The sequence below is a fragment of the Eumetopias jubatus genome, unplaced genomic scaffold (assembly GCF_037043125.1).
Source record: "Eumetopias jubatus isolate StellerSeaLion01/CBP00866 unplaced genomic scaffold, mEumJub1_p1.0 scaffold_2, whole genome shotgun sequence".
In the NCBI taxonomy this organism is placed as follows: Eukaryota; Metazoa; Chordata; class Mammalia; order Carnivora; family Otariidae; genus Eumetopias; species Eumetopias jubatus.
In genome coordinates this window covers 16,237,477-16,308,801 of record NW_028274808.1, presented here as the reverse complement: position 1 = coordinate 16,308,801, position 71,325 = coordinate 16,237,477, and the positions used below count along the sequence as shown (strand labels likewise).

General features: G+C 46.3%; 1 protein-coding gene and 1 pseudogene across 2 annotated transcripts; one reads left to right on the top strand and one right to left on the bottom strand.

Moving 5' to 3' along the window:
* Positions 1-33,987: 33,987 nt before the first annotated feature.
* On the bottom strand, positions 33,988-35,855 carry HELT (helt bHLH transcription factor). 2 transcript variants are annotated; one of them, XM_028099699.2, is made up of 4 exons: positions 35,829-35,855; positions 35,267-35,371; positions 34,898-34,994; positions 33,988-34,487 (listed from the first exon to the last, which is right to left on the bottom strand). In XM_028099699.2, exons 1-4 carry the CDS (start codon positions 35,853-35,855, stop codon positions 33,988-33,990), a joined length of 729 nt encoding a protein of 242 aa, XP_027955500.1. The 2 variants fall into 2 exon arrangements, with proteins under 2 accessions (XP_027955500.1, XP_027955501.1); XM_028099700.2 differs by having other exon boundaries at positions 33,988-34,484.
* Positions 35,856-36,195: 340 nt separating this feature from the next.
* LOC114206221 (elongation factor 1-alpha 1-like) lies at positions 36,196-43,655 on the top strand (annotated as a pseudogene).
* The last annotated feature ends 27,670 nt before the right edge of the window (positions 43,656-71,325 follow it).

Here is a 71,325-nt window from a genome sequence, read left to right as displayed (position 1 = left end):
ATACAGTTTTCCTTTTCAGTGTAAGGAACGATGCCACAATCTAGGGATGTTTCTTCCAGAACATGTTACATCGCCTGAACATTGACACTCATTAATGAATTTAAACCAGTCAGTGAGTAGTTCATCTTTGTCTGTTTGGGAGTTCTGACATGGAAAAGCCTGGTAAAAATCTGTCTGAGGCAACTGGAAAGTTTTGATGTATTACTATACACAGGAAAAAAATTACTGGAATGATTGATCACAATAAAATTAAGAAAATGTTATTGAGGCAGTCATCAAAGTGCTTAAAAAAATAAAGTGCCTAAATAAATAAATGCATGTCATGAATGCATCCTGTCACTCGTTTGTGACAGAAGAGCAGGGGAAAATAAGTGCTGGAGATTGAGTGACTAGGTGCTCGGATTCCACATCAGAGTCCCGGGTAATTATGATGGAGTGTTCTGGTCTAATTCCTTGTTACCTACCCACTACTGAATATTTTCCATATAGCTGATGATAAACTACTGTTTTATCTTCTAAGTGAGAATTCATGGCCGCACCTTTTCCAAATGTTATGTGGTGCCTGCTAAAGTCCTTCTGGTCTAATATTTATGTGAACAGTCAAGGTACTGATTCTTGCCAGGGTTTATGTATGTGTGTGTGTGTGTATTTAAAATTCCCAGAGAATTGGGGCCCCTGGGTGGCTCAGTCAGTTAAGTGGCTGCCTCCAGCTCAGGTCATGATCCTGAGGTCCTGGGATTGAGCCCCATGTCTGGCTCCCTGCTCAGCGGAGAGCCTGCTTCTCCCTCTCCCTCTGCCTACTTGTGCTCTCTATCTCTCTATCAAATAAATAAATAAAATCTTTAAAAAGTAAATAAAAAAATAAAATTCCCGGAGAATTGGATTAATTATGATTATCAGGTTTGTGTCTTTCAATGTGTGATTATATTTTTATTTTTTAACTCCGGTAACTTGAGGTGTCATTTACACACAATAAAATTCACCCCTTTTAGGTACACAGTTCAGTGGATTCTGTTAAATGGATGCCACCATCACAATTAAGACCCACCACATTGCCTGCAAGCTTTATGGTCGCTCCCCTCCCTGAGCCCAAGGCTACCACTGATCTGTTCTCTGTTCCCATAATTTACCGACTCCAGAATTGGTCTGTATGATTTTAGCAATAAGAATATCTTAGTGTACAGATTAATATGGAATGATTAATTAAAGGGGGAGCGGTCGCAGGCTGTTTGGTGGGAGTCGCTTCTAACTATGCAACTTTTGTTAACGTCTGCCCAGTTAGTTCTTACTGATGAACTGAAGGGACTTCAGAGAGATTTGAAATTCCCATAACTTAAAATATGTCCTTTTTTTTTTTAAGGTTTTATTTGTTTATTATAGCACGAGCAGGGGAAGTGGTAGTGGGATAAGCAGACTCCTTGACATGGGTCTTGATCCCAGAACCCCGAGATCATGACCTGAGCCGAAGTGCTCAGGTGCCCCACAATATGTCTTGTGAGAGGACTTTAGGTTCTCCAAACATCAAAGTAAAGAGAGCTCTCCTTCGACCTGTCAGCCCAACGGCTTCTCAGCCACATTTTCTAATTTCCAGACCCCTGAAGGTTGCTTCAGCTTGGGCAGGTTTGGTGTGCTGACCAGACTGATCACATCTTGAATTTTAAACTATAGGGGAGATATCTAAACAACCCCCAAACAGAAGGATTTTGTGAGTGCTTTCTTTCCCACATGCAAATGCAGCCCATTGGATAAGCTTGGAATGTGTTTCTCTCAGCCAGAGCAGGTATCTAAGGGTATGTATGTCAAGTATACCTATTAAAAGTATTAGGAAAGGGGCACCTGGGTGGCTCAGTCGGTTAAGCATCTGCCTTCAGCTCAGGTCATGATCCCAGGGTCCTGGGATCTAGCCCCACGCCAGGCTCCCTACTCAGTGGGGAGCCTGCTTCTCCCTCTCTCTCTCTGCCCCCACCCCCCGCTCATTCTCTCTCTCTCAAATAAATAAAATTTTTATTATTTTTTTAAAGATTTCATTTATTTATTTGACAGAGAAAGACACAGCGAGAGAGGGAACACAAGCAGGGGGAGTGGGAGAGGGAGAAGCAGGCTTCCCGCGGAGCAGGGAGCCCGATGCGGGGCTCGATCCCAGGACCCTGGGATCATGACCTGAGCCGAAGGCAGACGCTTAACGACTGAGCCACCCAGGCGGCCCAATAAATAAAATTTTTAAAAAATATTTAAAAAATAAAACTATTGGGAAAGGACAAGGAGTTACATGCCAAGTCCCTTTTGATTTCGACAGTACCATGTATTTTTAGTTTTAACATACTACTGTGTAAACTTTAATAGTCTAAAATAACTAGTAACTTGAAATGTTAAAGGAAAGTTCGTTTGTCACAGTATCCAAATCATTTACACTTAACAACATTGGGATGTGGGTTGGTTTATTCCCAGAAAATTTTCTTGTCGGCAAATCGGAAAACAATGCAATTTTCTCAGTTATTTACTTCTTTATGTTTTTGTTTTGTGCTACTTCCAGGAGAAAATTCATGTTCGTAGGAAGCTAGCCCTTAAAAGAAGCTTAGAGGTCATACTGTCCATCTTATTTCTGGTACAGGGAAGGAATCCGAGACTCAAAAAGATGACTTCCTGAGGCCTCTGGAGGAAAGATTAATTTCAGAAATTAATTTTTATGTGTGTCTAAATACTTTTCTTAGTCATTTAATATTTCTAAGCCTAAATTAGTAACACATACATCTGCACCAGAGCCGGAACTACCAACCTACATTTATTCCACCAGTCATTAAAACCTCTATTTCTTAACAGTTCTTCACTGAGGACGTTGGCATGCACATTATCTCACCGCTGTTGTGGGTATAAAAAAATCATGAAATTTGGTCTCATCTGAACTACTCATTAAACATTTATCTGCACAAAGCACAAAGATAGCCACCATATTATGTTCATTAAGGAACACTTGAGAGTGCCAAGCACAGTGGGACTCCACACCTGGCCACACTAAGTCTGAATGTATGTGATTTATGTGCCTAATAAATGCACATAAAAGACCGCTAGATAATATATTCACCTTCTATCCGGTCAACAAGTACTGTATTCTTAAGAATTTTAAGAGGGGCACCTGGGTGGCTCGGTCGGTTAAGCATCTGCCTTCAGCTCAGGTCATGATCCCAGGGTCCTGGGATCGAGTCCCACGTCAGGTTCCCTGCTCAGCGGGGAGTCTGCTTCTCTCTCTCTCTTTCCCCCTCTTCCCTTCCACCCCTGCTCATTCTCTCTCTCTCAAATAAATAAAATCTTAAAAAAAAAAAGAATTTTAAGAAACTGCAAATAGTTGGAGACTTCTGTGTTTTGAGGGAATGTTCTGATTAGATCAGCATTTTAGGGATTCCTGGTGGTGGACTTTGCTTTCACCTTATGATAATTCTCCAATCTTTGGAAAAGATAAATCAGATTTAGGAAATGAACATGTGATATGTGTGTGTGTTTACCATTTGCTGCCTCACTGGGCAGCCATCATTAAGTATCGTTCTATAAATCCTATTATTGAGATGACTTCCAATATAGCAGCTGTGGTCGTTGTAACCATGGCTACTGAGTATCACTGTATCCCCTCTGCTGAGGCCTCACAAACACACTGCTGGCAGCATTCGGACTTCTTGCTCTCATCTCTCTCATTCCTTACAGAAATAATCCCAGTGGATTCTTTTTCTGCTAGACGGTATGTCAGTTAGGAGGAGGTTCTGTGTGAGTATAAGAAATGTGGCTCCTGTCTGTTAAACAAAATAGAGGTATTTTCCCGTCCCCTAAAAGAAAAATGGCGGCAGGCAGCCCAGAACGGATATTATCCGTTAGCTCCAGGGTATTATCAGGCACCCAGGCTGCCCTACCATCCTAAAGCTTCTTGTTCATCCTTTAAAGGTCACCTCCTCATCCTAATGACTGTTGAAGATCTGGCACCAATGGCTCAGTGGCCGACCTGAAGAAGGGGACAAGGCAGAAGGGCAAAAAGGGGGTTTCTTTCAGCTGAGCTTGTTCACTTTAAGCACCATTTCCAGAAATCTCACACAATACTTCTGCTTATAACATGTGGCCCAGAATTTAGGCATATGGAAAAATCCAGCTGCAAGGGTGGCTGGGAAATGTAGTCTTTTATTTTGAGTAGCAATGTGCCCAGCTAGGAAGGGTTGGGGGGAGGGAGGGCAGCTGGGTGTTATGGCGGATAACTAAGTTCCTGCCACAGATAATTTTGGTGGAATATTCTGTCTATATCCATGAAGCCTTAACTGCTCATAAGTAATGGCCACTGTTTTACAGAAATAATAACTGTGGATACATGGTTGGCACAATTAGCTTAGTATAAAGCAGTTTTAGACATCCTCAGAGAAGCTCGGGGATTGTTTTTAGGCCAGAGGAGTTCATTCACAGTAACTATTTGCTCTTTACTAGAATGCTTTCAGTTACAGGAATTCAACTAAAATAAAGTTTAAAATAAAATCACAAAAACTTATTCACCCCATATAGAATTTAACAGAATCTTGGGGAATATGATAGACTGAAGAAAAACTGCGAGACATCCAAAACACAGTAAAAGGCTGTAAAAATAATTAATGGTTTCTTATGAAAGAATCACTTACAGTATGGTTGCCTACTATAACCCCCTAAATAAGCTTTTGTGAATTTTTAGGGAGGTTGAGGAAACTTATGTTCTATTTCCTGCCCCTTTCTTTGCATAGATTCCTTAATCATAAATCCTTCAAGATAACTTCCCTTGATATTTTGTACTACCATTTACCATTTGTGTGATTTTTAAAAACCGGTATATTAGGGTATAATTTACATCCCATAAGATTCACCCACTGTAAGTATACAACTCAATGATCCATGTAAATTTAAAGTGTTGTGGAACCATCACCATTAGCCAGTTTTAGAACATTTCCATCTGCTTTCTGTCTCTATACATTTGTTTTTTTTCTAGACATCTTTTAGAAATGGAATCATGCAATATGTATTTTGTGTCTAGCTTCTTTCGCTTAGCATAATGTCCTCAAGGTTGATCCATGTTGTAGCATGTGTCGGGAATTCATTCCTTCCGGTTGCCAGAGAGTATTCCATTGTATGGATATACCACCTTTTGTTTACCCATTCATTGTTGATGGACATTTAGGATGTTTCTAGTTTTAGACTTTATGAATATTGGTGCCATGAACATCTGTGTACATACATATCTTTGTGTGGACACATGTTTTCTCTGATAGATTCCTAGGAGTGGGTTGGCTGGATTGTCTTATAAGTTTATGCGTAACTTTTTAAGAAACTGACAAACTGGATTCCAAAGTGGTTGTACTATTTTATATTCCCACTAACATGAGGGTTTCAGTTTCTCCATTCCCTCAAAAGCACTTGTTATTGCCTGCCTTTTTGATTATAACCATCCTGGTGGGTGTCTAGTGGTATCTCCTTGTGGTTTTAATTTGCATTTCCCTAGTGACTAATGATTTTGACCATTCTTTTCATGTGCTTCTTAGACATAAGTATATCTTCTTTGGAAAAATGTATATTCAAATCTTTTGCCCATTTAAAAAATTTGATCAGTTTTCAAGCACTCTCTATATATTAGTCGTTGTAAATGCTCTCTATATATTCTTTTTTTTTTTTTGCCCTCTGCCCCCAATGCTTTCTATATATTCTGATGCAAGCCTTCTATCAGATATATGATTTGTACATAATTTGTCCCAGTCTGTGACTTGTGTTTTAATTTTTTTAATGGTATCTTTTAAAGTGCAGAAGTTCTAAATTTTTATGCAGTCCAACTTACTGGTTTTTCTTCTATGGTTTATGCTTTTGGTGTTGAGTCATGGGACTTTGAGCAAGCCTCCGTTCTTTTGTCTATAAAATTGGAGTAATAATTCTTACGTCAAAGGCAACTCTAATTTAAATCTGATTTCTCTGTATCTGTTTGGGAAAGAGGGACGTATAAGCAGAGACTGCAAGTCCCAAGAAATTCTGTTCTTGACACTTGTTTTGTTTTTGTGCTGGCTTTCTGGGAGGGGTGGACTTGGTATGTGCAAAAGCTATTGAATATATCTGTTAAGCAGTTTTTTAAAAAGATTTTATTTATTTGGAGAGAGGGAGAGAGAGGGCACGAACAGGGGGAGGGGCAGACACGGGGAGAAACAGACTCCCTGCTGAGCAGGGAACCCGCGGTGGGGCACGATCTGACCCGAGGTGAAGGCAGGTGCTCAACCCGACTGAGCCACTCGGGTGCTCCTCTGCTAAGTGATTTTGCTTTCATCTTCTGATCCAAGAGATCAGCTTCGCAGATGGAAGGGAATAGCAGGATAGGGGAACCAAAATACATAGGGTTAAAGAAAAATGGATGGGGCGCCTGGGCGGCTCAGTCGGTTGGGCGGCTGCCGTCGGCTCGGGTCAGGATCCCGGAGTCCCGGGATCGAGTCCCGGCTCGGGCTCCCTGCCCGGCGGGGGGTCTGCTTCTCCCTCGGACCCTCTTCCCTCTCGTGCTCTCTCTCTCTCATTCTCTCTTTCTCTCAAATAAATAAATAAAATCTAAAAAAAAAAAAAATGGATGACGTTTCCTGGGAAGGGGGAGGAGTGGAAGGGAGGGATTATAAAGAGGCCTGACGAAACTTTTTGAAATAACAGATGTGGCAATAATCTTGAGCGTGGTGATGGTTTCACAAGTGTATACATATGTCAAAACTTAGACTATGTGCTTTAAAGATGTACTATTTATTGTATACCAATTGCATCAATGACGCTTGGTTAAAAAAAGCCACTAGCATGGCTATTATCAAAAAACCAGAAAATAAGGAGTGTTGACAAGGATGAGGGCAAGCGGGAACTCTTGTGCATTGCTGATGGGAATGTAAACAGGCAGAGCCACTTTAAAAAAGTTCGGAGGCTCCTCAAAAAGTTAAACATAGAATTACCATGTGATCCAACAGTTCTACTCCTAGGTATATATCCAAGGAATTGAAAGCAGGCACTCAAACAGATATATATATACGCCAGTGTTCGCAGCAGCATTATTCACAAAAGCGGGAAGGTGGAAACAGCCCAGGTGTCCAGCAGCAGATGAATGGGTACACAGAATGTGGTCTGTCCCTACAGTGGAATCTCATGCAGCCTGGCAAAGGAGTGAAGTTCTGGCCCATGCTGCAGCACGGACGAATCCAAAAGACATTATGCTCTGTGAAATGAACGACACACAAAAGGACAAATCGCGTGTGAGTCTACTTACATGAGTTACCTAGAAGAGGTGAATCATAGAGATAGAAAATAGAATCGAGGTTACTAAGGACAGGGGGAGAAAGGGATGGGGAGTTAATGTTTAATGCGTACAGACTTGGGTGATGTAAAAGTTCTGGAAACGGATTGTGGTGATGGTTGCACAACAGCCACGTGGAGGTACTTAATGACACTGAACCATATCCTTAAAAGTGGTTAAAATGTTAAATTTCATATTATGAATGTTTTACCAATGTAAAAAATGCAGAAAAAGGGAATGGGTGAAGTGATATATAAGTTTAAGTGGTAATAATAATAAATGTATGACAAGAAGTTGACACATCAGCCCCAGGGGTAAGGTCAGAAGTAGACGGATTCTGCTTCCTTCCTGGTTCTCTGATCTTAGCACTCACACCTATCAATTATTATGAATTTATTCTCCTATTTCTTCACTCCCTTGTTTTCAGGTGCTTAGATGGGGCATGGAGAGATATAAAATGGAAAATAAATTGAATGCCTTTAGCCTGGGGAAGAGAAGATTTGGGGGAGGCCACGCCAGCTGTGTTTATTACAGGGCTGTCGGGGGAGGAAGGAGGAGGCTTATTCTGTGTGCTCCAGAAGACAGAAATAGGATTTCATGGGAAGCAGATCTTTCCTGCCCCTGGAAAAGGAATAACATTTTAATAAATAGGGCAGTCTAAAAATGAAGGAGACTCCTTCAAATGCTGGAAATGGGCAAAGAGAAGCTAGGGATTTTGTGGAGGGGAATGTTGCAGTAGATGGGACCTTGGGCCAGGGGTCTCTGTATTAGCATCGCAGCCGGAAGAAGGAGGAGCTTTCAGCTGGCATTTCGAAGAGTATTTCATGAAGGAACCATTTTCAGAGGTGTGTGCAAGATTGAGGGAGCTCGCAAAGGATGTTGAGGCACCCAAGAACCAGCACAGTGGGAAGGCCTTCCCATCGGGCCGGAAGTAGCCAAGGGAAGTGCTGTCAGAGGGCGCCCCGGGGAGCTGGGGAAGAGGAGTCATCAACCGCTCCAAGGGGGACCACCTGGTAGGAGCTGACAGCCAGCTGACAGCCATAGAGCCACTGGCAGGTCCCTGGCACCAAGGCAGAGAAGCAGCAGGGAGAGAACTTCCTCCCGCCTTCCATCCCCTGAACTGTCTCTCTCTGGACAAACCCAGTCAGCACAAGGAGTGAAGTAAAGCAGATTGTAGGGAGAGGGCAACTTCCTAGGGCGCGGAGCAAGACAGAGAAGTGTGTCTCTGTGGTCTCTTCCTTCCATCTCAGAGACCTGCAAGCTTTGAGGCTATGATGCCCTTGATTTTCACAGCAGATAGCCCAATTCTGCTCCCTCCCCCCCACAAAAAAAAAAATTGAAAAGAGCAAAAGACCCAAAGATTGCACCTGATACTCTATGAATGACCAGTATGTCATATAAATTAAAGAGGTGCTTGTGTTATCTGGCGATATCTATAGGGTCAGGGAAATGCCTTTGAAAGCTGAAAGGTGGCTTTTCAGTCGCCAACATATTTATTGAGCACCTACTGAATGCTAGACTCTGTTCTAAGTGCTCTAGATCCAGTGATGGGTAAAACAGAAATTCTTCTCCTCTTTCGTAGTAGAAGTAGGAGGCAGACAATAAAGATGTAAGTAAATAATTCAAGGTGCTATCACACAATATAGTTGAATTGGCTAGATCATGAACCGTACCATTTCTTAGTGTGATCTTTGTTAAGTTACTTGACCTGTGACTCTGTTCCGTATCTATAAATGGGGATTAATGATTATACTTGCCTAGTAGTGTTGTTATGAGGATATAACTGTTGGTATATGTAAAATGTTTAGATCAGTACCTCACACATAGAGGTGCTGCCTATAAATGTGTGTTGTTGTTATCAGGCACTATTAAGTACTAGATGACTAGAGAGGAGATAAGAGAGCAAAAAATGCATAGAGAAGAGAATGGTGGTTCTCATGAGGGCAGCCATGAGACAGGGAGCAGGAGGGCTGGTGACCAGCATCACTGACATCAGAAAAAAGCCAGAGCTCCCGGGGAAAGGGCAGCAAACAGCCGCCTGTGCCCTCCCAGAGTGCTGTCTGTTTTCAGGGACAAATTAAATGACACTGAAGAAAGCACACTGTTATGGCCTGTTTAATGATAAATACAAGGCTGAGTTTTTAATGAAAATCAGTGATAACTTTTAGTCATGTAAAGACCAAAAAAAAAAAAAAAAAAAAAAAAACCAAAAAAGCAAAAGATGCTCAAAAGAGGCAGAAACATTGTATCTAAAAGCTCAGGCTCTGAAATCAGACTGGCGCGAGTTCCAGTCCAGCGCTGCCATTTACTATTGTCTGACCTGGGACAAATTACTTAACCTTGTTGATGAATGGAAATAATGGAAAATAGGGGGAAAATGGAAATAATAATACCTACCTTATGGGTTATTTTGAGTCTGAAATGAAATCATATATGGTAATTGCTTAGCACAATGCCTAAAACATTCTACGGCATTTAACCAGCACATGTTGCTGTTGCTAATTGCTGTCGTTATAAAAAGAGAGAATAAATACCTATGTATGACTTGAAAAGAGTGAGCACGGTAAAATATTAAATATTGATTTTTTTCTTTTTTTGCTTTAATTGCTCTGTATGACTTCAGGGTTTAAAAAGGACAATTTTTGAATTTCTTGGCCGATTCCGAATCATCCTAGGGAGCAGCATCCTGTGATACCCTCACCAACCCAGAGCATCTGCTCGTGTTCTGCATGAGTAGTTGCCAACAAAAAGATCTCTAAGTACTTCAATGAGAAAGCAAAATACTGTAATGATAAAATTCAGTACTCAATGAGAAAGCAAAATACTGTAATGATAAAATTCAGTACTCAATCTGTGTTTATTTCTGAATGATTATTTTGACATTTCAAGCCGAACTGGATATTGCTGAAGAGAATTAATTGGAAAAATTGGTACTTAAAAATTTTATGATTTTTTTTTTCAGCTCTTTTCTGAGCACAGTCTACTCCCTGAGCAATCTTACGGTGCTGATTTTTAAAATGAGTCTATTTTGGTGATACCTGATAATTTCTATCCCTGATAGTTTCTAATAAATCAAACTTAACAGATAAAAAGAAAGTTAAAAAAAAAAGATGGAGATTCTCCTCTTCCCCCCTCCACAAAACATTTCATTATTGAAAGATTTCAACTCTTCAAACAAACTTACTACTCAATTGTAAATCACTTACAGAGCATAAATTAATACATGAGTGTCAGAGTTGTTTTTTTAAATTTTTAAAATGGTTTTTCTTTTGAGAGAGAGTGCAAGCAGGGGAGGGGAGGGGCAGAGAGAGAGAGAGAGAGAATGAGAGAGAGAATCTTAAGCAGGCTCCATGCCCAGCGTGGAGCCTGAAGTAGGGCTCAATCTAACAACCCTGAGATCATGACCTGAGCTGAAATCAAGAGCTGGTTGCTTAACCTACTGAGCCACCCAGGTGCCCCTGTTTTTTTTTTTTTTTAAATGACATGTTCTGTCTTCTTCTAGGCATGAGAAACTGCTTTTTTTTTTGTAGTTAGTTGTTTTTATAAAGTACCTTGGGGTGGATCTTCACTTTTACTCTTTTTATTGTTATTAAAATAAAAATCCAAAAAATAAAATAAAATAAAAATCCTCCTTAATTTGGGGAATGGGAAAGAAGGCTCATCTATTTATTATGGGGAAAAATTGTAATGTGCTGCTTCATTACTTCGGATACCTCACTATCCATGTGACGAATGAAAACCTACCTAGAAATAAAGCTTTTAAAATTCCTCTTCAGAACAGGCGTATATTAAATTGTGATGTGTCACAAACCAATTAGAATTTTAACATATGAAAATGAATTATGGGGGCACCTGGGTGGCTCAGTCAGTTAAGCATCTGCCTTCGGCTCAGTTCATGATCCTGGGCTCCTGGGATCGAGCCCTACATCGGGCTCCCTGCTCAGCGCAGAGCCTGCTTCTCCCTCTCCCTCTGCCTGCCACTCTGCCTACTTGTGCGCTCTCTCTTTCTGTCAAATAAATACAATCTTAAAAAAAAAAAAGAAAGAAAATGAATTATGATACTTGGAAGTTGAAAATATATCTAAGGGATTCATAATTTTATGAGGCTTTGAATTATAACCGTTATTGGTTTTAGGCTGACTATCCCTTTATTGTCCAGTAAGTCCAAGAAGTTTATGAGGGGAGAAATTATTTTGAAGTTTTTATTCTTGAGGCAGTTTGGCATTTAGCATTAAAATACCTATGACTTGCAAAATAGTGGAGAATAAATTAACTTGCAATGTGGAAAAGTCCTCTGTAATGTTCCTTTTCTCCTTTAGAACTTAACAGTTGGTTGGGTACTAACCTGTTATATTTTAGGGACCAAGAACAACTGAATATGTAAAACAAAATCTGTATTTAAAGGTATTTCCAGGGCGCCTGAGTGGCTCAGTCGGTGAAGTGTCTGCCTTCGGCTCAGGTCATGATCCCAGGACCCCTGGGATGGAGCCCGCACAGGGCTCCCTGCTCAGTGGGGAGTCTGCTTCTCCCTCTGCCTCTCCCCCCGCCCCACCCTTGTGCTCCTATGCTTGCTCTCGCTCTCTCGAATAAATCTTTAAAAAAAGAGATTTCCTTTGGTTTTTCTTTTCTTTTTTTTTCTGCTTTTCTTCCAATCCTCCCCCGCCACCTCCTCTGGGGAAAGCTTACCTCTATAGCTCAAGAGAGGTTTCTAATTCACCTTGAGAGGCAGCTATATATTCTGAAAGGCAGTGTTTCCGAGTCAGATCATTTGGTTAGCATCCCTTGCTGACCTAGCTCCCTCAGGGATCTTTGGCTGTCATATATCTCTTTCGCAAAGTAAGTGGGCTTTTCTCCCTAAGGAGGACTCACTGGCATGAGGTCGCTGGCTTCAGTAGGTCCGGCTTCTTGTCTGAGTCCCCCACGCTGAGCTTCTGTATGCTCTGCCTCCAAAGGTCATGTCCCACACAGTGTCCCCACTGTGCTGGGTCAGCAGGAACACAGGGTGACCATTTTGGTTCATCATTATTCGCCTAAACTTAGAGAAAATAATGTCCCTTATTGATTACACCCTCCGGTTCCCCTACAAACTGTCGCTATATCTACAGAGTAATTAGTTGTTTTTGTTCTGGAGGCATGTGTAAGAGGTAAAGATGGATTCTCTGCTTTTCAGTTTGGGCAGGACATTACTGAATAATGAACACGGTACAAAGAATGGCTGATAGAATCTCCTTATTTCTTCCAGTAGGCACACTGAGACTATTTCAAGCATGTACAAGATCAAGCATCCACTAGACCTTTTTTATTTTTTGTGACTTCTGTGGGTTTCCATAGAACTCCAGAAGTGCTGTGCCCTCTTTTAAAAATTAAATTAACTAAAAGGGAAAGAAAAAGAGCCTGCGTTTTCCGGGGTTTCCCCACAGGCTTTTTATCTGTTTAAACTAACAGGGATTTTTCGCATATTGACATAAGCATTCATTTGCTAATTTCTCAGACATTAAACTGCATGGAGCCTTCCCCAGAATCTTGAATGGAGCGAAATTCTTGGGTCCTCAGTGCTGCTCAAGTCCTGCATCATTCCCTGCACACATATGGTTTTTCCTCCTCTATCTCCTTAGATAAAAGTCAGTGCTGATCCCCTTAAGGAAAGAATGAGTTAAATGGACCAATATTCTAGGCCTGGATCGAAAAACCCAGCCTTTTCAGAGGCCCCTTAGCACCTGCAGCAGCAAGATCATTTGCACATACATAAATAAATAAATTAACAATGAATACATAATTTAATCCCGGCCACACAATGCCACCTTGCAGATTTGATCCTTTGCAGCTCCCAGTGAATCTGTCCATTTCTAATTCTTTTTGATAAAGTCCTCAGATACTTGCTGACCGTCAGGCTCATTTTCTTACTGTTTTCGCTTGATTAGTTCTGTATGACCCAAGGTTGCCCTTAAAATCCAAGTCTCTCGTGAAGACTCCGAAAGTCCTTCTTTGTAGCACCCCCCGAAAAAGGATGGACAGCACCTGCCCTTTCCCCACACAAAAGCCTGGAAGGTTTCTGTCACTAGCTTCCTTCACCCACGTGCAAAAGCCGCTCGTTAGGGGGTACCGTGTTTTCGTGGCTTCTCTACCCGTGCACTCGGGTGTGCGTGTGTCTGGTCTCCCGGGCCCCTTAGCCCCGCTAGGTGCCCCATCAGACAGAGCACCGGGCCTCGGCGCCCACCCACTCCAATGCCCAGGCTGTTTGTTACAGGGTCTTTCGGGAAACATGCTGGCCTTCACCAGGGAGGTGGGGGTTAGGGGGTTGATTTTTTTCTTTTCTTTTTCTTTTTTTAAAAAAATATTTTATTTATTTATTTGAGAGAGACATAGCGAGAGCAGGAACACAAGCAGGGGGAGCGGGAGAGGGAGAAGCAGGCTTCCCGCCGAGCAGGGAGCCCGATGTGGGGCTCGATCCCAGGACCCTGGGATCATGACCTGAGCCGAAGGCAGACGCTTGATGACTGAGCCACCCAGGTGCCCTTTCTTTTCTTTTTTCAATGGCCAGAAGGTTGCGGCCAGTTCCTCATATTCAGGCTGCACATTCCGTTTAGGCTGTGGGCCCAGAGGCAGGAGTCCTGTCTAATTCACAAGTCTCTGTGAGCCCCACATCTGGGCTGGGCCTTACCTGCCTGTAACTGAGGCCCCCTCACCCGGGGTCACCACTGCCCACTCACCGGTCATTCTCTCCCCTCCCGAGGGGGCAAATAATAGCCTTTAATTAATGGAGACCAAATTTTGATTTATTGAAAAATTCAGACTCTTTAAATCAATTGTTCAGTATCCTTCAACATTTCTGAAAAAGCTTTCCAAGATTTTTAAGTATCAAGACCTGGGGATTTTCAAGATTTTTGTTGTAATTTTTTTTTTTAAGATTTTATTTTAAGTAATCTCTATACCCAGCGTGGGGCTCGAACTCACAACCCTAAGATCGAGAGTTACATACTCTACCGACTGAACCAGCCAGGCGCCCTTCTTTGTAATTTTTCTTCTCCTTTCTTCTTTTGGACCATGGAATAAACCTCGCTATGTTATATGGGGTCTTACAGTGGTTACTTTTTAGTGACAGTGAGTCTCTTGAGTACTTAAGGAAGATGTTAATGAAAATTGTACCATTGTATGAAAATTTGAAAATGTAGCCTCCACAGCTCATGTGGAAATGTGCACAAGTTTTATAATCTCCTTATATATTTCCTATTATGTGGTACAATTTTAAGAATGGATTTTGATATATTTGGGTGCATTTCTCAATCTTCCAGAAGGACAGATTACCTAGGCTGAACTGTTAGAGCCCTTCAAGAATTCAGTTCCATCATCTGAATCCTAAAAAGGTAAATAATCTTGGCTCCAGACGAAGTCAGGATACCCTGTCAGTGAAACCCCTGAGCTCAGAAAGCTCTGGAAGAGCACACTGGTGCGTGTAACTCACAGGAAGATGAACACTGACCACAGTGACATTTTGTGCAGTGACAGTTTTCCAGCTCAGATGAACCTTCAAGGCAGCGGGCACTGAAGTCATGAATTTATATCAGTCTGTGTCATCTCTGAAACTGTTTTTAAACAATTTCATTCTCTAAAAGATCCATCATCTGGGACGTTAACAGCGAAGAGAAAATATACCTTCAAAATGATTGCATCACGAGTTGGTGTTCAATGTTTATTGTTTTCCCACAGTTAATGCTGGGAACACTGGGGCAATCGGCCATTGTATATTACTAAGGAGAAAGGGTTGTGTCTTTTTTTTTTTTTAGGGGAGGGATATTCAGTCATTTTGATGAGAAATCTCCAGTGGATGTTTCTGAGCTTTGTGAAGAGCAATTTATGAAAAAACCAGAAGGGTTCTCACTCCCAGAAAGAAGACTGCAGTGGACAGACCCCTCCAGAAATGGCAAAACTGCTACAAACACATCACACACTAAGCCATAACAGCAGGTGTAGCTCTTTCTTATTTGGAAAGTGATAAAGCATTTCCAATTTATGGAATAAGGTGGAGAGAGAGAGAGAGAGAGAGCACGTGCACGGAGGGAGAAGCAGACTCCCCGCTGAGTGGGGAGCCTGGTGCGGGGCTCGACCCCAGGACCCTGGGATCATGACCTGAGCCGAAGGCAGACGCTTGACTGACTCAGCCACCCAGGCGCCTCCAGTCCAGCCTCTTTTATACTTCTGTGGTGTCATTCCCTCTTTACTCTGCTTCTTGGGAAATGGCCCTGTGTGTTCTGGCTTCGTACTCCATAATACAGATGTGGCACTTGGGTATGAGCCCCAGTGAAAGCAGGTTGGACTGTTTTTACAACCTACTTTGGTTTTGCTATTTACACCGGTTAAGCTTGGTGATAGGAAATTCTTCAGGTTCAGTCTTGCTTGCTTAAGCTCTGTTTAGTGGTGAGGGTAGAATTTTTTGCTTATTCGAAGTGTTTATTTGTCGTGTCTCATCATCTTTGTCTACTGCCCCCTCAAAATCCCTTGAAAATGGGTGGTCTGAAGCAGGGTTAGGATATTCTTATTTCTCATGGCATTCCTCAGTCATATCCCAACACGTCAACATTTATCATCGTCAGTGAACACCCATTCAGACAAAAGGAACTCAACAGAAGGAATATCTCATTCACTCTTTTATGGATATCTCATTCACTCTTAAAGGAAACGATAAAATGTCCTCGGCCTTGTGAGGAGGAGTGAAAGGCAATGTCCTGACCCATCCCTATTGTGGAACAAAGCAGGAGAATGAGTGGGAAAGATCCTAAGCTCCTTCTGGAGGCCAGCTTCACCTCCATTCTCATCTGAACGTAGAGCTCCTCTTCTGGATCTCCCTTCCCTAGTGACAAGGGAGTGGTACGCATGTCCATAGACCAAACTCCTGCCTGACCGGTGGAGGGGTCGCTCTGTACAGACTTCTCATCTATGTGTAGGGTGGTCAGAAATGAGGGAAACAGTAATTGGGATAACCATTGGGTTTGTTAGTCAACAGGTGGTTGGAATAGTCAGTACTTAGCATACGAGACAACCCTGCCAGAGGCCGTCTTCATCAGATATATTGCCGGTCACTGAGTTGTACGGCAGGAGACAGCGGTCTACCTGGTAAGTGTGGGGCTTATTAAACTTGTAAATTCAAGGACTGCTTTTCCTTCTTGTGAGTTTACTACTTGTTTTATTGATCTTGTATATGCTGCTGTGAAGTGAATTTCTGTCACCAAGGGACTTTCTGTGGTGTTTCTCTGTGATTCCTCAAGATAACTATAATTGGAAGTTTCTGGTGAATTTTAATGTTTCATGTAACCTAAGTAAAAGTTGGAATTTAGTTCTGAGTTTCCTCTTGTGGCAGTTGAATTAAATTAGTATTTAGAAAACAAAGCTTCCTTTATTCTTTTCTTTTTTCTTCCAAAAGTTATTTAAGATAATTAAAAACCGTGTTTCCAAACACTATCGTAGAAGAAGGATTTGAAGATTTAGATGAAGCAAACCTCGGGTGCCTCGAGCAGGAAAACACGTACATTATTTTAAAGAGGTAAGAAGCTTTAACATATTGTTTACAGAGGCCCTTTTTTAAGGTTACACTGTTGCACTTACCTTTTTCCCTGTGGTTTCATTTCCTTTCTGAATGTATATTTTCACCCAAGAATAAATTCTAATCTAGTTTTGGAGAACGATTAATGATCTTTTTAAGAAAATTAAATTGTCATAATTCATAATTTATGCATGGTTCGTGCATGCTTTCATTTGATGGAGTTTATTGAAAGCATCAACTTTATTATAAGCAACTTGCTTTTTTGTAAACCCTCAATAGCCTAAAACTGAGCTGGGCTGTATTTCTACACATACATTTATCCTAGTTGATTTCAAAATTAGATCTCTCATTGTCCCAGTACAATTACAACTCACGATATTTTATTTAAAGGTTTGATATTCATCCTGAAGTAACACGAGGAGAGATCCGTACTCTTTGGGAAACACTGATCACAAACCAAGACAAGACTCTGAACTTCATGGAGTTTGTTAAGACATTCCGGTCACTCACCAAAATCTGTCCATTTTCCCAATGCCAAAATTAGCCCTCCTAGAAGAGGTGACAGCCACTTGAAGATGTGTTCCAAGATACTCAGCTGTGATGCAGACATACTTGTTGATAGAGTATGAGCAAGAGTAAGACGTCACATCCCTACCTAGTCCCGGTGAGGCCTGTGAGTGGCCTGAGCCTCTGTCTACTGTTGTCCAGGCTTCCCAGCTCCATTTGCTGTTAGGCCTCAGGAGGAAAGCTGCTGATGACTAACCATGGATTCTGGTCTCCCAGGCTTGAGGTTCAGAGGACAGCATGGCAGCGAGTACCAGTGTCACTTGTTAGGATTTCTCCCCAAATAACAAATACTCCACACTGTTCATATCTGTCAGCACCACGCCTGTCCTCACAGGGAGTGACTCTAATCCCAACTCTAAAGCTCAGTATGTAGCCTGTGGTTCCCCTCACTCTGTACAGTGAATACGGGCTATATTTCATATAGTCTTTCACAATTCTGTTGTTAACAACCCACTTTTTCTTTTTCTTTTCCACAATAGAAGCTGCTCCCCGAAGAGAAATTCACTGAATATTTAAAAAACATATTTAAACAATTTAAGCATAATCGTTTTTAAGCCAGCTGCCTAGTCACTTAATTTGGACGCATGAGAAAGATGATTAAGGGTTTGGGGCAGTGGTGGGGTCTTGGGCACCTGGGGTACATTGGCTTATTATGGTTAAGTAAGGATGGTTGGATTTGTGGGCCTGGATTAAGTGTTGGTTTGTATCAGTCTTTTATTATGAAATTGATTTTGGCCATTTTCACCTCTCATTAGGAGACTTTTATTTTTGTTGCTTCCTTTTCTCCTTTGGGTTTGACCTTGGTACTGTTCAGTTTATACTTACTGTGATGATGTTTTTTTGGAGGGGGGCAGTGGCTGGTAATAGCTGACTTAAAAACCTCATGAGCTCCCCCTGCTGTTTCGCAGCTGACAATACAAGCCTCATTCAGTTTTAAATCCCGGAGGCAAATAAGTGAAAGTATTGGAGAGCCCTTTCTGGGTTTGCTTGATCCAAGAGGCAGAAAATGCTTTTTAACTTTCTCCCGAAAGTTTACCAAATCAGAAAGGAAAGGGAGGCTCTTTTAACATTTTATCTGGGCTATCTCTGAAGCTAGGAGTCAGGTCTACACCACTTTTGAAAAACTGCCAACGAAGAATGAAGAAATACATAATTAAGTCACCTCATGTCTGAAATGGATGGGCTACACCCGGGACATGTGTTTTTAGTCATTTCCTATTTGATCTGTAAAGGTTTGGGGGAAAATGTTTTTAAAATAAGCCACTGATATGATTTCTGTTGTGTTTAATTTTTTCCCCAACACTTCTTGAAACTTGTGGTTTGATTTAAATGTATGAACCTGAATTTAGTGTGACTTTGCAAGCTAAAGATAATTAAATAGCACACAAATCACATTTGTCAATCAATATTTTTCTTATAAATGTGCAAGCTAATAGGGTACCATACTATATCACAAATTAAAAACATCAGAAGATATGCATTCATCAGACTACAAATATATACATTGGAACACCTGCTAGTCATCGATAGGCTGGTGAGCGAAACAAGTATCTGCCTTTGTGTAATGTATAGTCTATTGGGGTAGGCATTCATGAAATAAAAATTCAGATAAAAACATAATTAAAAATTGTGAGTGATCTGTTGGATATGACACCCAAAGCAAAGCAACACGATGAAAAAATAGGTAATTTGGGCTTTGTCAGAATTTAAAACTTTTGTGCCTGAAGGGACACTATCAACAGAATGAAAAGACAACCCAAGAATGGGAGAATATACTTGCAAATGATATATCTGATAAAAGGTTAATATCCAGAATATATAAATAACTCCTACAACTCAACAGCAAAAAACCAACCCAATTTAAAAATAGGCAAAGAACTTGGGGCGCCTGGGTGGCTCAGTCGTTAAGCGTCTGCCTTCGGCTCTGGTCATGATCCCAGGGTCCTGGGATGGAGCCTCACATCGGGCTCCCTGCTCAGCGGGAAGCCTGCTTCTCCCTCTCCCGCTCCCCCTGCTTGTGTTCCTGCTCTCGCTGTGTCTCTCTCTGCGTCAAATAAATAAATAAAATCTTTTTAAAAAAATAGGCAAAGAACTTGAATAGACATTTTTTCCAAAGATATGCAAATGGACAATAAACATGAAAAGACGCTGGACATTTATCATTAGAGAAATGCACATCAAAACCACAATGAAGTATCACTTCACCCCCTTTAGGATGGCAATTACAAAAACAAACCAAAAAATAACAAACGTTGCTAAGGATGTGGAGAGATTGGCAACTCTGTGCACTGCCCGTGGGACTGTAACATGTAACATAGTGCAGTGGCTGTGGAAGACAGTATGTGGTTCCTTATAAAATTAAAAATAGAATTACCCTATGATCCAGCAATTCCCCGTCTGGGTATATACCCAGAAGAACTGAAAGCAGGGCTTGAAGAGATATTTTTTTTTTAAGCATGTTGAAGAGATATTTGTACCCCCATGTCCACAGCAGCATTATTCACAGTTGCCAAGAGGTGGGAGCAACCCAACGGTCCGTCCATCGACAGATGAATGGACACACAGAATGTGGTCTGTAGATAGACGGGACTACTATTCAGCCTTAAAGAGGAGGGCAATTCTGACACATGTGAGAACATAGATGAACCTTGAAGACATTATTGGTCAAGTGAAATGAGCCAGACCCCAAAGGACAAATGTTGATTGATTCCACTTAGGTGAGATACCAATAGCAGCCAAATTCAGAGACAGGAGAATGGTGGTTGCCAGGCAGTAAGGGAGGGAGGAATGGCGGAGTGGTGGTTTGAGGGATACAGGGTTTCAGTAAGGGAAGCTGAAAAGGTTCTGTGGATGGACGGTTGGTGATAGCTGCCCAGCCGTGTGAATGTACTGGATGCCACGGAACTGTACACATAGAAATGCTTAACCTGGCAAAGTTTCTGTAATGTCTATTGACCGCAATTTAAAAGAATCATGATAAATAATTTGAAGGGAGAAAAGCAACAGGTTTCTCCTACTGGCTTTTTAGTGGCTGAGTGAGGGGCAGTTGGATTGAGTAGATGGTCCAGGAAGGCTTGCTGACACGGGCAGGGAAAGGGAGAGTGAGTGAGAGGGAGAGGCTGTGAAGGCCCCAGGCGGAGGGGCAGGGAAGACCGGGCAGGTGGGCGGCCCAGGGAGACCCGTGGGGAGAACAGGGGTGATGGGCTGGGGGGTGGGGCAGGCCAAGGGAACTGCAGCAGCCAGATGTTGTGGAAGTCATTAGTGGGGGAGGAGAGGAAAACACGATCCCAGCTCCGTGTAAACAAGCCGCTCCGAGGGCTGTGTGGGGAACAGATTTTGAGGAGCCGGGAGCGTGGCCTGCGAGTCCCGTGAGGCTGTGCAGCGTGTGGCTGGGGCTCTACCAGCGCGTGGGGCGGGGGGTTAAGATGGGTGAAGGACTGTGAGCACAGGTTGGGGGGGTGCCGAGGACGACTCCCCGGTGAAACGGCCCGCCCTTGCCGTGGGAGGCTTCAGTGGCGCGTGACTCAGCCTGATCGGAAAAATAGGATCTATTTGTTCTTCCTCAGGAAAAATGAACTGCTAAGGTCCTTTTCATTCTTCAAAGAACAGCGCTCCATACGTTTTGGTTATTAGCATGCCCGTTCCGAGCCATCCATTACCAAGATCAAACCTAATTTCTGACCAACTGGATGCTAGGAAATGACAGTGATGGGTAACTGCTGTGCTCCTTTAAACGCCGCTGGGCCGAAAGTGCATTCAGAAGATAAAAGGTGACGTAAAACTACATTGCAGAATTTTCAGTGAGGTCACTAGAACAGTCTGAAGCTTTAAAGCCCTTTTTTTTTACCCCCCTTCAATATGATTGTAAGTAGTATCTGGGAACCAAGCGGGGAGGAGGCCAGCGTATTTGAGTGGAAGCGGAGAGAAGGTATCCATTCCATGGAGCTTCGTAGGTGTAGTGTCCGTGAATAAACTCGGTAGGCCAGGCCAGCGTCTACCTAAAGCCGTGAGAGACCAGTGCTTTCCTCTGTGTCGGAAGAGTGATCAGGGCAGCGAACTCCCAGGGCCCAAAGGGGGGTGTGCACGGACACGGCGGGCACCTCCAAGGCCGAGAGCCAGCCGAGAGCAGGGGGCGGCAGAGGGCAGAGCAGGCCAGCGCGGTGGGAGCAACACTGAAGGAGCCCCAGGGGAAATGCGAGGCTTACCGATGGCTCCTTCCAGTGTAGCAAAAATGAAGTGCTTCGTTTTGTCAAAGGACTCAACCCTGAGTCTGTTCCAGCCTCTGGATCCAGCGGCAGGAAATGAAAGAGGAACGTGGGGAGCTGCACTTGAGTTGACCACCAGCAAAATCCAGGCTCGGAGACACCCTGCAGGGCAAATGGTTTGGGCTTTCCAACAGAGAAATTGTAAGCAATTGAACGGGGTGGAGGGGAGGTTCTATAGATTAAAAGAGATTTAAAAGGCATATCAAAGATTTTCAGATGAGCAAGATAGGAACTAAACTGTATTATTGTCCAGAGATGCACATTTGGGTGATAAAGCTATTTTTAAACATCCAAGTAGGGGCGCCTGGGTGGCTCAGTGGGTTAAGCGTCTGCCTTCGGCTCAGGTCATGATCTTAGGGTCCTGGGATGGAGCCCCCAGTTGGACTCCCTGCTCAGCGCAGAGCCTGCCTCTCCCTCTCCTCCCTGCTCATGCTCTTTCTCGCTCTGTCTCTCTCTCAAATAAAAAAGTCTTGAAACATCCAAGCAAGTGATTGCTGCAAAAGTCAGAACAGCGGGTACGTCATTGGGGAGCGAGGGCTTGGAACTGGGTGACATGGAGATGGCCGAGTTCTGTTTTTCGACCTGTGTGGTGGTGAAGTGTATCCACCTTAAAATACACCATTCAACCAATCATTGTTTTATGTGGTTTTCTGCATCTTTATTTAATTTTACAATAAAAAGTTTAAAAGCTGTTTAGTTCTTATTAGGCATTTTATTATCTTTTGTCTCTTCCCTAACATTCATGATGCTCTCACCATCACCACAGTGCGATTCGGCCATGTTTCCCTCGGAGTTTTATTCTTGTGCGCAGGTAATTCACACTCCCGAAACCACTGTTACTCGTTTCGGTGTTGCATTCATAAGGATCTATTTTGGTGGCTTCCTTGTGGTTCAACCTTTGGGTTGCTTCCACGACTGTAGGCAATGCTTGTCCCTTGTTGTCTAGTTTGGAAATTGGGGTTAGCTTAATAAAGACAATATTGTTTTAATTTGATAGCATATTTTAATAGGAATAGTAGGAGACTCCATATTGTGTAGCTTTCTTGCTCTTTTCAATTTAATCAAGAAATGAGCCTAATCTTCAAGCTTCAGTTACTCTGAGGAGGGACGGCCATCTGTCCTTTATAGACCTTTCTTGAGCCCTTACTCTGTGCTAACCTCTGCTAGATTCTGGTGCCAAAGAGAGGAGTATAATCTTTTGCCCTTTTATTTATTTTTTATTTAATCTAGTGCCCTTTTAAAAGGTTCAGAAACAATCATCAAAATTTATGCAGAATTATAAACTTGAATAAACTGATATTGGGCTTCAACTCTGTAGAGAGAAATCCTGTGTCAATGCCGCAAACACTGGTCCCTCCATCTCCATTTTTGCACCAAAGACTCCGTCCACACAGAAATCAGAGTGATCTTTTTATTTATTTAAAAAATTATTTTTATTGAAGTATAGTTGACCCACAACGTTAGATTAGCTTCAGGTGTACAACATGGTGATTCAACAACTTTGTGTGTTATGCTATATGCTCACCACAAGTGTAGCTCCCGTCTGTCACCATACATTTTCTATGCGGTGCCGCTCATTCTATATTCATTCCATAACTGGAAGCCTGTACCTCCCTTCCCGCTCCACCCATTTTGCCCTTCCCCCACCCCTCTCCTTTCTGGCAACCACCAGGTTGTAGAGTGATCTTTTTAAAAGGCATATCCCGTCAAATCTTAAGACAATTCACTAGCCATATGGGCAACCGTGAATTCCTTAAAAGTTCCTCTTTCATGCTTCTGAGCTTTCACACAAGATGTTCTTTCTACCTGAAACCCTCTTCCTTTACTTCCCCAACTCACTTCTTACACTTCCTTCAGGCATCAGCTGATATGTCCCTTTCTCTGCCCCATTTGGACCAGTTGGGAGATTTTGCTCTGGACACTGCCCCCCACCACCACCCCAGCAACCCTGAATGTTCCTTTTTAGCATTTGTCACACTTGCATAGTTGGCTTACCTAATTTCTTCCCCCTTAGTCTATATAACTGCCCTCAGGCTGTCACTTGCCTTACTCCCCATTTCCTCAGGCCCTGGTGTGGGCACTTAACGGACACAGAGGGGGCTTTGGCAGTGGAGTGAGTAACGCACAGAAGTGCCTGATGACAGTGGGAGGTGGGGAGGTGGGACATCAGAGCGAGCTCTCCAGAAGGGCTGGTGCTGCCCTCTCGAAGGGGAGGCTGGAGAGCCCAAGGTAAAGAAGGGAGCTGAGGAGGTTGGGATGGTGGAAGAACAACTTTCTAGAAGAAAGGGCCAAGAGCGTTTGCAAAGGCAGGAGAGGGCTTGACTAGCTCAGGAAGCTCCAAGGAGGTTGGAAGCCAGAATTGTAACAGGCAGAAGAGGCAAGTTGTTTAGACCCAGTGACCCTTCCTATTCAGAAAGACTTAATTTACGAGAGAGATGTTGCTCAGAGAACTGTGACAGAACATCACACATCCTGGTCTGTGCTGAAGAGACGCCCCACGCGATGGGTTTCTGGTTCCTGTCTCTCAGGTGCGATAGTTACCGGATGATCTCAGGAAGAAGTTTCAAGAATTTGGTCCCTCTCACACTGGATTTACCGGGAAGACAGATTTTAAGGTGATTTTGACTGGTCTGTGCAACCTCCTGAATGAATACGAGTGTGAAACGCTGGGAAGGAGACGTGACACTAAAGGAGATGGAAGGTGAGTCAGGTCTAGAGAACAAAGTACTGTCTGTAGTTACTCATAAAAGAATGTACCATTTTGGGGCACCTGGGTGGCTCAGTGGGTTAAGCATACAGCTCTTGATTTCAGCCCAGGTCATGATCCCAGGGTCACGGGGTCAAGCCCCGTGTTGGGCTCTATGTTCGATGGGAGTCTACTCGAGGATTCTCTTTCTCTCCCTCTGACCCTCCCCCCTGCTCTCTATCTCTCTTTAAAATAAATAAATTTTTAAATGTACCATTCTTTAAAATAAAGAGAATTGTAAAATGACTCAGTTGGTGTGTATGCATGGACTCTCTTTTAAAGGATACATAAAAAACTGGTAATAGTGATCGCTTCCCAGGAGAAGCACAGGATGGCTGGGGGCAAAGGGGGGAGGGAGACTGACTTTTCACTGTTTGCCCTTTTGTACTTTTAACATTCTATTTCATATAAATGTATTTGCTATTTAAAACTTATTTTAAAATTAGTGTGTGCACAGTGAGGTTTTAAGGAAACATATAAAAAATGTTAGTGCTTATAACCGGATGGTAGGATTATAGGTGTTTTTGTATTTTCCTTATACTTTCGAATGTGTTAACAGCTTTCTGCAATGAGCATCGATTGCTTTTGTAATTAGTCTTTTAATGTTATATTATTTTTTGAAACCTGCATTTTAGAGACTGTACATTGGGACAGCCAACTGCCCAATTCTGAAGTCCTGGAGGACCGCAACTTTACACAAGAAGAGTATTCTCAAGCTTAGATCCAAACCCTCCTCTTGTAAGAAACTGGGAAAATGCTCCTGATGGTGGCAGCCACTGCAGGGAAGACAAGGAGCTGGGCTGGGAAGCAAACATACTGTAGTTCAAATCCCAGCTCTGCCACAAAGAGGCTTTGGGTGACCCAGGACAGAGTCTCTGAGTTAGCCCTCATCTGAATCCTGAGGGTGACTGTGGAGATGAAATGGGGCAACAGCTTAGGAAAGCGCCCAGCGCTGTGCCAGGTCAGAGAAGACAGCAAGGAGTGCCTTTGGGGGCCTGAGCTCTCAATCATCATCAGCTCAGCTCAGGCCACCCTGAAAGGTGTGCTAGTGTGGTCACAGTTTGAAGACACATCCCCTAGCCCTACTCCACCCCCCCAAGCTTCTCTGAACTCTCTTTAGAACTTCTGGAGCTGCCCCTGTGCCTGGTACCTAGCAAGTCCTAACAAGAGATCTCTTCCTTTCTTCCATTCTGGATGTCTTCTCTGATGCAGAGAGGAAAACATGAACATTAAGACTGGTTCAAGAAAAAAGAGACAACGAATTGAAAGGATAAACTCTTTCCCCCCAAATTCAATATTATTAATAGGTCATCAATCTCAAAGGAAATTGTTTTAGTCCATATAACAATCCCATGCAGACTTCAGCCATAATAGCTAGGTTCCTGGGTACAGACCATCGCTCAGGCACTGCTGCAGTAACTATTCTCCCATCCTCCCTATGGGGTAGGTTCTATCTGTCCATTTAACTAGGGAACGGAGGCTCACAGCTGTTAAATAATTTGTTCAAGGTCATATAGCTAGAACATGGTAGAGCCAGGACTCCAACCCAAGCAGTTCAGCTCCAGAGCCCATGTTCTCAATCACCATACCTCTAAGTGAGTATACTTAATGCCTCAAATAATGACACCGTTTGACTTATTTTAAAAGTCCAGAAAAAAACATATAGACCAGAGCATCATTTTCATACGATTTTGTCAATGTTTCTGGAGCCATTTCAGAGATAGATTTGTAGGAGTGAGTGGGGACAGTGTTGTGCACGTAAAAATCCTCCTTCACCTGAGGTGAGTCAAGATCAACATCCCATTAGAGAAGAGTAGGTAGGTCTGAGTGGGCTGACCAGTCGCCTAGGGAAAAAGGTACTCTGAACTTCTCTTTGCCTCTGAAATGTGGCATTCACGAGAGCCTGGCATGAGAGAGAGCTCTGTACTCCTGAGCAATGGAGGAAGCCAGTGTGCCTGATGTTGAGTCTGGGTTAGTATCAAGCAGAGAGGCCTGAGAAGTATGTGGGGGCCACAATAGGAAGACCTGAACAGGGAACTTGGACTTTATCTAAGAGCCCTGGGAAGGCATCGAATAAGGCTGAGCAGGGGAGTTTGGGATCTGTATGTTAGGAAGAAATCACTCTGGAGGCCCTGTTGACAATGAATTCGAGGAAGCAAACAGGGAAGCTGGGACAAGGGGCGGGAAGCTGGAGGGGGACGTTGGCGGGCTGTGCTCTGGCTGTGGCAGAGGAGACAGAGGTGAGCAGATTCAAGAGGTGGGAGGTAAAATCAACCAGACGTGATGACTGTCTGAATGTGGATTTCAGGAGAAGGGAGAGGGACAGACCAAGGGACAGTGGTGAATCAGGGGGAGGCAGATGGTGCGTCTCCCTGGAGGTAAGGAGATCTGAAAAGAAAACGGAAGCACATTCCCTTCTGCAGCGTAGGATACCTCTGCCTACATTCAGGAACTCCAAAGAAATCCTCAGGATAAGTGGTCTTACTTATGTATGGTCCTACTTATGGTCCCATATGTATGTTTTGATATATTTATATATTTGGGGAGAAAGAGTTTACTTATCCAGTGATTTTCTCTCCTGTAGCTCCAGGGTGACTAGAAGACCCTACAGAGGGCTTTTTAAGAAGCTGGATGTTGATAGTTTCCCTCCCAGAACTCAGGTCAGTACTTCGGCTCTGCAGCTTCCTCCTTAATGAGGATGAGGTTCATCGTGTCCTGGCAAAGTATGACCAGACATTAGATGTAAAAACACACCACAAACTCTTTTTTTGGAAGAAGCTTGCAAACCACAGCAAACCACCATCAGGTGCAACATAAATTCATCATATATTCTCATTCTCCACATCCCTTTGTTATGACCCACAGGACTGTCCTCATAGGAAGTCATTCGATGCTTCTTGGGACTCACTGTCTCCTAAAATCCGTCATCCTCCAAAGCATATTCAGCTTTGCTGGTCTCTCTCTGTAATTCATAATTGAACAGATTTGAAAATGTTGTCTCACTGATAAATGTTCTTTTCATACCAAGAAAGCAGATAACACAATCCTACTTTCAGTAGTTTTAGGATTTCTAAAATTTCTCTTTCAGTTTTTAATTGCATTCTAAGAAATATTTCACTCTGAAACAACGTCCCTTTGCAATTACTGATACAGCCATGAAATGCCTCCCCACCGCCCGGCCCCTGTAGCTTCCCCTCAGCACATATGTTTGGGCCATCATCAGCCAGGGGCTCGGGGGCAGAACAGGTATAATTCAGCTCTAATTTGACAATACCCATGTTGCTCGGGTCCTTTTGACTGAGTTGTAATATAATTCAGATGAGGTTCCACTGTATTCATCTCTACCTCTTTACTGGATGTTAGAGGAGGAAGGGTTTGTGAGACCGGGGACTCTTCACGCTTTCACAAATTTATTGTTTGTGGCTTGTGGCCAGAATATACATTTGCAAATGACCCTCCCCTGCAATTTGACTTTTTCCAGAACAACTTCTCTAAGTGTCCAGAATTGGCTCCCCCGACTTCCCCCCAGGTTTGCTGAGGCTGTATGGGTTGCAGTCATGCCTTGGCCACCTGAGTGGGATAGAATACATCCCAGAAGCTCAGAGCTGCATTGCACCTTATAGTCCTGAGGCTTGTGTGCATTCTCCCCATGGTTACCTTCTAGCGTTTGTTTTTCTTTGCTAAGTACATTTTAGGTTGTATTTCAAAAGAGCAACGGGGCTAGGTCACAGGTTTATATTCTGACATAGATATAAAATAGGAATCATGTTTATGTAGAAAATGAAGTCCTGGTGTTTAGTGAGTAGAAATGAAACTCTTTTATTGTGGAAGACCTCTAGGGGCGCCTGCGCGGCTCAGTCTGTTAAGCGTCCGCCTTCGGCTCAGGTTGTGATCCTGGAGTCCCTGGATTGAGCCCTACATCAAGCTCCCCACTCAGCGGGGAGTTTACTTCTCCCTCTCCTTCTGCTTCTTCCCCTGCTCATGCTCTCTCTCGCCCATTCGCTCACTCTCTCAAATAATAAAATAGAATCTTGAAAAAAAAAAAAGACCTCTACCGATGGACCTATAACAAAACAGGGATAGAGGGTGCTCAGGTTCCCAGCTCTCTTGGGGTCCTTTTTGCTCTATAGCTCAGCCCAGCATTCCTGCTCCATCTCCCACCCCCCCCTTTTCTGTGGCTTCGGTGGGATAGAACACAGCTCTCCCCCAGGCCCCCACTCGGCATCACACCACCTACTGCCTCTTTGCTGATTTGCTTCAGCTCTTCCCACTGAACAGAGGGTTTGTCCAAGATGATCATGGGACAGATTTGCAGACCTTCATCATGGTTGCTGCTTATCTTCCAAGCCAACCAGAAATAGCTGGGTCCCTCAAGTTCTAACCTAGCCATTGTCTTCAGTGGGTGGCTCTTTCCTCTGGCTGCCGTTTGCCCATCCAAGTGCACACTTGTGTACCCAAGCACACATCTTGTGCACACATATGCAGGCGCCCCTGGGCCTGCACCACCAGTTGCACATGGGCGTATATGCATGTCTACTTTCCTAGCTACACACATGGAGGCTCCCAGGTTCTCGGGTTTCAGGCTATCTGATTAATTAGTCATTTTTTTTTCTCCTCTCTGTGCTCCAAATCATCTGAGATGTAGATGTAGGTGTCAGGTGGAGATAAAAGTGTCCATTTTGCTACTGATCAGAGGATGCGCCTCCGGTGGGTTGGGGGGGGCTTGCAACCCTTGACCTTAAACTTACCCAGAAGAAATATAGGAAGACTGGAAATCTGCCAACCAGCCTAGTAGGGATGCTTGCTCGCTTCCTGTGGGCAGGTTGGTAGCCAGAGAGAGAAAGGACTTCTGTGACCAGCTGGGTGCCTGGGCCCACCTCCTGAGCACCGCCCTTGATAGCTACAGACCAGGAAGGGATGCCAGGAGTAATCAGAAGGATTACTCCAGGGATCCCCCCTCTACATGGGGAACACACACAGATACACTCTTATGCCAGGCCCCCGACACGTGGAGAAGCAGATAGCAGGAGCCAAGCAATCTGACAGGTGGGGAGAATGAAGCCTGAAGGCCAAGTGAGCATGGGAGTGAGCACTCGGGACAGGGTTCCTCCAGGGCACAGCCTTTACCTGCATCAAGGGTTGAGTCTGGAGCCAGCGGTGGGGCAGACAGGTGAAGAAGAGGAAAGATGAAAGGCTTGCATGGGAAAAGCGCAGGCGTGGGGGGAGATGCTGAGAAGAACATAAAGCTGCCATAGAAAGTGTACCTAAGGAATATTGAATTTGTTTATTCATGTACCCCATGTTCCAAAGGAGAATTTGCAACAGCCAAGATTTGTATGTTAACAACAGGCCCGGATGTGTAATTGGAGAGAGAATGTGGGAGTGTAGGTATCAGAGCTGCTGCAGGATAACCTAAGGCCCTAAGGGGAGAGTGTGAGAGATGGTACTCCAGGGTTATCAGGGGGGCTCGGATTATCAGTCATAACTGGGAGAAGGGCTCACAGCCCCCACATTGACCATGTGCTGGAATTAGAGCTCCTTAGCCCCACTTGCCCTAGATGGAGAATATTGCCTTGTTCCAGAACAAGCCTTGGGGTTTAAGATTTGTTTTGGGGGGTGGGGGAAATTCAGATTTTTTTTAATGATTGCCTTGACATTTTACTTTTTACTTTGAGGTGGCCCCAAGGATCTGACTCTTTGGGAGAAAGGAGGGAGTACTAGATAATTAACATCTATTGAACATTCACTATGGGCCAGACACTGTCTAGAGTGCTTTGAATGTACCAATTCACTTAATCCTCCTAGCAACCCACATGAGGTATAGGCACTTTTAATATCCCTGTTTTACAGATGATGAAACAGACACAGAGAGGCTTAGCAACTTGTCCAGAAGCACACAGCTAGTACGCAGCAGAGCTGGGATGCAAATCCAGGTAGTTTGGCTCCAGAAGCCCCACTCTGAACGACTAATGGTGCAGAAAAGAGGGTAGAATCTGGCTCAGCCCAGTCTTGGATCTTTCTCATGTGAAAGGAGCAGAACCCCCATCAGGTAAGATCAGAATTCAAATCCTGGATTTGGGGTCTGCATTTAGCTGGGCCCTCAGCAAGAGTTAACTGCCTTAACCAAGCAGGCCAAGCACTGTCTCCCGCTGCCAGACCACAAGGTGGAATTTCTAGGCAAAGTTGGGTATACCGGTACATTTTGGTCTCTGCTGAAGTGAGGAGGGATCTGAGGACCAGAAACAAGAAGTCTAGGGGAGATGCAGAATTCCAAGAGGCTCAGCACTGTTAGGCAGCTCATTTAGTCATTCCACAAATGTTTAGTGAGCACCTACTAAATGTTGCCTTATTTTTCTTGGTGTGTTACTGTATGCAGATACCCATTACCAGGTTCCTAGGAATGCCATACTTTGTGGGGTCCATGAAGCTCTTACATAGCTGCTCCTCCAGCTTCCTTGCCTGGTGTGCAGCAGCCCAGACTGGAGGACCCCCACTGATACATGGGCTGTGTTTGTTCAATAACACTCGGAAGCACAAGTGAGCTCTGTATTACCACCCTTTCGGCAGCGGCGGCAGGAGAGCCTGGAAGCGCCTACTTCTAGCCCTACAGAGCCACAGGGACCGACCCAAAGCACCAGCCATCAGCTTTGTCCCTCAAGCCTCTGGAGAAAACCTTTGATTTCATGGGGATGATTATTTTTATTCTTGCCCACTCAAGGATGAAGCCCAAGAAGCAAGAGGTTGCCCCTTTCAGGGGCGTCACAATGGGTCACCTCCAGCCAAACCCACTGTGTTTTGTTTTTTGTTATTTCTGGGTTTGGTTGAGCCTCTCTTGGAAACCATTACTATACAACTTACTTAAAAGAAAGAGTGGAGGGATTGGGCCTAAGAGACTCAGACAGGGGCGGGGAGGAGGTGGGGGTTTGGGACAGCAAGCCTGGGAGGAATGTGTTGTCAGAGAAAGTGCAGGAAAGAACGCTTCAAAGTCACAATCTGATCTGAATCAATTCCATTTTGTAGTGACATTTTTAATCTTCTGCAAAGTCAGACTATTCCAAGTTTGACTTTTGGCCAAGCCTGGAGAATTGGAACTTTGGAATGAAGGTTTCTGAAAAAGACACAAAACACACACACACACACACACACACACACACACACACACACACACACAAGAGGGAAGAAGAGAAAGGGGAGGGAGACTTTTATCCTAAAGTCATTGTAAACCCAAAGCAGGGTTTTATCCTCCACAGTTAAATGAGAAAGAAAAAAAAAAATCAAGAATACCAACATTTGAGGTACAAAGACTGTCATGGGCCAGTGGAAGTTTGCAAAATTATATGTAAATGACCACAGTTTTTACTGTGGTGGCCCTGTGCATTCCCAAAGCTAATCCCAAAGAGAAAATCTACTTAGTAAAAGAAAGTTTTGTCTAATTTGGTTAACAGTTGAGAAGTGACAAAAATGCTGAATATATTAATAATTTATATTTCCAGGGTAACACTATATCTTTAATGCTTCACTGCCAAAGGGAATTCAGATTGGCTTAATGCTCAGAGAAAAAAAGCCTGAAAGGCCTTCTTCATATTCTGTATCCAGCGCTGATGAAAATGGGTGTAAGACATGTGTTCCAATAATAGGCACCATGCATTCTCCCATTTCTGCATAATTCACTTCCATCCCATACTGTGCAATGTATATTTGTGGTCCAGAAGGCCTCTTGGCCTGACATTTGCTTTCAGGCTCCAGCTATATCAGTTAGTAAGGGGAGGAGTTATTTGCATCTCACATTTTATAGTTAAGTGTTTTAGTGACATGGAGTATATGTTAGGGCAAGAACTCCTTACTTGCAAGACCTTTTCTAAAGTTTATAGATTTCCCCTGCCCCCTCCATGCACATTTAAATTTTACTTTATGGGCAATGTAATGAAGAGGGTTTATTTTTTGCTTTTTTTTTTCCTTTTCTTTTCTTTCCTTTTTCTTTTCTTTTCTTTTTTTTTTTTTTTTTTTTTTGCCTGTCTCTGTATAAATCGAGTTTGATGGTTTACAAATTGCAGGTCATCCTATTCCATGACCTCAGTAAATAGTCTAGGTCAGAGCTCCCTTAAACCCTGTCCACAGAAATGGAATAAGTTAATTTATTGTCCTCCAGCTAATCTGGGAGAAGACAAATAATTGTAGTTTGGTTGAATGGCCTCTGGAAACAGGAAAACCTGCTACATAATTTCAAATTATTTGTTTAACGGGTATCAGAGCTAGGGAACAAAAAAGGAAGTATAGGAACAAAGGAAAAAAAGCAATGAAGAAAAACAATTTAAATCGCCACAAACACAACATCAGCCGTTTGGATACCTTGTTCATTTTACCGGTTTACATAAAACAATAGCAGGCTCATTTTGCTGTTTGGGACTTCAGAAAAACATGATTTTTGTTTGCTATTTTAAGTGTATCGCTGTGTTGTGGGTGGGGCGCAGATCCAGTTGGAATTGAAAACCCTAATCTCCTAAAGATACTGGCCACGTCTCCCCTGGGCCCTGTAAACTTTCCTCACGGCGTTCTGGGTTGAGCAGAAGGTTAAAATCCAGCCTCTCTCTCCCGGGAAAGGGGAAAAGGGAGGCTTTTTCTCACCGGCCTGAGAACCTGGACAGACTGCCCTGCGTCTGGACCCAGCGTCTGGACCCCGCGCCAGTGGCGGATAGTGGGGATCTGCAGAGGGAACAGTCCCCTGGGGAGCGCGTCTCTTGACCCGGTCGTTGCCGGCTGCTCACCCGGTTGCCTAGCGTCCCTGAAGCTGAGGGGGTCTGTGCGCAAAAAGGCAAGGCCAGCTTCCCCGAACCCTCCGGCGGCGCTGGGTAGTCGTCATCCAAAAGTAACAAACTTCCTCGTATGTTGTTTTTTAGCCATAACTCAGAAGTTACTTCCTCTATTTTTTTTTTCCAGAGACGTGTTAAAGCTGTAAACTTAGTTATGCATCCCGCTGGCCTGAGTTGCGCCGCTCTCCAGGCCAGCCGGCGCGTGGTGCGCGCGCGACCCCCGGCCTTGTGTCGCAGTAGGAAGGGCGCCCGGGTCGGAGCTGGTAAAAGTCCGCTAAAGCCAGTTTGGGGCGGGTCCTCGGTTTGCATTTTCTGAGAGTCAAGGGCCCCGTTCTTCGCGCGCGCCCTGCTGCGAGGCAAATGCCCAAGGTGCGCACCTGTCGGGGGAGGGTCTGGAACCCCGAGGGAGCCACGACTTCCCGCCCCGAAGCGAAGCTCCATTTAGGCTTTCCTCCCTCCTCCTCAGACCCTGCGGCACCCCCCGCCCCCACGTACTGAAGATCATCACCTTGGCCCTATCAGACTGGCGCCCTCGGCACCTCCAAGCGTGGTTGTGGAGGAGCGGGAGGTAACAAAGAAATCCATCTCTTGGGTCTTTATCAGAAATCGTTTATTGCCAGGGGGGAGATCCTTCAGGAAACTAATTTGCTCTTGGCCTTCCCGCACCCAGTTTTTTGTTGGCACAATATTTACACCTGTACAATATACAGTATTTCTCCTAAGCAGCGCCCGACGCTCGGAGAAATCTGGCGGGCGAGGCAGCGTCAGAGCACCGGGGGGTGCTGGGAGGGGTGCAGGTTGAGGGCGTTGGGGTGGGCGTGGCCGATCAGGTTGAGGTAGTGCCGGTCCAGCCCCTGCACGGGCGCCAGGAAGGGGCTGTGCGGTTGCGCGGGGCTCGGGAGCGGCACAGGCGCGCTGGGCAGGTAGGGCAGCGCCGGGCTGCGGGCCGTGCCGTGCGGCCAGGGGAAGGGCCCGGGGGCAGCGCCCTGCGGGAAAACGGAGGCCTCCCCGGGGCTGTGGCCCGCGAGCTCGGGCGCCGCTGGGTGTAGCTGATAGGAAAAATCGGGCTCCGGGAGCGAACCTAGCGGCTGGAAGGCGGGCTCGGCGCCCAAGCGGGCCTTGGACTGCAAGAAGGCGAGGATGCGCGCGTACTTGGTGTCCTTGGTCTCCATCCGCTCCACGGTGGTGAGGTAATGCACCAGGTTCTTCATGCATTCGTGGTAGCCGTAGTGGAAATAGTTGGCAAACTCCGCTAGCAGTTCTGCTGGAGGGGCGAGTAAACCCGCAGAAAGGAGCAAAAGCCATGAGCAGCCCCTTCCCCATCGGGAGCCCGAGGCGGGTATCAGGCACCTCGCTCCCATCATGTTGCCGGCCGGAGTTCCCATTCGAGGCCTGTCTTCTCCTACCCCATTCTGGAGACCGGAAAAGCGCAAGCAAACGACCCCCTTTTCCTTAGGAGCCAGACCCCACCCTTCCCCACCTGAGAGGAGGCGACGGAACCAGCATCCCCAGAAACCTGTCCGCCTTGCTTACGTAGAAACTCGCCTCCCCCCCGCTTCGGCCGCATCCAGAGTGGAGACCTATCGTGAAGGCCTTCACTCCTACTCCCACCCCCAAGTCTCTATGCGGCGAACGCTCCCTGCCCAGGTTCCCCTTTGCCCAACCCGAGCCCACCTTTTTCCCTTCCTCGGGGAAAATCAGCGGAGTGCAGGGCCCTCAGGTACTGAACGGTCATCTCGAGGATCTCCGCCTTCTCCAGCTTCCCGGAACTCTGCAAAAGGAGGAAAGGGCTCCTCGCAGCGACCCGACGGGCGCAAGCCAACCCCGGCAGGCTGGGTGCACGGGTTTATCCGGAGCCCCGAGCAGGGCGCTGCAGTGGATCTGCGCAGAGGGCCACCTGGGGCTCGCTCAGCGCTCGGGCCCCCAGGGAGAAGAGCCCACGGGAAAGGCCCTCTCCCGTCTCCAGACTCCCTGCATCCCTGCCGAGAGTGGCAGCGGAGAGGCCCCAGCGCCTGGCTCTGTACGCTCGGCCTCTGACGTTACCTGCTTCGCCAGGGCCATGGGCACGGTCTTGCCCAGCTCGTTCAAGCAGCGGTTAATCCGGTCCCTCCTCCGCTTTTCTATCACTTTGTGGGAAACGGGGGTTCTCTGCGAACAGAGGTTTGTACGTTTAGGATAGTGTTGCCCAGGGAGTCGTCAAAGTCATGGCTATAGCGGCGAGTCAACCGTCTTCCCAGCCCCCAACGCTGCTCAGGGACTCCCCCCGGAAGGGGTCCCTGCCCCTCCACACAAGAGTCAAATGAGCTGTGCCCTCTCACGCCCAGGCTGGTGCGCTCCTCTTCCAGCCGCCCTATCCGCTCCGGCCACGCCGTCAAGCTAAGCGCCAGGGCACTGGGGAGTTGGCCACCAGTCTCGGGCGTGGGCTCCTCCCAAGTTAAGGAGTCTCCCCTCTCTAACCTCATCCCCCCGCAAACCACTCAAGATTCCTCCGCACGAGAGTCCCGTGTGCCGCGTCCCTGCCGTCGGTCCAGCCAGGTGGCGGCTCGGGGAGTTCTGACGCCCCCACCATCAGGGCGCAAGGGCTGTCTGGGCTCAGCCGACTCACTTTGCGTTCCTTGAGCTTGTCTGACATCCTGGTCAGTACGCGCCCTCGGGAGAGGCGGTGGAGCGAGTCACCCGTCCACTTTCCGCCTCGTGTGCCTCCTCGAGTGTCCCAGGTAGACTGCAGTCTCCCAACTCCGAGAGACTGCCTTATAAAGCGGTCATCTAGGGCTCCAAGTGCATTCACGAGTTGAATTATTCCATAGGATTAGGGGAGCTGCGTTTGGGGGATGTATGCATTCAAGATCAGTTTTAAAGAAGTTAAAAAAAAAAAAATTAGCAGCCGAGGGGGGCGAGCTGGGGGCAGATCAGCTTTGTTAATCCACGTGGCCCTTCAAAGGACACGTGATCGGCGGGGAACTAACATTTGCATGGCAACAGCCCCGGCGGGAAAAGGAGGCGGTAAACTTGGGGCGGCGGGCGAGCGAGCGCCTGCAGCAGGCGCAGAGCGCCGGGGCGCAGCGGCCGCGGGCACCGGGGGGCGAGGACCCTCACAAAACAGTGTCGCCTCCTTTAGTCCCACCGCTGAGTCTCACACGATTGCCTGTTTACAAATCCCAGCAAGCCCGCAGTCCCAGCGCCGAGTGCGTTTTAAAGCCTGTCCAGAGTCATTAAAGTAATTAAGTAAGCCTTTAATAGGCTGTTCCGCCGGGTTCAAGGGAGAGCTCTTGGAGACGGAGGCGCCCCGTTTGTTCCCAGGCTTTTCTCACACGACTTGGTGACACGTCCATCTCCCCCCTTTTTGTTTACACCGCTTTATTTGTCCGGACATCCCGGCAGGTGTGGGGCTGCGGCTGGCACACGAGGCTCCCGCCTCGCCTCCCCCCTCCCTCCGGTCTTTGGCACGCGACGCTCCCCCCTACTCCTGACCACGTCGCTTGCTTTCTTTTCTCCCCCCTCGGGCTCTCTCTTCGCGGGGGGAAGAGGCTCAATTTGTAGCCTATTATCCTATACGAAAATGTCCATTGAAAAGTATGAATAGTTTCATTGGGCTAAATTTTAATAATGCCAGAGGGTGGGGGAGGAGAGACAGGCAGGCGTGTGTGTGTGTGTGTGTGTGTGTGTGTGTGTGTGTGTGAGCGGGGGTGGTGGTGGTGGGAGGATTGGGGGGCAACACGGAGAAGAGTGGGCCGAGAAGAAAAGGGGGAATGCAGCTGGCCCAGGCGAGCATTATACGACGTCACCTGCGAGAGGGGGCGCCTACAGACCCCTATTCATTTGCCTAATTTTGGTCAATTTAACAAACTTCAGGAGAAATTATTGTGGCTTTGTCAGGGAGGGTGAAGCCTTCTGATCGAATTAACAGCATGTTTTGATCCGGTAAATGTCATTAGAAAGGGAGAAACAATCGCGCTTAGAGTGCTCTGAGTAATGCGCCCAAGTGGAGACGCCAAAGCGCACGGCTCACAAAGGGAGCAAGTAGCTGCCACAGGGAACTTTTGTACCCGCCCATCGCCCAAGTTTTGACACAAAAAGGCATTATTTCATACTTGAATACGTTTAATCCAACGATTGTCTATTTTCTGCAAACATATTTTCACAGCATTGTTAACTTTTTATGTCCCCCTTTCGCCGGCGCCTTTTCTTAACGTTTGGGGGCGGGAGAGCGCAGACACTTTGGGCATCAATATTTGTCACTGAAAAGGGCTCCGTGAAGTTAGGGAAGTTGATCTCTTTTTTATGGTTTTAGAGAGCGAATATATCGGGGGAGGAGGAGGGAGGGAAGGCACGAACAGAAACCAGGGAAGAAATTTGCTGGACGGGCCCGAGGGGAAGGAGGGGGGCGGCGGCGGCTGGGAACTCTCGTCGCCTCCTGCGCCCCTGCGGGCAGCCTGGCCCGCAGCCGGGGGGGCTTCCTCCCCCACCCGCAGGGCTCGCTCCCGTTTGCTGCCTCGGGCCCGCACTCCGGGGGCTCCAGGCGTTTGGCGTATAGGTGGGGTGTGAGCTTTCTTGCAGGTGGAAACTATAAAAATGGTTTTTGTTTTACAACCTGCTCTAGAGCCACTGAGCTCTCACCTTTTTGTGATCTGTTCCATCTGAGAACAACCGAGACCTCTCCTTAGATATCTTTCCCTCCTTTTCTGTCCCCCCCCCCCCACTTCGCCTAAATTCTCTCTACTGTAATGGGCCGTGGCAGGGCCCGGACTCTCCCTTTGGGTGTCGTTTGTCCTCGGCAGAGGTGGCTAAGGAGGAGCCCCGCTCGCTGGTGGGACCTAGGGGGCTCCTAGGGCGCAGAGGCGGGCCTGGGGTGCTGGGTCTTGGAGAAGAGAGTTGCCCACCTGCCGTGGCCTGGGAGGTGTGGGGCTCAGTGGGCACCACGCACCCCTAGGGTGTTCCTCTCCCTCTTGCTTTCAGTCTGGTCAGGACGTTTCTTTTCTACATCACGCCAGATTGGACACGACCTGCACCCTCCCGCAGGTCGCTCTGCCAGCCGCCGGTGCCCTCTCCGGGGTTGTCCGTTTCAGTATATTCACTCGCACACAAAGGGATTAAGCACGAACCCTTATCATCCAAATTAACTATCGTGAATGGGTAAAAGGGAGCGCGCACACTTCTCACCCCACCTCACCCTCCCCTTTTAAGCCCCGGACTAGGCGTTGATCCTCTTACTGCTGGTGTTAACCACCAGCTGCAGGCACCTTCCGCCGGCCAAATTTCATTCTGTGCAAACTGTTGAATTTTTCGTGTTTGCTCCCGGAGCTGGGCTCCAGGGCCTGCCCAGGACTGTAAGTACCCACCTATGGCTTGGCCGGGGTTCATAGTAGGTAGGTGGGTGGAGGGTGGAGGTGGGGTGCAGGCACTTGCTTGCTCACCATGAACTCCAGGGCTTGCTCACCATGTCCTCCAGCGGCTGCAGCCCTTTCTGGGAGAGGGGAACGCCCCACCCGGTTCCAGTGAGGCAAGGATTGTATTCAGTCCCAGCCGGAAGGCTCCAATCACACTGCCAAAAAGTGGGGCGCCAGGACCCTCATGGCCATCTTCCCTTGAATCCTCCTTGGCAGGATGGTGATAAAGCGTTCCCTGATCTTGACCTAGTTCCCACCCAGAACCAAAGCAGAGTCATGAACTGTGGGTGCTGGAGCCCAACAGGTGTTCACATCCCAGCTCCCCCCACCCCTCACCAGCCTGGCCAGGCTTTGGGCTGGGACTCAGTGTCCTCTTCTGTAAAATGGAAACAATGAGCGTACTTACTACATCACAAGGTGGCCACTGAAATGAACTAAGTAAATATAAGCAAGGCACCTAAAATAAGACTGAAGTACTCAACTCATAGCTTCATTTTGCCCAGAAATCTCTTCTGCAGTGGCTCTCATGTGGGAGTGTTTCGTGGGGTCTGCGCCCTCATGTGATATTTTCGTTCATTTCATGTTTTTTTTTTCATCTCTAAGAAAGCTTCCCTCTCCTGAAAAGGCCACAGTACTTTCTCCTGAGGTTTGTTAAATTGACCCAAAGGGGAACAAATGATTGGGGTGGTAGATGGCCCCTCTTGCAGGTGACATCACCTGGGGCTTGCTGGCCAGTGGGGTCCTCTCTTGTGTGTGGGAGACTGAAAAAGGCTCTAAGTGCAGAAGCTTCTTGACATCAGAGTCATTTCAAATGATTCAAACACTAGCCTCAAAGCAAAACTAGGAAGACTACTTAGAAATTAGGCAATGCTAATTAAATATTAGTCCGCACTTAGACTCCTGGTATCTGAAGACCTTTGCTGGAGAATACCGCAATCACCAGCCGACAATGTATGTTATGGTTGTGAATATTGCCTTTTTTTTTTCTTTATAGAGTAGACCTGTAGCTTCCAAACACTGAAAAGATGGATTCTTTTGGGTTTCTTCCCAATTCTAGAAACTGAGGATTTATGGATTTGGGAAGGGGAAGAGGAAATGAATAGAAAGAGGAAAATGTAGTGAGTATTTGGTAATTTCAGCCAAATTGTTCTAAGACAAAGTGTTCTGGGTGATTTCAAATCTCTCCCTCCAACACTCGCCTCGAATACACAGAGCATGTTTTTCTAGTTTCATTAATGGGACTGGGGATTTAATCAAGTGAGAAAATGTGAGATACCAGTAAGACAAGGGCTGAAGTGAGTCGAATTCCTAGGCTCTCTTTCTGAAGTGAGTAGCGTCACGGAATGTGGGACAGCAGGATCTTTCCTATGAGAGAAGCCTAAAAGACCGTCACATCCAACACCCCCTTTTACTGCGGGAGAGTCTGAGGGGCAAGGAGGAGACCTGATACTGCCTCGTGGTGCACGGCAAGCTGCTTCCTCAAAGTGTTCCCCTGTTGGTGGATTTGCTGTGTGACCTCCAGGCCAACTGCTCCAGCTTCCTCTTTTTCTGTTACTGTGCAGGTCAGGGACATCCTGCTGTCTTTGGCTGGCGTGATTGTAGTCCAAGGCATCATCTGCATCCTTGAGCCTCCTTTACGTGCTCCTACTTCTCACAAGTCTTGTGATGACAGCATGTTGTGAGCCCTGATAGGAGCCAGAAGCTGGGCATACCCAGCAGAAAAAGACATGACCCATGGGCTAGTACTCTAAGAAAGGAGAAAATATTCTACTGATGGCCCCAGTCCAGTAGCCTCAACACAACAGTCACTCCCGATGCCTATTCTAGCAGGCGTGCATTGGGTATCCTCTTGGGCTGGCCACTTCTCTGGACTTTAGCTTACTTACTCAGCATCCCCGATTCCTCACCACCCCCCTCTGATCACCAGTAGTATTCTCAACTCAATGATGGGATCAACAGGAAGTATGTGGCGGGGACAGTACCTGACAGTCTTTGCTGAACGGGGCAGCCCATCTGAAACCACACTTGCTACTTAGCACCACCCTTTATCCAAATGCTTTTCAGCTTCTCTACCCTTATGGAAATCTGGACACATCACACCTGCTACTAGAATCTGATGCCTTCAGAAGTTGGTTTGTTTTTGTTTTAAGGAAAAAACAAAGTGCTCTAATCCCTTGCTAAGCCCGCCAATGGACTTCTCAGACCAGCCCCGTCCTCACCACCTGGGAGCTCATTAGAAAAGCAGAACCTCGGGTTCTGCCCCTGACCTAACTGAATCAGAATCTGAATTTGAACAAGATCCTCTGTGGACTTCAGTGTCCTTCAGAGTTCCAGAAGCACTGCTCTAGCTGAAGTTGGAGGCCACCATTTGATGGGCAAATCCCAGGTGGGAACGGCCACCCCGGGCGGCAACGGGAGAGCAAAGGTAGAGGAGACTTCCAGGCTGTCCTAGGTGGTACGAATTAATTGCATAGATTGAAAGGCTTCCCACGAACAAAGGGGGCTTTGTAGCTCTGCTTGTCCAAATATTCTATAGGGCATTTGCAGTACTCCCCTTAAGTACTGTCTTTTATATGCAATGATTTATTTCCTACTTGTCTATGTAGTACTTGAAAGTAATAGATGCTCTCAAATGTAGTTTTTCAACATTGTTTTGTTGAATGAAGCAAAAACTGGGAGTGGAGCCCTGAGGATTATTTTGGCATCCATGCTCGAGCTAATTCTATAGGCAGTCTCTTACAGGACCCCATGTTGTCCTATTTTACCATTTATTTTTGGACTTTAAAAAGAACTCCAAGAACTAGGGGGAGTATAAATATAACTATTGAGAAATAATAATTTTACGGAGATTGCAGGAGAGATGAGGCTGTTGCTGTCCATATTTTGATGTTAACGTTTCTTAGGAAAGTATGTTGCAGATGCCGTGAATGGTGTCCCTTATGGGCTTTGATTATTCCAGGCACCTGGCTTTCTTTTGGGTTGATAATTACAGTTTTTCACTCTTCGTTAACTTGAGTGGCCATCCAGAAGTTATCCCTGAAGAGTTTTGGCTCATAGCGTTGGCTCTTTCTATAGCATGAAGATTTTATCTGCTCTACAGGGTAAATTTGCACAGAAAACTAGAGGTATATGCTACTGAAAATAAGAAATTATTGTAAATTACAATACATGACCGAGAACTTGGGGAAAAGATTCAGATTGTGGAGAAATGTACATTATAGGAATGTTAATAACAGTTCCATTGTATGGGCTGTAATCACGAGGTCTGAGGGTGGGTCACCAGATCCCATCCGTGCCTTCGGGTGACAGCCTGGCTCCTCCCCTTCCTCCCTGACCTCTTCACTCATTCACCACCAGATCCAGCATTCACTGTGTGCCAGGCATTGGACAGGATGACATTGGAGCCACTGAGAACAAGTGTAGGGTGTTTGAAGAATCTATAAGTTCTCACATGTCAAAAGAAGCACCCTACTAAGGGGATAGCCCTTAAGGACAGACCTTCATTCATAATTTGCCTGTTTGTTGCCCCCACCCCCAGTTTGTACCCCACTGCTTACAGTTTCAGTCCCTTCTATTTCTTTACATTAATCTTACCAATGAGACATGAATTTGAGGAATTTTAGCTTTTGTGCAGTGGGTTTGCAGCCAGAACACAGGTATCATGAAAACCACAGCTCAACCTAAACCAAAATGGGAAAGGAAAATACATCAACATCGTCGTCACTGGACACGTAGATTCGGGCAAGTCTACTACTATTGGTCATCTGATCTACCAGTGTGGTGGGATCAGCAAAAGAACTATCGAAAAATTTGAGAAGGAGGCTGCTGAGATGGGCAAGGGCTCCTTCAAGGGTGTCTGGGTCTTGGATAAACTAAAAGCTGAACGTGAACGTGGTATCACCATTGATATCTCCCTGTGGACATTCGAGACCAGCAAGTACTATGTGACCATCATTGATGCCCCAGGACACAGAAACTTTTATCAAAAACATGATTACAGGCACATCTTAGGCTGACTGTACTGTCCTGATTGTTGCTGCTGGTGTTGGTGAATTTGAAACAGGTAGCTCCAAGAATGGGCAGACCCGTGAGCAAGTCTTTCTGGCTTCCACACTGGGTGTGAAACAACCAATTGTTGGTGTTCACAAAAGGGATTCCACTGAGTTGTCCTACAGCCAGAAGAGATATGAGGAAATCGTTATGGAAGTCAGCACCTACGTTAAGAAAATTGGCTACAGCCCTGACACAGTAAGCATTTGTGCCAGTTTCTGATTGGAATGGTGACAACATGCTGGAGCCAAATGCTAACGTGTCACCCGTAAGATGGGAATGCCACTGGAACCACACTGCCCGAAGCTCTGGGTTGCATCCTGCCACCAACTCATCCAACCGACAAGCCCTGGCGTCTGCCTCTCCAGGACGTCTACAAAATGGGTGGTACTGGTGCTGTCCCTATGGGCCAAGCGAAGACTGGTGTTCTTAAACCCGGCATGGTGGTCACCTTTGCTCCAGTCACGTTACAACTGAAGCAAAGTCTGTGGAAATGCACCATGAAACTTTGAGGGAGGCTTTTCCTGGGGACAACGTGGGCTTCAATGTCAAGAACGTATCTGTCAAAGATGTTCATCGTGGCAGTGTGGCTGGTGACAGCAAAAATGACCCACCCATGGAAGCAGCTGGCTTCCTGGCTCAGGTGATTATCCTGAACCATACAGGACAGATCAGTGCTGGTTATGCGCCGGTGCTGGATTGTCACACGGCTCACATTGCTTGCAAGTTTGCTGAGCTGAAGGAGAAGATAGATCGTCGATCTGGAGAAAAGCTGGAAGATGGTCCCAAGTTCTTGAAACCTGGTGATGCTGCCATTGTTGATGTGGCTCCTGGCAAGCCTATGTGTGTTGAGAGCTTCTCTGACTGTCCTCCTCTGGGCCGTTTGTGACATGAGACAGACGGTTGCTGTGGGTGTCGTCAAAGCAGTGGACAAGAAGTCAGCTGGAGCAGACAAGGTCACCAAGTCTGCCCAGAAAGCTCGGAAGGCTAAGTGAATATTAGCCCCAATACCTGCCACCCACTCTTAATGAGTGGTGGAAGAACGGTCTCAGAACTGTTTGGGTCAATTGGCCATTTTTTTTAAAGATTTTATTTATTTGACAGAGAGAGACACAGCGAGAGAGGGAACACAAGCAGGGGGAGTGGGAGAGGGAGAAGCAGGCTTCCCGCCGAGCAGGGAACCGGATGCGGGGCTCCATCCCAGGACCCTGGGATCATGACCTGAGCTGAAGGCAGACGCTGAACAACTGAGCCACCTAGATGCCCCTCAATCGGCCATTTAAGTTGAATAGTAAAAGACTGGTTAGTGATAACAATGCATTGTAAAGCTTTCAGAAGGAAAGGAGAATGTTTTGTGGACCATTTGTGTTTCTGTGTGTGTGGCAGTTTTAAGTTATTTAAAAATCAGTCCTTTTTAATGGAAATGATTTGACCAAAAATCTGTCACAGAATTTTGAGACTCATTAAAACAAAAGTTTAATGAGAAAAAAAAAAGAATTTGAGGAATTTTAAATCCCCTTCTTTAAAAATTTCATCACCTCTTAGAGCATTAGGGACTCTCCTTAGCGTGAATTGGTACAACTCGATTTTGGCCCTCTGTAACACCAAATTAAAGGATGCTGTCAAGAAAATAAGTTTTGATTGAAATTGAGTATAATTTTGGAAGACCTGGTGTATTCCTTTCCCGTGACTTCTGTAACAAATCACCATAAACAAATTACCATAAACTTAAAAAGAAAAGAAATGTATTCTCTCGCAGCCTGGAGACCAAAAGTCTGAATTCAGTAGCACGGGGGCGGAAATCAGGTGTCAGCAAGGCCACGCTCCCTCTGGAGGGTCTAAAGCGGGATCTGCTTCTAGGATCAGAAGCTTTTCCAGCTTCATGGCTCCAACACTCCTTGGCTTGCGTTTGCATTACCCCAGTCTGTGCCTCCAGGGTCAGACCACCTTCTCTCCCCCACCTGCTCCCCTCTCCTAAGGACACTTGTGGCTGTATTTCAGACCCACCTGGTCAATCTCCCTACCTTAGGATTCTTAGCTTGATCAAATATGCAAAGTCCTTTTTTAGGGGCGTGACATTTGTAACATTCAGCAACTCCAGGAATTAGGACACGGATGTCTTTGGGGGGCCGTTACTTAGCCTCCCGTACCTGGTGAAGTACCATAGCCGGAGCTCAGGCAGCATCTGCACTGAGGCCCTGAGAGCCAGGCCACCAGAAGGGGCCAAAGGGTGGGCCAGAGGGAGTGGGGTGGTGGGGGAAAGAAAAGCATGCTCTGTTTCCAAACTTAGCAGAGCTACCCTTCCTCCTTCCTGTCTTCCTTCCCTCTTCCCTTCTCCTTCTTCATCCTTTCTTATCCCTTTTCCATCACAGGCCTCAGGATTAAAGATGCTCTGCTCTATTTATGCCACATTGTGAGTTAGGTCATCTCTAGTTTGTAACCCGTGCCTTTGTTATCGCGCACACGCATGTGCAATGGCTCTGTCTCAAACCTAGCTAACTAAGACTCAGTCTTTCTTTTCCCCACCCTTCTCCAGCAGCCTTCTAGTTGGCCACAGGTCTTTTGACAATGCTGTGCTCATGCTCACCAGGACCTGTGATTCAAGGAGATCTGGATGTGACTCCTAACTCTGCTTGTGCGAAGGTCCCGGGCAAGCCGCTGCACCTCAGTTTCTGCAGCCATAAAGCAGAGTTGATGACCTACTTCCTAGCCTTATTGAGATGACTCAGTGAGGTCACATTTGTGGAGTTCCTGCCACAACGCCTGGCCCCTAGGAGGTGTGCGGGGGCTGACCTCCTCATGGGTTAATCCTGATAGAGAGCACCTGCTGTCTTCCTGGAACAGGGCTGACCCCTCATGTGACAATGGGGATCAGAACCCGGTCGCTGCCTTTCAGGAGTTTACTGAGCGAGGCAGAGCCGGGAAGGGAATCTGACACAAGCTGGAAGGAGGCAGGTGATGATGGGAGGAGCTCAGGGAGGACTTCCTGGAGGAGATGATGAGTGAACTGAGTTCTCAACGGTGACTGAGTGTATCGTTTCCTAGGGCTGCCGCAAACGTCGTAACTTCAAACAATGGAAATGAATTTTCTTAAGTTTGGAAGTTGCACGTCCAGAATGGAGGTGTCAGCAGGGCCGTGGGCCCTCTGAAGACTCTGGGGGAGATTTGGTTCCTTGGCTTTTCCAGCTCTGCGTGGCACAGGCACGCCTTTGTTTGGGGCAGCATAATTCCGGTCTCTGCCTCTGTCTTCACATGGCTGTCCGCATGACATTATAAGGACATTTATCATATTTGTCATTGGACTTAGAGCCCACCTGGATAATCCAGGATGATCTCATTTCAAGATCCTTAACTTAATTACATGTGCAAAGACCCTTTTGCCAAATAATGGGACAACCGCAAGTCTGGATGGACATAACTTTTGAGAAACCACCATTCAACCCACCACAGTGAATAAGAGGTAGCCGAGCAAAGGCAGGTGGGAGGAGTGCTCTCAGTACTCAGGGGTGGCACAAGAGAGGGGCACAAGGGCACGGAATGGCTTTCTGGTTTTGAGGAAACCACAATGTAGTCTTACTAGACCAGGAATTGCGAGGAAGATGGAGGGAGGGAATGAGTCATGGATGGGGGCAGGTTTGGCACAAAGCACTTTAACTTCTGTCACAGTTTGAGGTAAAGATGCCGAGGTCCTGCATGAGAGTTAGAGATGGCTGAACAATTTGGAGAGAGAAAATCAGCAGGACCTGGGGAAGGATTCAACATGGCGGGAGAAGAATGGGGAAGATCATTGCTGGATTTCCGGTTTGGGGAACTGACTACACGGTGACCCCATTGAGATTAGCATTAAGAGGAAAATATAAGGGGGGGCATGGATATGGGGCAGGAGGTGTAGGAGAAGATGACTGATTTAATTTGGGGCCTGAAAATGCTAAAGCTCATGAACACCTGTAACTGGGTGCCCGGAAGATGGGTAGGATATGAAACTGCAGGTCCGAGATAACAAGGTCATTGTCTATGTACAGGGACCCATGACCGTGACAGTGGATGAAGTCACTTAAGAAGAGCTTCAAGGAGAAGGGGAGGGGGCTAAGGACAGAATCCTGGGGGATGCCCATGGGCAAAGAGAGAGGGAGAAGGCCACCAACAAGGGAGGGGGTTATCAGAGGGGAAGGAGAAGAGCTCACAAAGCTGCTAGGATTCCTAGGAGCCAGGGTGCAGATGGTTCCAGAAGGAGATACTCAGAAAAGGAGCATTGTGAGGCTATCAGGTGATGAATTCAGACCACATGCCAGAAAAGACCGTCCTCCCCGTAAACTACCCACCGGGGCCATGAGGTGTCTATGCGCTGCACAGACCCACACAGCGCCCAGGCCACTGGCGCCCTGCAGAGGGCAGTGGTGGGTGGTGTCCCGCTCTTTCTCCTGGGCTAATATTAACAATGGTCAGCACAGGGCCGGCATCCCTCCCCTCCCTTGCACTAAGTGCTTTACAGATCTTTGCTCATTTCATCCCCACAATGAGGTGAGTATCATGTTTATTTTACGAGAGGTGTGGGCAGTTCAAGGACACTTGACCCAAGGGCATAAAACCATTAAATGGTAGAGCTGAATACAAATGAGGCGGACCTCATTCCCAACACCAGTCCCCTTTCCAGCTTGAAGCCTTGATCCCTTTGAGATCAGAAGTCACGGAAGAAGACTTCTCAGCTAATAACGCACAGCCACCTTCCAACAACCAAATGTAGCTGCTGCTTCACAAAGCAGGAAGGCAGGTCTCAATATGCCCAGTGACCCTGTAGATTTATTCTCCCTCTTACAGCCCCCAAAGGTGCAAGTTACCCACAATCATCAGATGTTTGAATTCAGTTTTCTCTCTCACTCTTGATGTCCACGTTTCTGATACTCCAGTTATATAGCAATAGCTCCTAAGCTCTTTTATACACCAGAGGCTTTCGGACAACACACATCCCGGGGTCCCGTTCCAGGCTTATTAAGAGGAATATCTGGGGCGCCTGAGTGGCTCAGTTAGGCATCCGACTCTTGATCTCAGCTCAAGTCTTAATCTCAGGGTTGTGAGTTCAAGCCCCGCACTGGGCTACGTGCTGGGTGTGAGCCTGCTTACAAAAAAAAAAAAAAAAAAAAAATTCCCATGGTGTGGTCCTTGGATCTGTATCTTTGATTCTGATGCAGTGGTCCCTAACCTGGCATTTATTTGGATACCATTGTTATACAATGGCTTGTCAATAACGTGAGGTTATGTTGTGGTTATCTGTTGGCAGATGGGTGGGATGATGAGCATAGCTTTTTTTTTTTTTTTTTTAAATGCATTGTCATTGGTTCTGATCCATTCCTCATCTGTGGCCTTTCTTCTTTGTGTTAGGCCAGCTGATTCCCTCTCCCCTTACCCTCTTATTGGCTCAAGAGTAAAGTCTGTGTGGTCAGTTTAAAGCTTGCTTGATTTGCAAGACTTGTTTTGAGAAAAGATATACAATATTAATTAGTATTACGGATCTGGGAGCATAGTGACCTGGGGCTGGGCAGGTTTGGACAGATCAGGTGTTGGCTGGTGCCCTCTAGTGGTTGGAACGGTTCAACAACTTCAAAGATGTGTTGACCCACGTGGGCTTCTGTCTGTCTACCTTGGACTTGCTGTTTGGATATCAGCAGTGTCTTGCCAGGGTGCCTCATCTCTGGCTACGGCATTTTTTCTGTATAAATTGGAAGGGGCGGACAGGGTATTAGTGAACAGCAGTCTGCACGTACAAAGGGCTGCCCAGGGAGACCGGTCACGTGTGAATTGTAAGCAAGGGGGCAGGTATGCTCAGCACCGAGCACGCTGTCACAGCCCCGCCATGCCCCACGCTGAAATGTGAGTTCTCTGAGCTTGGGGCCCTGGCTTAGTCATCTTTGTGTCCTTAAGGTCTGGCATGGAGATCAAATACATATGGAAAGAAGGGAGGGCAAAAGGAAGAAAGGCAGCTTGGTGAACTTGCTTCTCTTTGCTCAAGAGGTGGAAGGTCAAGATTAAGTCTTGCAGAGAGGAGCTTCGCACTGCACTGCTCCCATCGGAAACATGACCGAGAGGTGACAGCACGGCTGCTGTAGGTCCCACGCTGCCCGGAGGAGGAGTAAGTACCTGGACCAGCGGCTTGGAACCCTTCTGAATGCTTTGCCTTCCAGCATCAGTGGGGTTTCTTCTGCCTGCTGGAGTGGGACATGGTGTCTCTGAAGTGCAGGTTGCAGGGAAGTAAGGGGCCTTTTATGACTTCCCAGCCAGCCCTCCCTGCAGTGTTTGGGCATGGCTCCTGGCAGAGCCCTCCTGCCACGAGACCTGGGCTCTGGCTCCAGCTCTCCACTCCTCGCCAGGCTGGGACTTGTCAGCCTCCATGATTGTACGTGCCAAAGTCTTACAAACACACACACACACACACACACACACACACACACACACACACACACACCCCTATTGGTTCTGTTTCTCTGAACCCTGACCCATACTCTCGGAATCATGTTAGCTGCTGGGTACAGTGGGAAACAGACCCGGAGGCTCGGCTCTCTGCAGTGTCCCTCGCAGTGAGGAATCAGAGGTCTGATGATAGCCCCGCGATGGTGGACAGTGGGGGTTGGGGGCAGGGTGCGGGCAGGAGAGACCCCGAGGAGGACGTGGGTTGGGGTTGGCGGGGGTCGAGTGGCGCAGGTGGGGGCCCAGGCGGCCGTGTGGTCAAGGCTGAGGGAGGCTGTGCAGCAGGGCACGGAGGAGCCACGGGGAGGGTGGGCAAGCCGGAGAGGTGGGCACATCCTCAGGGAAGCCCCTAATATATCGTGCCGGCCTCGTGTACTTGTGTTGTGACATGTAATCGCACAGTTATTTAACAGTTGTTGAGTGATTATTTGATAAATAACCTGTAATCTGCATGTCGAGTGAACTGGAGGAGCTTGCTACCGGTGATGGGCCAAAGAGTGAGGGGCTCTTGCCGAAACCCGGAAGAGAAATGACAGGATGTCGATGGCAGTGGCTGGGGGATGTCGGGGTGGGGACAGACGAGACAGGTGTCGAGAAGGGCCTGTTGGCTGCAGGGCTCCAGACCATCTTTTCCGGGTTTATTATGATTTCCCCAGAACTTAGCGTGGCCTCTGGCACACAGTAGGGTCTCCGTCATGTTGGTTACAGAATGAACTTGGACACCTGCCTGGCACACAGCGGTGCTTCCAGCAAATCTGCCCAGCGCCCACGCGAGGGCATGGATGTGTCGCGCTTCCAGGGTCGTACCCTAATGGGGTCCTGGCCGCCGGTGCCCTGCTTCAAGTGGGGAGGCTTCTGGCTGCTTCCCGTGTCTTGCGGTAAGTCCCAAAGACTGTGGCGTGAGCCACCAGATTGTGAGCACACAGCGGGTGTCCTTCTGTCTGTCCGTCACAGGCTGGGGAGATTCCTCCTCTCTCTTCCCAGCACACAGAAAGCCCCGATCTCTTCAGGAGCACTGGCCGAGAGTTCTGCCCTTCCCCAGACTCGGGCCTGCCGTGAATCCCCGTCTGGGCTGTCGTATGTCCGGGGAACGGGATTAGGCACTTTACACGTATTATTTGATTTAATAGTTTCAATTCTTGGAAGTGTGACAATCTTCATTTTCTGGAGGAGGAAACTCAGGAGGGGAAAGACTAATGACCTGCCCACGGTCACCGGGCTCATAAGGGGTAGCGAGGGGAGGGCCACCCTGCAGGCCCCGCACCCTCCTCTCTGTGCCAGAAGGTCTCAACCCTCGCTGCCCATCGGAATCACCTGTGCTGCTTTAATCGCGCCCCAGGGCTGTTATTACATCAGAAGCTCTGGGCCCAGGGCCCAGGCATCAGTATTTTTCAAAGCTTTCCAGGTGTTGGCAGTGTGCGCCCAAGGTTGAGAAGTCCTGCTCATCAGGCATCTCCCGGCTTCCAGATTCTTGTTCCATCACTCCTCAGCTGTCCCAAACTTGGGATACTCAAAACAGCACGCTACCCTCTTTCCCTAAATTTGCACCTCTTCTCAGCCTCGCTTTAGAATTCTGTCGCCCAAGGAACACGGAAATGGGGGGGTCGTCTGTGACTCTAGCTTTGCTCCCACAGCTGCTAAGTTCCATTGGTTCCATCTGGACGCCTGTCCCGGCTGCCCCTCTCAGGACCTCTGCAGATACCATCATTACTGCCCCATGGGTTCCCTCTTGGGTTTTGGCGATAGCCTCCGGACTTTTTGCTTGCCAGCAGCAAGCTCCTCCGGTCTATTCTATGTATACCGTGCTAGGGCGATCTCTCTAAAATGCAAAAAAAAAAAAGCCTTCAGTTGCCTCCCATTGGCTTTAAGAAAAGTATTCCAACTCCTCAATGTGTCCTATCTTGCTCTAAGATACCAGTCTTCTCCTGCTGCGTTACTTCAGGCAGCCTGCAGTCCGGTGTTGAAGCACCTGCAGCTTGTCCTCAGGGCGTTAGGCACCCTCGCACCTGCTTCTCCCTGCCTCTGGCCAGGCAGTTTCTCGGGCTTACAGCACCCCTCTTTTCCTGGGTGAGCTCAGTTTATCCTCCATCACCCTGCTCAGGAACCTCTTCCGGGAGCCTCCCTAGATGCCCTCTGACCACCAGGCTGGTTTCGGTATTCTTCCCGTGTGCCACAGTGGCAGTGCCTTGGGTTATGTTGTATTTTTCTACGTGGTTGTCTGCTTCCCCACTAGAATGAGAGGCCCTTATGATTAGGCTTTATCTTTACTCATCCTTGTACCCCCAAACCAAGCACATTGCCTAGCAGGGCGTTGTTACCCAGCATGTGTTTGCCAGATGAGGAAGAGCCATGAGATTATACAAAGCTTGGACCCTGACTGCAAGCCGCCGAAACATCATGCTGGAGTTGAGAATGGACAGGATGTAGGATAGTGGGGAGAAAGGAAAAGAAAACGCTGAGAGCCATCAGAGAAGATTCTAGTATCCGGGGTAAGAAGGTGTAAACCTAGTGTAGAACTTCAGATACAGAAACAAGGAGGAAGTGATCCTAAGAGAAGCCAGAAAGGAAAGGCAAAGCTTATGATTGCACATTATTTTTTGGTAAAGCTAGGAACATTTTTAGAGAACATGTTGCATGCATTCAAAAAACAACTACATCTGAGGCGCCTGGGTGGCTCAGTCGTTAAGCGTCTGCCTTCGGCTCAGGTCATGACCCCAGGGTCCTGGGATCGAGCCCCGCATCGGGCTCCCTGCTCAGCGGGGAGCCTGCTTCTCCCTCTCCCACTCCCCCTGCTTGTGTTCCCTCTCTCGCTGTGTCTCTCTCTGTCAAATAAATAAATAAAATCTCTCTAAAAAAAAAAAAACTACATCCAACATGGTATCAGGAGAATATCTGGTTATAGTTTTTTTTTTTAAGATTTTATTTATTTATTTGAGAGAGAGAGAGAGCGCAGTGGGGGCAGTGGCAGAGGGAGAAGCAGACTCCCCGCGGAGCAGGGAGCCCGATGCAGGGCTCAGTCCCGGGACTCCCGGATCATGACACTTAACAACTGAGCCACCCAGGTGTCCCTTTGGTTATAGATTCTTGAACTAGTTTTAGTTAGGAATAAATTCCTATACGTGAATTTCTTCTATGACACTGTTGTAAAAGGTATTTATCATATTTGTGGCAAATATGGCCTCCTGTGTGTGGGGGCAATCTCCGTATTATGAATTCTTCTCCTGGAGGTGGAACCCAAAATTCAAGGTCCCAGTTACCCTTGAAGTCAGGGCACAAGAACTGACCTAGATTCTGCCAGTCAGACTTTTATTTGGAAGAAGGCAATCTAAGCAAAGTGAGCTGTAGGGAGTCTCGGGAAAGGGTGGTGTGTGATGGCGGGAAGACACAGCGTTCAGAACAGCAACAGCCAAGATCCTGATACAGTCCTCCAGTGCTCAGTGTCGCGGTGGGAGCTGTAGCCTCGGTGCCCCGGTGGGATGGGGTCATGCCGGAGAGAAGGCCTGGGGGGGTGAGTGGATGTTGCTCCTGCCTGCAGAGCCCCCGCCCCAGGCCAGTTGTCTGCCTCTCCTGGAAACACTGTAAGCTACCTAATATCCTTTGACAAATTTATTTTCCGTTTAAACGCTCTAGTGGAGTCTGTTGCTTGCAACTAACAACCGTGACTGATGGGACTGCTTAGGCCCTAATACGATAAGGCCTAAGGGGTTTGGAAGAACTGCGTGATCAAACTGAAAACCAAGGACAGACCACCGTGTAATAAGCAAATGCAGATAGAAAGAAATTGGAGAGCTCAGTCTTAGTATCAGATGCAACGGAATTCAGGCCCTCCCCCTTCCCAAAAGGCACTTTATCATACTAATAGGTGTAATTATAAAAAGATAAAATAGCAAGGGGGATTTGTAAACTGAATACTCTAGCAGTTCCGTTTGTAAAGTAGGAATTACAAGCAATATCAAGAAAAGTCTACGTTTAGTACAGTACTTCTAGTCCGTGACATAAAGTCACGCAGAGCTGATTGGAGATGGAACTCTTTTTTTTAAATTTAAATTTAAATTTAATTAAATTTAATTTTTTTATTAACATATAATGTATTATTTGTTTCAGGGGTACAGATCTGTGATTCATCAGCCTTAAACAATTCACAGCGCTCACCATAGCACACACCCTCCCCAGTGTCCATCACCCAGCCACCCCATCCCTCCCACCCCCCCTCCGCTCCAGCAACCCTCAGTTGGTTTCCTGAGATTAAGAGTCTCTTATGGTTTGTCTCCCTCTCTGGTTTTGTCTTGTTTCATTTTTCCCTCCCTTCCCCTACAGTCCTCTGTCTTGTTTCTCAAATTCCTCACATCAGTGAGATCACATGATACTTGTCTTTCTCTGATTGACTTATTTCGCTTCGCATAACACCCTCTAGTTCCATCCACGTCATTGCAAATGGCTAGATTTCATTTTTTGATGGCTGCATAATATTCCACTACATCTTCTTTATCTCGGAGATTGAACTCTTATCTTGGAAATAGAGAATATCCCTTCTTCCTAAGTACCTGTGTGATATTTGTGAATTACAGATATTCCAAGAACATAAACAGTACAGAAAATAGTCAGTGATCATCATGCAATAAAATCAGATGTTAATGATCCAGAAACAAAATGTCCCTTCCACCAGGAGATTAAAAATCTCTCTATTTACATATTGAAATATTTGAAGAGGAATTGATAAGATGTCTGGGGTTGGGGTTAGGACAAGCCAAGATTGGTCAGATATTGACATTGTTGAAGCTGGGTGACAGGTACATAAGAATTCATTACACTATTCTCTCTACTTCTGGGTATGTTTGGAATTTTTCACAAAAGAATTTTAAAAGTACTTTATTAAATGTTCTTGGCATAAAGGAGATATAGAAATCAAAATTGTAAAATTTCTAGGAATCAGCAATAATGAAACATACAGAATACAGATAAAGCAGAGCTCATGAGAAAATTTGTAGTCTAAATACCTCAATCAATCAAAAAAAGAGAAAGGAGTGAATTAAATATTCAACTCAAAAAATTGAACAGTAGAGAACAAGAAAAGAAGCCAAGGAAAAGCAGAAGTAAGAAACGAAACACAGTTAAAAGGCAGAAATTCATTCAGGAAAATGTGGTGCCAAATCCAAAAGCTGGTTCTTTGGTTAAAAAACAACAACAACAAATCCTTAGACTCAAACTAGAAATAATAAAAATAATCTGCAATTAGAATCAAGGAATAATCATGAGAATAAAATGCTTACGACCAACTGGGTCACAGGCTTAATAAAAATAATTCTGTGATGCCCGCCTTTTTACCCAGATGTTTGCAGTGATTGGACCAGTGAGACCATAACCTTGATTATTTATGTGCTGATAGCAAAGGCGGATCTGAAGCAGAACACTCGTCTGGAAGGAAAAGTATTTGCAGAGGAATTTTGAAAAGATGAAACAGTTGTGTCCCCACTGATTTTCAGTTAATTTCTGCCTAAAATTGAGATGTGCCCGCGAACAGAATCTTTGTCTTCACGGTGATCCCCTTGGCCTGGCTGGCCACGCCCATCGATTGCTCCTGGTTTTAGCCAGTACGAGAACCAGATGCAAGCAGCTGTTCAAGCCTCCCCCGTCAGTCTCAACACTCAGCTCCCTTCTGGACAGAGCTCGGGTCAGCAATGTGAGCCGAGTCACTTTTGGCTCGTCATCCCCTTCATCTCCCATCACCTCCACCCCTTCATTCCCCCTTCTCCCTTCTGCTCTGTGCCTCCCAGTAGCTCACTGTGGCCCTATTGACTTTCCCACCACCATTTTCCATTCTGCCCTTTTCCACTGCACGTCACACTTGCTCTTGTCCAAAGACACCACCTCCTGTTGAGTTGCCCATTCTCTTCTGTCCCACAACCCCCATACCGCGGGGCCACGAGGGGACCACCTTCTCTTAGCTCCACAGTTCCACTTCCAGACCACCGTAACTGTGACCCAGAGGCTCCGTGCGTGTGTGTGTTCACCTCTTTACCTCCTTGGTTCTCTCTCTCCACTCTGCTTCAGCCTCAGCTGAAGCTGCTCCACCTTGGGTCCCGTTATCCCTGGGGAATATTCCACCTGCGAGAGAGTCCAAGTGCCTCTCTGACCCTTATCCAGTCTCTCCTAGACCTCCCAGCTCTCTCCTTCCACATTCCACAAAAGATTTAAAGAGCACCTGCTATGCTCTAGGGACTCTGCAAGGCTCTGAGATGTGGTGGAGGGCAGGCCAAAGAGACACGGCCCCTCCTCGCTTAGAAGCCATACCGGCTGCAGGAGAACAACAAGCAAATAAGGACTTCATTGTTAATGTCGTGTTAATGTTGTTAATGCTGCGGCAAATGTTGTGAAGAAAAGCCCTGCTACCCATCCCATTCTCTTCATTGTTCTGGTCTCCCCTACATTCTCCGGGCATGACAAGCCCCTGCTTATCCCCACTTGTTTCCCCTGCTACATCATTCAAGTCCTCTCTTACCGGCTCTCCCAGCACCTGGCCCCTTGCCTTTGGCAGACCGACAAGCATGGAGTCAATTCGGCTTTACATCTCTCTTCTGTTAAGCTGGGCTCCTGAATCATGTGGATTACTCGCAGAGCGGCATGAATGGGTGTCCTCCCCCACCCCCCCACTTTGAGGACGCCCAGCCCCGAATGTACCCCGAGGGCCGCTTAGCTGTGCTCCCACCCGTGTCCTGGTCTCCTGGGTCATAATTCCAGACCTGCTCAACCCTCTTCTCTGGAGATGTCTTGGTGCCTTCACAAAGAAAGTAGTTACTGCTAAGGTGAACCCTCTGCCCCTCCTCTCTACCCACACCCCTCCTGAGTTGCATTCCTTTTTACCCTCTCCCCACCCCTGCAAGAAGGGCCCCTCTTCCTTCTCCTCCCCTGCCTCTCGCCTGGCCCCTGTTTTCTGGATCCCATCCGCTTCCTGCCCCTAGGAACTTGCTCCGTGGCTCACCCCTTCTTTTGCCGTGTCATCCATCTCCATCCCCTAGCTCGTTCCCCTTAGCATATAAACCTACTCAAAATGACCATGGCCTGAAACAAACAACAACAATATAAAAACTCTCCTGCCTCTGTTTTCCTTTCTAGCTCTTTCTCTCCGATTCTTAGCCAAGCATCTAACAAGAATGGGCTCCACTCACTGTCTCTTCTTCCTTTTCCCTCGCAACCAGCCCCCATCCCCCGAAACTCAGCTTCCTTATTCACTGCCCCAGTCAAACTGTCCTGTGCGTCTTTGTGCTCCAATCCGACGGGCGTTTGACTTCTTTTGGCATTTGGTGCAGGTGACACCCTCCTTCTCGAAGCTCCTTCCTCACTTGGTTTTTGTGACACTGCTCTCCCGGTCTTCCTATGATTTCTGAACTCTCCTCAATCTCCTCTGTGGATTTTTCTTTTTACCTCTGCCAGTCCTTTAAATATGAATGTTCCCTGGCTTCTCTGCCCTGCTATGTAGGTTTCTTCCTTACCCTTCTTACTCGGCTTGAGTGATTTCACTCACAACCATGTTTTCAACTGTACGCACAGGTTCATTAAGCTAAAATCTCTCTCTCTTTTCTCTAGAGACTTTTCTCCTGAACCCCGATGTGTCTCTCCATCTAGATGTCGCTTGGGCAGATCAGTTACACTCGGCATTTCAGGACTGGACCCATCCTCAACACGCATGGATGGATGCATTCCAGGATTCCTGACCTCTGTTTCTTGTGTCAGGGAACTGTTACCACACATAGCTGCCCAAACAGTTCAGAGCATTGCTGCAGGGCTTCCTTTCCCCACTTCCCAAGCACTGTTCATGATTTTCCTTAAATCTACTCACCTCTGCCCTTTAACCACCCCTCACCACTCCCCCCGGCCCCTCCACCCCCCATCCCACTGCCAAAACCTTGTTCAGATGAAATGGGCCTTATTTTAAGCATCTCTGCTTCCATTCTCTCTCCCTCCATGCCAACCTCCAAAAAGGGTCTAGAAAGATGTCTAAAAAAAATTATTCTTGAAGTACAGTTGACATACAATGGTGTATGAGTTTCAGGAGTACAACATAGTGATCTGGCAATTCTGTACATAACTCCGTGCTCACCGCGGTAAGCGTAGTCACCGTCTGTCACCATACCGTGTTAGTATAGTATTAATGACTGTATTCCCTGTGCTGTACTTCTCATCTCCGTGATTGTATTTCATAACTGGAAGTTTGTACCTCTTAATCTCCGTCACCTACGTCATCCACCCTCTTACCCACTTCCCCTCTGGCAACCACCGGTTTGTTCTCCGGATTTAAGGGTCGGTTTATTTTTGTTTGTTTTTTAGATTCCAACAAGTGTTTTATTTCACTTAGCATAATACCCTTCAGGTTCATCCAAGTTGTTGCAGATGCAAGATTTCATTTTTTATGACTGATATTCCATTGTGTGTGTGTGTGTGTGTGTGTGTGTGTGTGTATCCCAAAAACAGTGCATGAGGGTTCCTTTTTCTCTCCATACTCACCAACACTTGTTTCTTCTTCTTCTTTTTTAAAGATTTTATTTATTTATTTATCAGAGAAAGAGAGAGAGAGAGAGAACGCACATGCAGGGGGAGTGGCAGGCAGAGGGAGAAGCAGACTCCCCACTGAGCAAGGAGCCCGATGGGGGACTCGATCCCAGGACCCTGGGATCATGACCTGAGCTGAGGGCGGACGCTTAACCAACTGAGCCACCCAGGCGCCCCTGTTTCTTCTCTTTCTGATACTGGCCATTCTGTCTAAAGTAAAGTGATAGCTCACTGTGGTTTTGATCTGCATTTCCCTGATGATGAGTGATGTTGAGTATCTTTTCATGTGTCTGTTGGCCATCTGTATGTTTTCTTTGCAAAAATGTCTATTCGCGTCCTCTGCACCTTTTTTAATTAGATTGTTGTGTTTCTTTGGTGTTGGGTTGTATGAGTTCTTTACATAGTTTGGACATTAACCTCTTACGAGATATATTATTTGCAAGTATCCTCTCCCATTCGGTAAGTTGCCTTTTAGTTTTGTTGATAATTTCTTTTGCTGTGCAAAAGCTTTTTATTTTGGTGTAGGCCCAACAGTTTATTTTTGCTTCTGTTTCCCTTGTATAAGGAGACCCTATCCATAAGTATTTTGCTAAGGCCAATGTCCAAGAGATTACTGCCTATGTTTTCTTTGAGGAATTTGTGGTTTCAGGTTTCACATTTAGGTCTTTAATCCATTTTGAGTTTATTTTTGTGGATGGTGTGAGAAAGTGGTCATTCTTTTGCATGCAGCTGTCCAGTTTTCCCAGCACCATGTATTGAACAGACTGTATTTTCCCCATCTTATAGTCTTGCTTCCTTTTTCATAGATTAATTGACTGTATATGCATAGGTTTGTTTCTGGGCTCTCTATCCTGATCCCTTGAGCTATATCAATTTTTGTGTCAGTTCTATATTGTTTTGATTTCACAGTGTTGTAGTATGTCTTGAAATTTGGGACTGTGATACTTCCAGCTTTGTTCTTCTCTCTCAAGAGCATCATAGTGAATTGACAACTCTATACATAACTCAGTGCTCACTATGATGAGTGTAGTCACCGTCTGTCACCATACAGATTTGGCTATTTGAGGTCTTTTGTGGTTCTATACAAATTTTAGGATTATTCTTTCTAGTTCTGTGAAAAATGCTATTGGTATTTTGATAGGAATTGCATTGAACCTATAGATTGCTTTGGGTAGTAGGGATATTTTAACAATATGAATTCTTCCAATCCATGAGCATGGTATATCTCTCCATTTGTTTGTATCATCTTGAATTTCCTTCCTCAGTGTTTTATAACTTTCAGAGCCCAGGTCTTTCACCTCCTTCTCTAAACTTATTCCTAGGTATTTTATTCTTTTTGGTGCAATTGTAAATGGGATTATTTTCCTAATTTGTTTTTATGCTACTTCATTATTGGTGTATAGAAATGCTACCAATTTCTGGGTATTAATTTTGTATCCTGCAACTTTACTGAATTCATTTATCAGTTCTAATAGTTTTTTGGTGGAGATGTATAATATCATGTCATCTGCAAATAAAGACAGTTTTACTTTTTCCTTACCAATTTGGATGCCTTTTTTTTTTTTCTTGTATGATTGCTCTGGCTAAGACTTCTAGTGCTATGTTGAGTAAAAGTGGTCAGAGTGGACATCTTTGTCTTGTTCCTGATATTAGAGGAAAAGCTTTCAGTTTTTCACCATTGAGTATGATGTTAGCTGTGGGTTTTTCATATATGACCTTTTTGTTATGTTGAGGTATGTTCCCTCCAAACCCACTTTGTTGAGAGTTTATCATGAATTGATGTTGTATTTCATCAAATGCTTTTTCTGCATCTATTGAGATGATCATATGGTTTTTACTTGCTAATGTGATGTATCATATTGACTGATTTGCAAATATTGAACCATCCTTGAATCTCTGGAATAAGTCCCACCTGATCATGGTGAATGATCCTTTTTTTTTTTTTTTTTTCTTTAGAGAGAGCAGGACAGTGAGAGAGAGCAAGTGTGTGGGTAGGGATGAGAGGCAGAGGGGCAGGGAGAGAGAATCTTAAGCAGGCTCCATGCCCAGTGTGGAGGCTGACAGGGAGGTCGATCTCACACCCCTGAGATCATGACCTGAGCTGAAATCAAGGGTTGGACACCTAACTGGACAGCCCCCCAGGTGGCTAGTGAATGATCCTTTTAATGTATTGCTGAATTTGGTTTGTTAATAATTTGTTGAGGATTTTTGCATCTATGTTCATCAGTGATATTGGCCTGCAGTTTTTTTGTGTGTGTTTTTTTGTGGTGTCTTTGTCTGGTTTTGGTATCAGAGTAATGCTGCCCTTGGAGAATGAATTTGGACGTTTTCCCAGAAAGATCTTTCTGTTCCACAAATCAGGTGATGTTGCTTTCCTCACCAGAATTTCCCAATGGCTCCCAACTGGCTCTAGGACAAAGCCTAAAATCCCTCCCATAGTGCCCAAGGCCTTCACAGAGGCCCTGCTGAGCTGCTCTCAGTCTTGCAGTCTGTGTTCCAGTAACACTGACCTGGTTGTCATGCTCTCTACTAAGAACACCCCTCCCTTCTCTGTCCCTCTAGCAAATGCTTTTTCTTCCATAAAAACTGCTCAGACATGCCTCCTGAGAGGCACCAAGGAGATACGTGACATACCTCTCTCACTTCCCTTTCATCATACCTCCAGTACAGTAATTATCTTATAGTATCATCACTTGTTTGTAAGTCTGACACACTCCAGATACTACATCTGCTCCTATTCATATTCTGAGTTTCCAACACATTTCCTGGCACCTCGCTAGTGCTCAGTAGATATTTGCTTGGATTATCTTGACCCCTAAATTCCTTGGTAGCTGTTCCTTCTTTTCCTGCTACAAATATAGGGACCCAAAATGGTTATCTCACATCACAGATCTGTTTTTCTCCCTTTTTCTTTCTTTGTCACTTAGGTTTCTTCCATCCAATCTTTCTGTTGAGAGAAAGCTCTCTTCTCTCATGGTGTATCTTGAATTTTTCCTCATTCTGTATCCTAGCTTGTCCTGTGAAAATCGACTCTGAAACCCTCTGGCCAGGCCCCAGCTCTTGTGGTGGGTCAGAAGATGAACCTGCCACCAGGACTGTGCACAGTTTCTGGCCTGGCTTTGCCCTTCTTGCTGGCTTCTTCTCAGCTGATTGGGCCTTTTGTTAGCCAGCGTTAACTCTTGTGCTATTTCCTGTTCTAGTCTTGGTTTCAAGTTCCTTCCTCAGATCCTTAATTACCAGGAAGAATAGGAGGAGGGACATTTTCCACTAAGAACTAAATTATAAAATCATGGTGTCTTTCCTGTCAGTGGTATGGCACCCACAGGGAAAGAAGTTAGATGTCCCATGGGCCCATCCTGGCTTTCACTCTCACATCCTGGACTTTTCTCTAGAAGTCAGTGTCCTCCTACATACCCTCCTGCCCCAGGTTTCACCAGAATCTTAGTTTTTTGGAAGAATTTATTTATTTATTTATTTATTTATTTATTTATTTATGAGAGGGAACGTGTGAGTGGGGGGAGGAGGAGCAAAGGGAAGGGGGAAGAACCCCAAGCCGACTCCATGCTGAGCTCAGAGCCTGACGCAGACCTTGATCTCACGACCGTGAGGTCACAACCTAAGCCGAAACCAAGAGTCGGATGCTTGACTGACTGCGCCACCCAGTCTCTACCAGACTCTTATTTTTAATCATCAGTTAGTGACAAATTTTCTGATCTTCAAATTGGGACTCTTGATGTAGATTATTTTTACTTGTGAATTTATTTGCTCAACAAGCCTTAAGAAACATGACAGTTATATTGCTTTTAAGTGATCTCTATACTAATTTTACTGAAAAAGGATAAAATGACACTAAATTGGAATTGTTCTAGAAAATATGAGCTGCAAGTTGCGAGGGCAAGTGAAGCTATTGCAGAAAAAAATAAAAGGAGAAAAGGAGAAAATTGTATGTTCTATTTTAGCCAGGATTTTGGCAAGAGATTTTACAAATTTTAATTCAGCCAAAGCTGTTTTTGTATCAGTCAAGTGTACGGGTATGTATGACTTATCGTTTAAAATTATTGTTCAAACAAATTAGAAAAACAGAAATGACAAAGGGCATGAGAGTAATTGCTTAAAATAGCGGTCATTGACCATCAGTGTTTGGGAAGTGAGGGCAAAGGCGGTGTTAAGGGTTGAATTGTGTCCTCCAAAAAGATTTTTTCAAGTCCTAAACCCTAAATCTTAACGTTATTTGGAAATATAGTCATTGCAGATGTAATCAGTTAAGATGAGGGCCCTTAATCCCATGACTATTGTCTTATAAGATGATGGGGCATCTGGGTGGCTCAGTTGATTAAGCATCCGACCCTTGGTTTCGGCTCAGGTCATGATTTCAGGGTTGTGAGATTGAGCCCCTCCTCAGGCTCCCTGCTCAGTGGGGAGTCTGCCTGAGGATTCTCTCTCCCTCTGTCGCTCCCCCCTGCTCTCTCTCTCTGATATAAATAAATCTAAAATTATATATATATATATATATATAATTATATAAAGAAGATGATGTAAGGACACAGAGAGGACACCATGTAACACAGGCAGAGATTAGTGTTATGCAACCTCGAGCCAAGTCATGCCAAGGACTGCCGGCAGGACTAGAAGCCAAGAGAAAGGCACAGGACAGATTAGAGCCCAGCCCTGCTGACATCTGGACTTTGGACTTCTAGCCTCCAGAACTATGAAAGAATACATTTCTGTTGTCTTACCCAGGTTATGGTAATTCATTACAGCAGTCCTGGGAAGCTAATGAAGGCAGGAAATGTCTGAGGCTACATGCTGCTTCTGATAAGGGTGACACATGGGCTCATTTTTGGCCTCCTTGGCATCAGTGTCCCGTTTGCATTTTGTTAGGTTCAGCCACGATCCCCTCCCTTTAAAGGAGGCATTTGTAAACTAAGCAGGAGAGCTCAAGGCTGAAACTGGGACAAATTAATTGTTTGTAAGTTACGGTCAGTTCATACAAAATATGACTGGTTCCCCCACCCCCCACCCCGCTGGAATCAGGTGCCTTTCAATTGCGAAGGGTTGGAGCAGATGTGGGTTCATTTTAGGTAAATGCATTGAAAATTGATTTGCCAAAATTTGATTCTGTGGAAATAAAACTTGCCTAATGATGAATTCATTGAATTTACCACATTTGCTGATTTACTAAATTTGTCATTCGTATTGAATGGGAATGACTTTAACAGCAAAGAGTTGTTTTTTTAATAGCAAACAGTTCTCTGGAAAGATTTAGTTAACTGGTTTGCAGCCTAACACTATTGAAGTAAGATTCAATTTCCAGAAAGCTAACAATCATAGGTCATTATAGCCCTCTTATGAATAAATATATTTAGGATCTGGTAAAGCATATTTTATCACTAGGAACCCCCAATTTCGGGGTTTTATATGGAAACTTTTCTGTTAGATTTTGGTTTGACTAACTTTTCTCAAGCAGTTTTAGGACCGTTCTTCAAATTTCTTAAATACTCTATAAAATTCACTGTTAATTTCTAGCCAGTAATAGACAAATTTTGGTATATAGTTTTTCCTGTTGCTTCCTGGCTTATTTTTTATTCTACCCATATTTCAACTTTTAAAAAAATTATCTGACCATTTTACTTCTTCATTCACACTTTTGTACCTAATGGTGTGGATATATTAAATCTGAGGCATTCATCAGACAGACCATCTTTTGTAGTAATACCTTTGGTCATCACCACTCTGAAAGGTTTTACCCATTCATGTGGAAGCTTTCTGCAAACCAAGACCAAATCAATATATCCTTATTGCTCCGTTAGAAACCAAAACGTTACCATTTTTAAAAATTTAAGCATTTATAAATATACAAAAAAATATAGTGAAGAGTCAAGGATGAATTGTGGTGCTTTTGAGAGTTTTACCAGCTTTTAAGTCTGTTTTATAGTTCTGGTGATAATTAAGAACTTTTGCTGTAATTTAAAAAATAGAGGTTCCACAGCAGCCACTTTGTAGCCTGCTCGCTGAATGTCAATTTCTTGCATGTTTCACATTTTAGATTCTGAAAGTCTTTTTCTTTCTTTTGCACAAAATAGAAACCAGCTACTCATTTGATGACCTATTTTAACAAATCTACGAATCTGGGGATATCAAAAGGTGATGGATTAAACTGAAAATGTGTGATTGCAAGAGAGAAAATCCAACTTGTTGTTTATAAAATCCTGGACACTTGAGAAAGCGTCCACATTTGTAATTTGAGATATATAGGGGATTCTCGTTCCCCAGAGCATATCTACATCCAGAAATCCCTGGAATATATTGAATTTTGAGTGGGCCATGGCTGGGGAGAAACTAAAACTCAACTAGAAACCAAAACCTAATTCAGGTGGGATTTTTTGAAGGCAATGTCATCCTATCCTATTAAATCTTTTGATGGGGGGGGGTGGCAGGGAATGCTAGGTGTTAACTGGCCAGCCTCCCTTGCAGGTGGGTGTATAGGCTGGGTTCTGGCCAAAAGACTCTGGGTCACTTGAGAGGTCCCACCTGTGGGCCTGGCTCACAAAACTTACCCTGCTACTCTTTCCACGTCCCTCTTTGACTGGCTCCAATGGAGACAAGCCCCAAGGCAACCTTGGGGCCCAGTGTGGAGGATGTGGAGCCAGGAGATGGAAGGAAGCTTGGTTCCTGGAGGTGTCCCTTGGAGAGCTGCCTGCCTTTCATTTAGATTTCCCCGGGCAAGAGGTAAAGTTCTACTGTATTAAATCGACAAAACCTGGCGATCGTTCACTACAACAACTAGCCTTTCTGATCATAATATAAAGATTATAGGTCATTCGGTGAGTGACCTTTTATGTGACTCCTTTGCTTGTCTTCAATAATAAACTAATAGCCAGCCTTTATTGAATATTTTCTTTCCAGGAGCTGCTGGGACATGAACACAGACTCACCTGTCTCATGGTCACCACAGGCTGTGAGGTAGGTAGTGGTGGTTTTTTTTTTTTTCTTTTACCCTGTTTTCACAGAAATGGAAACTGAGGCAGAGATGTTTAAGTAGCTGGCCACGGTCACACAGCTAATAAATGGTACAGCTAGAATTCAACCCCGGGCAGCCTGGCTCTGTAATAGTCTCTCTTCGTTGCCCTCTAGGGACCAAGGATGTCACAGGAGACTCGGGCAGATCTGTTTTGATGGGAAGAGCGTTCCAGGGCTTCGAAAACCAAGGCTCGGGCTGCTGAGTTAAGAGGTGTCAGTTGTACGGCTCACCACCCTCAGGCACCCGGGCCCAGCGCCAGGGTCCCTTGGCAGGTGGGTCCCTTATCCCTGCACAGCCTGTCAGGTCTTGTGCATGCGTCCATCCTGAAAAAGGAGCAAAAACCAGGATGAAATGGTGTCCCACGGGTGATGGCGGCAGCGTCCCATCCCACGCTCTTTACCCTTTGTCACGTCTCCCTTCTGGTGAGGGGACTAAAGCTGGGGGGTCCGGGTGACTTTTCACATGTCGTTCGAACCCGTTTACAGTGCTGTGGGCTTGCGTGGTGCTGGGAGCACTCAAGCTGTGGCTCGGTTGGTTTGGTAGCGGGGTGGCCTCACAGAGGGTCCCCTCAGCCACCGTGCCCTCCCCTCCAGCACCCACTTCGGGAAGTCACAGTGAAGCCGGGCAGCCTACAGCAGTGGTATCCTGGAGCGGACTTCCGCCACTTAGTGAAATGTTGCCCCAGACCCACTCTTCAGTGAACCAACTAGCAGCTAAGCTTTCAGCGGCCTTGACCTGTAGGAAATTTGTTCTGACTCGCGTTGCGCTTCGATAGTTCCAGCTGAGATAATTTCCCAGGCCTCAGATTTGATCTGGGGGCTGCTCCCTGATGAAGCCCCTGTGCCGGCCATGCGGGAGCGATCAGAGTGTCAAAAAGCGTTCCAGAGTGTGTGGGAGCAAATACAGACTGGAAATGTTGAAACGCTTCATAAGCAAGTGTAGCTCGTTCCAGGCAGACCTAACTTGCTAGACTTGAATTTTGCCCGGGGGCTAAACTGTGATTCTGCCAAGGAAAACCATCACTGAAGGCAGCACGGGGAAGGTGTGGTGTCACAGATCCATCACTGGCTACTTCTTGCAAGAGGGACAAATTACCAACTCCGCAGGAGGCCAGGATGTCCTTATCTCAGAACAGGGAAGCTCAGTGCCTTCCCCATGAAGCCGTGTCAGGGGGCGATGCTCGGAGGAGAGCTCTGGGTGTTTGCCAGCCGTGTGGGGTGACTGAGCCACACACCTGACCTGTCACACCACCCGGCGGGCCGTCCTTAGCGCTCACCTCATCTGGGCAGCACAGCCTTTCCACAGCGAACCGGGATGTCCTCATCAAAGTGGATGTGTTGATTTTCTAGTGCTGCTGGAATAAATCACCGTAAGTGTAGTGGCTTCAAACAACACAAGTTCATTCCCTTAGAGTTCTAGAGATCAGAAGTCCAGAATCGGTTTCCCCTGCCTACGTGAGATGCGGACAGCCTGGTTCCTTCTGGATGCTCCAGGGAGAATCTGTTTCCTTGCCTGTTCCAGCTTCTGGTGGCCACGTGTCCTCCGTGACTTGAGGCTTCTTCCTGTATCTTCTGTTAGCACAGAGCCTTCTCCCCCTTGGAGCCAAATTTCCCTCTGTCTTCCTCTTGGAAGGACCCTTGTGATTGCATGTAGCCCCCTGCCAATCCAGGATAATCTCCCCACCTCAAAACCCTTCACCTAAACGCCTGCAAAGTCCCCTCTGCTGTAGGAAGTGACATCGACAAGTTCTGGGAATTGCAACAGGGGTATCTCTGGAGGCCATTGTGTAGCCTCTCACCTGAGTCCAGGTGGGTGGCCCATGGCGGACGCAGACTTGGCTGGTGATGAACTATTCCCAAGAACATGTGAGGGCAGAAGGCTGGGGCGGGGGTGCGGGGGGACGGGGGTACTATTCATCCACTTTGGGCGAGAGTACTTCTCTCAGTGCTGGTGCCATCATTCCTACAACATACACACTCATGCATTTTTCATTCTTTGTCTCTGGAAAGTCTGCCTCAATGGTTACAATCCATGCCAGTTTCTTTCTTTGAGTGGGAATAGCAGGATCTCTAGCTAGCATGAGTGGAGGGGAGGGGCAGAGGGAGAAGCAGGCTCCATGCTGAGCAGGGAGCGGGATGCTGATGCTGAGGCCTCAGGGCTCAATCCCAGGACCCCTCAATCCCAGGTCCCCAGGATTCACGACCTGAGCCGAAGGCAGATGCTGAACCGACTGAGCCACCCAGGCGCCCCTCACCTATGCTTTAAATTTGCCTTTACTCCCTAAGTATTTCTTTAGTGTCTGCTAGGAGTTTAGCCACGGAGATGAAGACAAGGAGACTTGAGAAATGTAATTTTTTTTTTTATTACTTTTTCCTCAGAAGCCAGCAAAAGGGAAGGAAACAACCAGGCACTAGCCTCACACTAGGGGAGGGTCTGTGCTTTCCCATCTTGGTTAATCTTTTGGAACATCTTGTAAGGCAAATATTCCCCTTAAGGAATGGGAAGTCCAAGACAGAGAGAAGTCAAGTAACTTGGCCAAAGCCACATGTCTAACTAGTGGCAGAATCAGGATGCAGTATTGCTCAAATGAACCGGAGGGAGCCGTGCTACATACCAGCAGAGAAATCCAGATCCAGGTGAGGATGGGAGCTGTCCCCCGGAGAAACTTGGGGCTATGGGGAAGAGTCTGGGATGGGAGTCAACAAAAGATCCAAGTTCAAGTCCTGGCTCTTTGACTTTGGACAATTCACTTAACCTTTCGACTTCCTCAGACGAAAAGCAGGCAGCTGGAGACGATCCTGTCGGCTTGGCAGACGAACCACTTCTGGTTGGGAGTGGGACTTGAGCAGGTCTCAGAGAGAGGTGACAGTTTGGAGGCAGAGGAAAGCAGAGACAAAAAACAAGGGAGCAAGTCAAAGCTTTCACACACTCAGAAAGTATTTACGCAGCACTTCCTATGGGCCAGACACCGTACGCGGGCCCTGGGACCCCACAGAGAACACAACAGATCAAAGTCCTTGCCCTCACGCAGCTTGCATACTAGAGGGGAGACAGGGACAGTATGGGGGTTGGAGGTGGTGAGCTCTACCGAAAAAGCGAGCAAGTGAGGGGGCCAGGAGTGGGATGGCCCCCTAGATTACAGGGTGGTCAGGGAAGGCCTCCTGCAAAGACGACATTTGAGCAGACTTGAAGGAGACGGGGGAGAGAGTCGGGTGGATCCCAGAAGACAAGCATGCCGAGCTGAGGAGCTGCCCATGCACAGGTGCCGAGGCTGGAAGGGGACCGCAGGTTTAGGGATCGGCAAGGGGACCAGCAGTGAGGTTGGAGGGGGGTCAGGGAGCAGGAGAGTAGAAAGATAGGAGGCTGGTAAGGTTGTCTTCAGTATGCCAACACTCGGGGAGAAAAATGTAGTGGTATCGTAATTCTTTGTGTTCAGTGACACCATTAGAAAATTTTTAAATGGAACGTTTTGTTACTTGACCCAAGATTCAGGAAGACGGGGTCTTCATCCCTGGTCAGGCTCTGTACCCGAGAAATCAATAGCCTCCCCAGAGTTGTCCTTTCCTTTTCCTGGGGACCAGCTCTCTCTCCTCTCTCGAGGACGTCTGGGGTCTGCTTGTGACTGGGGTGAGCACAAAGCAATGACTTTTAACATTCATCACAGTTTTGTGTTGTCGTCTATGCCTTTTGTGAACACTGATGTGGAAACCAGTCTCTCTACCACTGGATGAGCTGGGTCATGAATACCTCGAGTTTGTTTGCTCTCAGTGTGATGTTCTGATTCTACAACGAGCTAGCTGTGTGATCTGGATACCATCTCTTAAGTCAATATACGTGTTGTTTCCTTTGTCTGGAAGTGGGTGGGTGCAAACTAGATCATCTGTAAAGTCCCTTTTCGTCTGAAAAGCCCATGTTCTATGCTCTCTGGCAAACAACATTCCTTCCCCGGGCTTATCTCCTCTCAGAGGTCAAACCAGCAATTACACCCCCCCTTCATGCTGTGTGTAAGACATGAATAATTCATAAATGGGCTTGCAAAATGGGATGGGAGGACCTTTGGACCAATTTCCCTGTGCCCCACATAACTAGTGCTCACATACCAGAAAGGTTACCCAGACAGATTCTAATTTTCTTCCACCTTTAGCCTCTCAAGCCCCCAAGGGGTCTAAATGATAGTCCATTGCATCTCATATACTTATAGTTTTACAGCTTCAAGATCCTGTAGTTCATCATCTTCACTGGTCAGCTCAGGAGACTGAGGCTCAGACGTCACTGAGTTGCCTGATGGACGTGGTCCATGGGGCAGAGCAGGGACCAGAACCTTTTCCCGCACCTGCTGGCTGAGGCCCTTTCCCTGACCTCTTCTTGCCTCTATTTTGCCAAATGCTAACCCTGCCCCTCCAATTAAGAGATGCTTGAAATTACTTTTGGGGATGATGATTAAGAACTTTGAAAGTAAGAGTTTTGTTTTTAGATATACACTCGTGGGCCCAGTGCAGTTGAAAGGGGGAGTGAAGCCAATCCCCCGAGAAATGCCAGATGAAAAAAATGTAGTGAGGCTCCAATATACAGCATTCTACCTTCGATGATATGATTTACAAACCTTGAAAAATAAATGACAAATGAGAGACTCAAAAGAATATCCTTAACCTCAAGGGTACAAATTTTTTCCTTTCACTGGATGAAATAGTCCTTGGGATCTAATGTACAGTAAGGTGACTATAGTTAACAATACTCTTGTATACTTGAGATTTGCTAAGAGTGCAGATCTTGGATTAAGTCTGAACACACACACACACACACACACACACACACACACACACACACACACAGAAACCCAAAAAGAAAAGATAGCTATGTGGAGATAGTGGACATATTAATTAGCTTGATTCAGTGATCTTTTCACAATGTATATGTATACCTTACCGTATACAGTGGTTGTATATCCATCATACTTCAATAAAGCTGTCAAAAAAAAAAAAAAAAGAATATTCTGAAACCCTTGTTGTTGTAGTTCATCCCTTTCACCACTAGGTGTCCCTCTGGTTAGCAAATAGCCGCCAGAATGGGGCTTCCCTACATATCCTTTGTGGAGTGACAGTGGGTAAAAGGCAAGGGTCAGCTACAAATCCATGATTTCCTGCCTCAGGAGGGGTGCAAAAAGAGGATGAGGGACAGGCTTCTGAAGGGGCCTTGTGTTCTGGCAGAACCATCCATTTAATTCAGGAAGAGTCCTCACTGAGCTGAAGAGACTGGCTGTAATTAGAATGAACAGATTACATGTGAAAGGAACACTGTCAAAACCCAATTTCCACCACGGGAAATGAGCGTGGCCCAGAATAGATCCGGAGCATGATTAAACTGCAGGAGGGGTCTCTGGAGAGAGGGCGAGTTGGCGCCTACCCAGCTAGGAGCTGCCCAAACCCCACACTTGGGTCCGTCATTGGGCCAGATCAAGGGAGGGCCCTTTGCAGATGATGCAGAGTAACAGAATGGTATGTATTTTGGGATGGGTCCTACCTAAACCATCCAACGCCATTTTTATCACTTAATGCCAAGTCTCTAGGGATGTTTCTGGCAGCCACAGCCCAGGGCACACCCCCACTGTCAACCCAAACTTAAGAATTGGTCAGTTGGCTGGATCACCAGGGTCCTAGATGTCTCTGCTTCATAAGTGGACTTTGTGGGCACGTACAAGGCACCTGGTAATCAATAGATGAGACCCCAGATGGGAAGACATTGCATTCAACCAATCAGAATGCCATTTCAAGTGAAAACCACTCCCTGAGTGTTCCTGCCCAGCCAGCATGTTTCTCCCCCCCATCCCACCCCCCGATACCTCTAAACTATGACAAGTTCCCCAAGGACACTTAGCCTTGAGCCGAGTCCGCACCACCACCGTTGGATATAAAAGGATGCATTCTAGAACCCTTGGTTTGCCAGTGCTGTAGCTTCTCAGCTTTGGGCCTTGGGCACGAGACTTGGCTTCTCTGAGGCTCAGGACGCTGTAGGATCTGGTTTCCTGTAAGATGTGACAGGACTCCTATCTTCACAGACTTATAGTGAAGATCCAGTGAGATGATATAGGAAGTGTCTGGCGCAGAGTCTCACTCCTGGTACAAAAGCTTAATTAAGTGACATCTTGTATTCAGGGGCCCTCTTCTCCCCTGTCTCAACCGTAATGCGACTGGTCAAATCCACATAGACAGAACAGATTTATCGGGCCAGGCCACGTGTGTGGCTTCCACACTGTGCTCGATGGCGTGCCCGGGCATGAGCTCCCTGCCCACCCCCCAGGAGCTCAGAGTCTGGTGGGAGATAGACACACACGTACACGACACATTATATAAGGGCTCTGAGAGGTGTGACTGTTAGGGGGTGTCGGGAGAGGTTTATAGGGGGGCCTCAAGGGGTGAGTGAATTGAGCAGGTGGGCAGTGGGTAAGTGCTAGGGGTAAAGGGTGCACGTGGCCGGGGCCTGAAGCACAGCTCAGCCGGGCTGGCGCATCCAGAGCGTGAGGGCTGCTGGTAGGAGAAGGGGAGCCAAGTTAGCACGGGGGCCAGATGCTCAAGGATGTCCTCTCCTCCTCTGGAGAGCTTGAATTCCGTCTTTTGAAAACCTCTGAACAGGTCTCA

Excerpts from the sequence above, each read along its gene's own strand:
- HELT (XM_028099699.2), bottom strand. The coding sequence starts at position 35,855 with ATGTCAGACAAGCTCAAGGAACGCAAA. Across the intron at positions 35,372-35,828 it reads ACAAGCTCAAGGAACGCAAA|AGAACCCCCGTTTCCCACAA; the intron begins GTGAGTCGGCTG and ends CTCTGTTCGCAG. Across the intron at positions 34,488-34,897 it reads TCCCCGAGGAAGGGAAAAAG|CAGAACTGCTAGCGGAGTTT; the intron begins GTGGGCTCGGGT and ends TCGCCCCTCCAG.